General features: G+C 41.5%; 3 protein-coding genes across 8 annotated transcripts in view; all 3 read left to right on the top strand.

Annotated features, from left to right (window-relative positions):
* Window positions 1–10440: 10440 nt before the first annotated feature.
* On the top strand, window positions 10441–19486 carry LOC132885980 (protein shisa-7). The gene is given in 5 exon segments (XM_060920517.1): window positions 10441–11282; window positions 11394–11545; window positions 12284–12349; window positions 14151–14339; window positions 18464–19486. Coding segments are annotated over 5 exon segments (2193 nt in total). The 3' UTR covers window positions 19408–19486.
* A 5077-nt stretch (window positions 19487–24563) lies between these two features.
* On the top strand, window positions 24564–34143 carry si:dkeyp-69b9.6 (uncharacterized). 3 transcript variants are annotated; one of them, XR_009654719.1, is made up of 4 exons: window positions 24564–24907; window positions 27228–27442; window positions 27791–27927; window positions 30258–30344. XR_009654719.1 is itself a non-coding variant. In XM_060921680.1 (4 exons), the coding sequence occupies exons 3-4, from the start codon at window positions 28064–28066 to the stop codon at window positions 32627–32629; spliced, it is 4446 nt and encodes a 1481-aa protein (XP_060777663.1). In that variant the 5' UTR covers window positions 24564–24907; window positions 27228–27442; window positions 27791–28063; the 3' UTR covers window positions 32630–34143. The 3 variants fall into 3 exon arrangements, 2 of the variants coding, with proteins under 2 accessions (XP_060777663.1, XP_060777664.1); XM_060921680.1 differs by having other exon boundaries at window positions 27791–30137; window positions 30258–34143; XM_060921681.1 differs by having other exon boundaries at window positions 27228–30137; window positions 30258–34143.
* Window positions 34144–59688: 25545 nt separating this feature from the next.
* dbpb (D site albumin promoter binding protein b) overlaps window positions 59689–70485 on the top strand; it is a 47590-nt gene continuing 36793 nt past the window's right edge. Inside the window, exons 1-2 of one of the 4 annotated variants that reach the window (XM_060921678.1) lie at window positions 59689–60111; window positions 60307–60514. In XM_060921678.1, the coding sequence (XP_060777661.1) occupies window positions 60325–60514 (190 nt within the window). In that variant the 5' untranslated portion in view covers window positions 59689–60111; window positions 60307–60324. Of the gene's footprint in view, window positions 60112–60287; window positions 60515–70485 lie in introns of all 4 variants that reach the window. The other 3 variants (XM_060921677.1, XM_060921676.1, XM_060921679.1) reach the window with 3 other exon arrangements.

The following is a 70485-nucleotide window of genomic DNA, read 5'->3' as shown; positions in this document are numbered from 1 at the left end:
GTCTGTATATAATCTATATATGAAGAACTATCTGCACGCTTTGTCTGTCGACGTAAGCAAATTGTCCCTTAAAGAAAGGTGAGGCCACATTGTTAACGCTGTAGGTGTTAATTTAGCACTGGTTATCTGACTGTGCGCTAAGGGAAAAGTTGCGGAATTTTGCTCGGCACCTTTGTGTGTTCGGGAAACGTCTGTTGGCGCAGCTTTATTTGGTTCAGTGTAAACAAGCAAAGCTGGAATACTAAGGAATCTTCTTTACAGCAGTATTGCGAAATACCTGTTTCGAAAGGCCTTTCCAGTGCAAAAGAAAGGAGAAACCACCATCTGGCAAACATTTCCTGACCTAAACGTTTTCCCTTTCTCTCTGTCTCTCATACACACACACATACACAAACACAGACTCATGCTGTCCTACATAATTTGCGCCACTGCCCTCTACTCCCACCAGATGAAGAGTTATCCCACATCAATGCCAGTCAAGTGTAGACAGCGTGATTCACTCAACCCTTGCTTCTGCAATGTCTCTTACAGTCAATGTATTTGATCTCTTATGCAATCCAATCAGACAGATCACTTGCTTCATCCAAATATCCATTTATTTCTATGGAAATGGATCCACAAATGCTTCTGAAAGCATTTTATACAAGCGCATAGCGTGAAATAGTTCCGCCATTTGGGGTGATGAACTGAGTGGTGAGATAAGGGACACTGAATACCAAGCAACCAATTTGCAAATTTCCCTGTGACTGCACTGGTGGGGATGAACCTAATGTCACTGCTGAAGTGTCAAAGTAGAGAAAATGACATCTGTTGGGGACTAACTAAAGAAATCTTGCATATTATGCAAGTACCAATAACATCACATCCATGCAAAACAAAACAAAAAAAAAACCCCAAAGCTGAAGAAAAACCGATAGTGCTGTGCAAAAAATGGGGAAGAGTGTGTCTTCCAAAAGAAAAGACGCTTCAGAGGGGAAAGAAAGGTCTTCTTGTCCTCTCTGTCATTCTCTTTCTCCCTCTTTTCCTCCACACAAGTATGAACTGCTGCAGTGCTATTCTGAGAGAGAGAGCTAGCTGCCTCAACCCACGCACTGAATATCATAAAGAGAGAGCGAGAGAGAGAGGAGAGAATGTCCAAAACAGATGTGCTGTTGAGTAGATTGGAATAAAGACCAACGCCAACATTTCACACCACTGCAGTGGAATCTGATGGTCTGATCGTCGCTTGTTGATAAACTCAGCAGTCGGAGCGTTCTGGAAACTCTTTGTCAATGCGCCACATCTTCAGTGGCACATCTCTCTCAAATCGCCCACAGTCTCTTGCTGATGGGTTCTGTGCTTAAGAAAGGCTAATCCAGTTTACATAGAAGACTGAACTGTTCCACGTAGATTCTAAGTTGTCGAAATGGCCTACGCATTTTAGCACCATTTCTCTTTGCTTTACTCTTCATGTGAAAAAATAAAAAATAAAACCCCAAAACAAAACAAGATTTCAGGACTATCACTGGCTATGTTTTTCCCCCCTATTAAAATCTGTAAATGGATCACACACGACAGGTGTTCACTTCCATGCCATAAATAAAATACAGTATACATTGTACATCGTGCACTAAATACTTAGCTGTGAACAATTTATGCATTAAATGCAAGCACGTAGCCAGCCGTGCTAGCCTTGATTTCAGTGGATCAGTGGAACAAACTGTTGAATTGATAGAGCACTACAATAATAATAATAATAATTTAGAATGAGGATGAACTAGAACTGCAACCCTGCATAAGTGTCAGTGATACACGGCACAACATCCTCAACAGATTCATCATCAGGAAGTCCGGCTGATCATGAACGTAGCTAGGTTTTCCTCCAGGTTGATAAATCCTATGAAAAGACAATCTTCTCCAATGTAGTTTTAGCAAAAATCAAATCCAAAGGAAGTCAATAAGGATTCTAAATTACGGTTATGTTTTGATTAGGCTAAGCAGGTAAAATCAGTAGTGACAAATAAATTAAAAGCAAAGCACGTTTAAACTCTCGTGTGAGCCGTTTCTTTATTAGCATACTGGATTTGATTAAACATCAGTGCCTGTGTTCAGATCAGCATTGCATACAAGAGATCAGTTTTCCACTGAGTGTTGCAGTGGCATGATAAACATACAGACGTTTTGGGACATTATGTACCGTTAACCGTAGGTGCTAAAAAAGGCAACTGGACTTGCATTCAATTCTTGAAAACGTTTCACTTCTCATCCGAAAGGCTTCTTCCGTTCTGTCTGACCAATAGGGAGTTCCAGGTATTCCAGGTATATCCAGGTACACAACTGAAGAAGCCTTTCGGATGAGAGGTGAAACGTCTTCAAGGATTTCAATCAATCAAGTCCAGTTGCCTTTTTCAGCACCTACAGTTTACTATGACCTGGATGACTGAGAACCTTCACAGACATATTATGTACCGTTACATTAACTCTTTAGATACATATAGTTTTGCAATTTCACATGAATAAAGTCTAAAAGTTTCCAAATGGGATTCCATTATTTTAAAAAAAAAAAGGTATTTGAACATAATAAAGTGTAAATAAGGATTACCAACTGTATCTAAGGATTACCTTTGCAGGTGCAAATAGTTTATGAGAGACTGTAAAGCATTCATGAAGCACGACATGCATGTTGGTTCACGTTTTAGGACATGCTACACTTGAAAGGACACAATATCATTATTTATATTCATGGATATTTTCAGGCACCACTACTTATCCTATGGCGGCTGAATGAATCATAAGGCCTGAAATAGGCTGGTCGGTTTAACAAGAGAGCATGTGTTCTCAGCCTGGGCTACTTCATCGATAGTCGGAATATCTGACTACTAAATGGACAGCATTGTTAAGTGCACAGTCATTTGTGAATCGGGGCGAATAGGGCAAAAAGAGCAGTGCTTGTCCATGGATTGCCTGCTTTGCTCGGTGAAATGCTGGATAAATTGTATGAACGTTTGTTTAGGTTTATTTATATATATATATATATATATATATATATATATATATATATATATATATATAGTGCTGTGCAAAAGTCTTAGGCAATATACAAAGAAATGCTGTTGAGCAAAGCTGCCTTCAAAAGTAATGAAATTAAATGTTTCCACATTAAAAATACTATCAAGAGCAGTAAAGAGCAATAACTGAAACAAAGTCAATATCTGGTGCATTGGCCCTCTGCTTTATATGTTAAAAAATTTGTATACGCTTTTAGTATAAATACGAAGGTGATTATAAGAAATCATGCGCGCTGATTGGTCAAGAAATTCAAACTATTTCTTGATAATCACCTTGAGGGACTCGGCAAAATGGCACTAAAGATGCTACGAAGTTTGGTCTAAAACTATTCAAAGGGGCGGCACGGTGGTGTAGTGGTTAGCGCTGTCGCCTCACAGCAAGAAGGTCCGGGTTCGAGCCCCGTGCCCGGCGAGGGCCTTTCTGTGTGGAGTTTGCATGTTCTCCCCGTGTCCGCGTGGGTTTCCTCCGGGTGCTCCGGTTTCCCCCACAGTCCAAAGACATGCAGGTTAGGTTAACTGGTGACTCTAAATTGACCGTAGGTGTGAATGTGAGTGTGAATGGTTGTCTGTGTCTATGTGTCGGCCCTGTGATGACCTGGCGACTTGTCCAGGGTGTACCCCGCCTTTCGCCCATAGTCAGCTGGGATAGGCTCCAGCTTGCCTGCGACCCTGTAGGACAGGATAAAGCGGCTAGAGATAATGAGATGAGACTATTCAAAGGTAAAGTGGAATTGTGATTTATTTTATCGATTTCAAAACAAAGTATTTTATGTGACTCGGCATACTGTAGATAAGTGACACAAGTCTGCACCGTGCCTTTATTACATTTGCATGCTGCTTTTGAAGTTTGAAATACATTTTTTTTTTCATATGATTTAAAAAATAATCACCTGTGGACTGACAATAAAACAATTATCCGTCTCAGGCTCAGTGAATATCAATGAATAATAACCTCGTCTTTGTTTCAGTTATTATTTAAATTATATTGGCTTATTTTTGACTTGTTCAATATCATGCTAGCTGAATGGAATATATCTAATATACCATGAAAAAAGCCAGTCATTATTATTATTATAATACATGGGCGGCACGGTGGTGTAGTGGTTAGCGCTGTTGCCTCACAGCAAGAAGGTCCGGGTACGAGCCCCGTGGCCGGCGAGGGCCTTTCTGTGTGGAGTTTGCATGTTCTCCCCGTGCCCGCGTGGGTTTCCTCCGGGTGCTCCGGTTTCCCCCACAGTCCAAAGACATGCAGGTTAGGTTAACTGGTGACTCTAAATTGACCGTAGGTGTGAATGTGAGTGTGAATGGTTGTCTGTGTCTATGTGTCAGCCCTGTGATGACCTGGTGACTTGTCCAGGGTGTACCCCGCCTTTCGCCCGTAGTCAGCTGGGATAGACTCCAGCTTGCCTGCGACCCTGTAGAACAGGATAAAGCGGCTAGAGATAATGAGAATGGGATGAGAGAGGATTATAATACATTCCTTTTGGGTGTTCAACGCATCTTTCTCTTTCAAAACCCTTTCAAAATCTTCCGTATTTAACAAAGCAAACCTGGCAGCCATGTTTGTTTACAAATTGTCACAGTCACTCGCTAGCGTGGAAGTTTTACGTCTCTGACATACGGTATGACGTCATGTTGTCTTGACAACCATGCAATATCTTCAACCATATTCAACGCTCGTTCTCCATTGGGTAGAGTGACGTAATAGACGTAGGATGAGCGATATACTAACAATATTGCATGTTATCGAACCAGATGAATGAAACCCACTAGAAGGGAATAGAACACGTTTTTATTCCATCGTAAAAGTGTCCTGTATGTATAATAATTCCTAATATTCACTTCACCTTTGACAAATAATTGTTAATTAAACATACTTTATATGTCTAAAAAATGATATATAATTTGTAAGACATATACAATATGTTTATAATTATTTAGTAACTAATATGTCAATGACAGCATGATGGAACCTATAGGTTTTTAAATGAAACATGAAACGACTCTTCTGCTCATAAATTGTTAGCAAACCTTTATATGTATCGTAAAAAACTGTGCAAAAGTCTGAGACACTTTTTTTTTTGGTACAAACGTATAGATTTTTATTTTATGGTTTCGACATTATGGAGTCAGTACAGAAACATTTTAGATTTCCAAACATTAGTTTTCCAGCAGGGTCAGCACGGTGGTGTAGTGGTTAGCGCTGTCGCCTCACAACAAGAAGGTCCGGGTTCGAGCCCCGTGGCCGGCGAGGGCCTTTCTGTGTGGAGTTTGCATGTTCTCCCCGTGTCCGCGTGGGTTTCCTCCGGGTGCTCCGGTTTCCCCCACAGTCCAAAGACATGCAGGTTAGGTTAACTGGTGACTCTAAATTGAGCGTAGGTGTGAATGTGAGTGTGAATGGTTGTCTGTGTCTATGTGTCAGCCCTGTGATGACCTGGAGACTTGTCCAGGGTGTACCCCGCCTTTCGCCCGTAGTCAGCTGGGATAGGCTCCAGCTTGCCTGCGACCCTGTAGAACAGGATAAAGCGGCTACAGATAATGAGATGAGATGAGATGAGATGAGTTTTCCAGCACAAAATTAAACGTTACAGAAAACTATTTGTATGCCAGTAAAGAAAGCAGCATGTTATGTAAGAGACACTTTTCATATAAAAAGCATAATGAAGGCTGCTGGGTTTTGCTGCAAAAATAAGCAGCTTGTTCTGCAAGATACGCAGTAAAACTTACAGCTCGTTTCTTTATAAAACTGCACACACTGTACCTGAGACTGCTGTTTTGTTTTGCTTTGTTTTTTCAAGCAGAAGGTCGTCACACCAAATATTGATTTTGTTTCAATTATTATTATTTAGTGATATTTATAATATTTTTAACGTAGAAACATTTAATTGCATTATTTTTGAAGGCATTTTTGCTCTCCGGCATTTCTTTGCACGTGCCTAAGACTTTTGCATTATATACTGCATACATTTTATACGTTTTATGCAAAGAATAATTACAGCCGAGTGACATGCTGAACTTTGTCGCTCTGCCGAAGTGGTGAGATAAGAGTGACTAAGAGTGAGAAGAGTGCAATTGGTAGGGAAGGCTTAATTCAATTCCGACAATTAAACAGCAGTAAAGAAATGAATATAGATGTGATAAAATAAAAGCGCTGTGTGTCTGTAGCAGGACCTGCATGCGCGTTCCTCGTTTTTCGGCAAAGGCGTTCACCCATTCACACCCCAGCTGTGTTGAGTATAGATGTGCGTATGGTTCTGTGCTTTATTTCATTGCATGTGCTGCTGAATTTGGATTGTTTTGGTGTGGGGCTTGAATGTGTTTTCTAGCTGTTCGGTACACGTTGTATGAACATACCATGCTGTATACTATGTGTGCATGTGTGTGCTGGTAAGCGATGTCACAGAAAGCTCTCCGTTCTCCGCCACCCACTCGCTGAACTCCCACACACTTGCACACGCACTTCACCATCACCACACACAGAGCTTTTCTGCCATACCTCTGGCTCTGTTTGTTCCTGCTGCATTTATGTTACTCGCTTTTATTCCTCTGTTCTCTTTTTTGTCTTCCTTCATCATTTTCTGCCCTGAAAATGCAAAAAAACAAAATCAGATACAATTCAGACATCTCAGGAGAACTCCTTGCTCTCTCTCTCTCTCTCTCTCACGCATGCACATGCACGGCGCATAAACATACTGACACATATAATAATGCACCCACAAGCAGCCTCATCATGTGCCGTATGAAAGGAATTGATCACTGCTTGTTCAGATCATCGCTACTATTCAGACCTCTCAATGCCTCTGACTCACACTGGCACATAGTAACACATTAAACAAACCGCCATTACCCTTCCCTGCACCATGCAGCACAACTATTATGCACCATTCCTTTTCTTGTCTCCAAGTGTACGCTGGAATTTACCCCTGCAATGTTTGTGATGTAGTCTTCAGGATAATCAACCGAACACCAATTATCCTTAATGGGCTTTGAAATGCTTGAAAAGCTTTCACAAAGCATGCATTACCATTTTTCTGCTCATAAATTCCGCAAGGAACAAATGCATCTGTTGCTTTGCTTGTTGAATCTGTTAATTAGCTGTTAATATGCCCAATGTTACTACTGTACGGTGTACCTATGATGTAGAGCGGTGGCTACAATTATCGACACCTTAACGATCTTTTGGCCGTTGCAAAAGGAGAAAAGACTTTCAATACGTAAACCGTGCGTGAATAGTTACTCAAACTTCCACTGGAAAAAAAAAAGGGTTGATTCACGATTACTTGGCGTATCAGATCACATGACACCATTCCACAATTATCGACACCATTGTCCACAGTTATCGACACCGTTCCACAATTATCAACATCCAGATGATTATTTGTAAAAAAAAATAATCTGTATGGGGTATTAAGTTAACAAAACATCGTTTTTATTTCAAATTTGTTTTACATAGACGTATATTTAGTACAATATATCTTTTATATAGGCGGCACGGTGGTGTAGTGGTTAGCGCTGTCGCCTCACAGCAAGAAGGTCCTGGGTTCGAGCCCCGTGGCCGGCGAGGGCCTTTCTGTGCGGAGTTTGCATGTTCTCCCCGTGTCCGCGTGGGTTTCCTCCGGGTGCTCCGGTTTCCCCCACAGTCCAAAGACATGCAGGTTAGGTTAACTGGTGACTCTAAATTGACCGTAGGTGTGAATGTGAGTGTGAATGGTTGTCTGTGTCTATGTGTCAGCCCTGTGATGACCTGGCGACTTGTCCAGGGTGTACCCCGCCTTTCGCCCGTAGTCAGCTGGGATAGGCTCCAGCTTGCCTGCGACCCTGTAGAAGGATAAAGCGGCTAGAGATAATGAGATGAGATGAGATCTTTTATATAAATATATGGATGTCGGTGCTTACGTAAATGAGGACGTAATTCTAATGTTTGTAAACAAATGAACTGATAATGTTGATCCTGTGTCAGAAAATCTTTTTCTTCCACTTTCTACCCGCGTTCTATGCATGTTTGTCGATCACATTTTGTTAATCATTTGTTGTTGTTTGTATTAATTTCTAGTTTTGTAGTTTACCAATAAATGTCAACAGGCAATCGACATTGTAACCGCATGAAACTCCAGGTCAAAGGTTGCATGTCATTCCTCGAACCAAAGTATAAAATGTCTACTGATATTGTAATATGTAGTAGATATTTACAACAAACTGCAAAAAAATATTTTTCTGAATGGAAGAGAAAAATAAGAATATTTCAAGCATGTAATTTTTTTATATGCTCGGAATATAATTCTGGTCTAATTCTATTTATTGCAATAGGATTCCGAATACTCTATAAACATTCCATTCTGTTATGAATCAGGAAAAAAAATATTATAAAATCACAGCACTTTTATTTTTTTAAAGTACTTCATCTACTTCAACAATGTTACACAAAGATCGATCCATAACAGTTGTAAATGTCGCTTAATTCCACAGGGTGTCGATAATGGTGGACACCGGTGAAAGTGATCACTGTTATCGACACCTCACGTGACTTCTCAAACGCGCGTTTAGATACAAAATGGTGACTGTCAAATGAAAGCGTAAGAAACAAAGTAGGTTTGGACAAGGAGATCATTAAATTTCTCTGAATTTGATCAGTAAAAACATGCCCATGATCTTTCCACCATGCTTACCTGCGACGATAACGTCTGGGTTTTCCTCAAATTGCTGATTGTGCTAAAAAAAAAAAATTCCATCTCAGGTAACGAGCTGTGTCATCAGACAAGATCAAAGGGCGAGGGGGGGTCGTCCGGTTGATTAATTAACCAATAATAATTGTTGTAACTGAAACTCACCTTTGTAAAATTGTTTTTTATTGGTAAATCTGAAAAGGTGTCGATAATTACGGACTGTCGATAATTGTAGCCCCAGCTCTATTTGGCTAGGGTTGTGCAGTGAACATATGGCCACGATCCATGGTCTTGCATCAAAGCCTGTATGGATGTCTGTCTAGGATGTGTCCGTAATCAGCGTATTTGTTCTGTATTTCAGAAGCTCGTCACACCTCCCTGAGAAAATAGCAATGCTGACAAGGATCATCAGATTCTAAAGCCAAGCGGTTGGAATTCAAAAGGATTGAAGATTGGGATTTCAGTGTTGTTTTGACTGTTTACATTCATCAAATGTTTCTAAAGGTTCCTTTTCCTTGCTGAAGACGTGGCTCAACAAATCTGTTTGTTGTTGCACCGAAACCGAGTGCTGCTTTCAAATACGGTGACATTCTTCAGACACTTCAAGTGACAGGATCAACACTTGAACGACATTTTATTCGGTTTTTTTTCAGTTTCTTTTTAAATGAATGAAATAAGTGTTTACTTCTTTAAATTATTATTTAAATTTTTAAATAAGCAAGTACTTCAAATCACATTTCAACAGCAGAAATCTATAAACGACTCAACAAGTATTATGTAGAAATTGTTCAAGAAATACTTGATCTCTTAGAGATTAAGGGATTCCTATGTTTTATTTCATCCACACAGTTCAACTGCACTCTTTCGCACGATTACGAGAAGCACCGTTTTCTGAATAAGCAGGTAAAATGTGTACAGTTGTGTTCTGAGCAGAAAAAGCTTTGGTTAGATGTCCAGCGAGAAAAGCCTTTGAAGGGCCGCGCCGTCAAAATGATTCCCCATCACACTGACCTTAACCATTCCAAAGATTTCACCACCATAAGTAGTCCTCGAAAGACGTAAAGCTATAGTAGTGTTAGTTTGTTAATATTATCTCGACAATATTATTGGTTCTTTTTCTGTTTTAAACGATTAAAAGAAAATTGCATTCAGGGAGTATTACGGGTCAGGGAGATTCCTAATGACTTAAGTGCCACTGTTGACTATAAAGAGTGCCCAAATTGTATAGAAGTCATACAGAAGACAAAAAAAAAAAAAAAGGACAGTGCATTAGTTTACATTTTAGGTGTTTACAGTTGCCCTTTGCTTCTAAGCAAAAATCATCTTAATAAGTGCCAAAACAAGGAGAAAATATTGCGTACTAACTTGTGCTAAATGGACATGCATACGTTTATTAACTCAAAAGCCTTTTAAAAGCATAACTCTACCTAACCAGTGTTTGTTTAATAAGGAAGCCATTTTATTCTTGAGACATAAACCCACTTCAGCTTCTTTCAAAGCTGATTTTTAGATAAGGTGAGAAGTGAGTGTCTCTCAGTTTACTTTGCCTCAAGGGAGAACTATTAGGCCAGTTGCTCAGGCTTCCTTTCTTCTGTTGAAGAAATGAGGATCTGAGTTTCCCTGGAGTCTGAGACTACATTATCATCACTGCACCCCCCCATTTTCCCCCCCAAAACATTACACTTTCTTTTTTAACAGACGTTTAAACAAACAATTTAATTTGGAAACCCATGACTTACATTTTTACACGTGTTGTTAAGGACTGGGGGTTTAAAAGAGGATTCTGCATTGAACAGTGGGTTTAGTCAGCAAGATAAAATAGTCTTGTTAGTCACATAAAGATGATGGCTACCTCAGGAGCCCGAACGTGTGTCATCCTTCTCTTCCTGTTAATTGCTGCTCCACTTAACACATCCTCAGCCAGTGTGTCAGATCCCTCTAAAACCAGAAATGCACCGATCAGACCCACCAGCACGCCAACCGTCAGCCCTAGGCCCAGTAGCTGGGGATTCTTACTACTCCAGTCCAGAGGTGGAGGAAACGGGAGAGGAACTGGGCGAGGGAAAGGGTCGACGGCATGGCCAGAGACACCACCCAGACCCCAGGCTCAAGTCATGCTTTCAAAAAATGCCACAGTCGGTGCCCTGGGTCCTCCGCTCGGAGCAGCACAGGTGGCCCCACCTCCACGCAGACTGGTGGAAGTGGATGTGTGCCGTGGTTACTATGATGTCATGGGCCAGTATGACCTTACCTTCAACTGCTCTAAGGATGATTTTATCTACTGCTGTGGCACATGCCACTACCGCTTCTGCTGTCCAGACCGCTCCCGCCGGCTTGACCAGAACATCTGCCATAACTACCACTCGCCAGTCTGGGCCAATACAGCACCACCAGGGACTAAACCGCCCCATCATATCACTGACCCTGACCTCAGTCGCATCGAACAGAGCAACAATACCATATATGTCATTGGTGGAGTAATCTCATTCACTGTTGCTGTGGCTGTGGCCATCAAGGTGGCCTTTAACAAGGCGTCGCGGCAGGCACGCAACAGGGAGCTCAATATGCCCAGGTAAGAAAAGACAGCTATATGTAATTTAAGGAATCAAGGATCAAGCCAACATACCTGTAACCTGAACTGTTTACTTTATCTCTTCCTTTGACCTTCTGTCTGTGCTCTCAGAGCTCTGGTGGACATGTTGCGCCACCAGTCTAGCCCAGTGCAACAGGGTGAAAGAAACAACAGTGTTGCCCTGGGCAGTGGAGGAGGAGAGGGCACTCTTGGGCGGCCTCCTAAAAACCTGTACCCTACTCTGCAGAGCAAAGACAACCGATGTGAGACAACTGACCAGATCATTTTTCTTCTTCTTCTTCTTCTTCTTCTTCTTCTTCTTCTTTAAGATTGATCCTTTTCAGTTACTTAAGTTCTTTTGGAAGATACAGTAAATTAATGAGATCTTTTATGATTTAATTAGTTTGATTATGTATTCCATTGTATTTTGATATAATCTTGTGTGAATGGTCTTCTTTATTGCTATGAATGTGGCAAAAATTCTGTATTGCAATAGTCAGTCTTTACACGCAATCATTTACAGGGAACAGATGCTCATGGCATCAGTCTTCTCAGCAGCAGTATTTCACCCCAGGGTGTTCACAATGAGGGGCACTCCCAAAACAGATGAAGTCGTGCCAACCGTTCTAATTATTATGATCTGTGTTGTGAAGAGTTTAGGTTTTGTTAACTTAAAAGCTTTACAGAAGAAGGTGTAATGCTTATGTAAAACCTTAACAAAAATGTAGTTAATTATAAAATTACTACTACTACTCCTCCTAATAATAATAATAATAATAATAATAATAATAATAATAATAATAATAATAAACAGTTTTTTTTATTTTAGTATACTAGCATTCCACAAAGTAAGTATGCATTAATTTACTTAAACAATTCAATGAACAATCAGTAGAGCCATGTATTGCATCGCAAAAAACAAAATTCTGCTGTGAAAATACGCAATGCTTGCTTGTCTTGCATGCACATATTCTCACATGTCATGGTTTACTCGGTTTTAGTGGGAAATCTACAGCATAACTTCATCCATACCTCAGGATCCAGCCCCAAACACACTGCCACTATTGGTAAGTCAACTCAAGTCTGTACTTTTACACTCCATTCTACAGACCTTCAAGGAATTAGTCTATGTGCATGTGAAAAAATTTCTACAACAAAAATCTGGATCTTTATATGCAAGTCAGTGCATATACAGAGTCTTGCAAAAGTGTTCATCCCTCTTGGTGTTTGTCCTGTTTTGCTGCATTACAAGCTGGAATTAAAATTGATTTTTGGAGGGTTAACACCATTTGATTTACACAACATGCCTAACACTTTAAAGGCGCGAATTGTTGTTTTATTGTGACACAAACAATAATTAAGATGAAAAAAACCCCAGAAATCTGGAGTGTGCATAGGTATTCATGCCCTTTCATATGAAACCCCTAAATAAGAGCTGGTCCAATCAATTCACTTCATAAGTCACATAATTAGTTGATTAAGATCCACCTGTGTGCAATCAAAGTGTCACATGATCTGTCACATGATGTCTGTATAAATCAACCTGTTCTGGAAGGACCCCGACTCTGCAACACTACTAAGCAAGCAACATGAAAACCAAGGAGCCTCCAAACAGGTCAGAGACAAAGTTGTGGAGAAGTATAGATCAGGGTTGGGTTATAAAAAATATCCCAAACTTTGAATATCCCAGGGAGCACCATTAAATCCATTATAGCAAAATGGAAAGAATATGGCACCACTACAAACCTGACAAGAGAAGGCCGCCCACCAAAACTCACAGACCAGGCAAGGAGGGCATTAATCAGAGATGCAACAAAAACACCAAAGATAACACTGAAGGAGCTGCAAAGATCCACAGTGGAGATGGGAGTATCTGTCCATAGGACCACTTTAAGCTGTACACTCCACAAAGTGGAGCTTTATGGAAGAGTGGCCAGAAAAAAGTCATTGCTTAAGAAAACACATTTGGAGTTTGTCCAACCGCATGTGGCAGACTCCCCAAACACATGGGAGAAGATTCTCTGGTCAAATGAGACTAAAATTGATCTTTTTGGCCATCATGGGAAATGCCATGTGCGGCACAAACCTAACACCCTGAGAACACCATTCCTACAGTGAAGCATGATGGTGGCAGCATCATGCTGTGGGGATGTTTTTCATCTGCAGGGACAGGAAAGCTGGTCAGGACTGAAGGAAAGATGGATGGCACTAAATGCAGGGCAATTCTGGAGGAAAACCTGTTTGAGTCAGCCAGAGGTTTGAGACTGGGACAAAGGTTCACGTTCCAGCAGGACAATGACAAGTATGTTTATACTGCTAAAGCTACACTGGAGTGGTTTAGAGGGAAACATTTAAATGTCTTGGAATGGCCTAATCAAAGCCCAGACCTCAATCCAATTGGGAATCTGTGTCATAACTTGAAGATTGCTGTACACCAATGCAACCCATCTAACTTGAAGGAGTTGGAGCAGTTTTGCCTTGAGGAATGGGCAAAAATCCCAGTGGCGAGATGTGCTAAGCTAATAGAGACATACCCCAAGAGACTTGCAGCTGTAACTGCAGCAAAAGGTGGCTCTACAGAGTATTGACTTTGGGAGGGTGAATACCTATGCACACTCCAGATTTCTGTTTTTTCATCTTAATTATTGTTTGTGTCACAATAAAACAATTTTCACCTTTAAAGTTGTAGGCATGTTGTGTAAATTAAATGGTGCTAACCCCCAAAAATCCATTTTAATTCCAGCTTGTAATGTGACAAAACAGGACAAACACCAAGGGGGATGAATACTTTTGCAAGACACTGTATAAGTGTCCATGCTTCAATATTTATTAGCTTGTCAACTAAAGTATGTATGCTGCTGTCCGCAGAGCGTGCACCACGTATGAACAACATGCAGATGACCGCTGGAGGAACACTGAAACCAAATAAGCACACTAACACCATGAAGCCTCAGCCCTCGTTTCACCACTCGCTTCATAACTTGGCTCAGCTCCCACCCTCGTATGAGGCTGCCATGAAGCCTGAGCTCAACAGATACTCTTCGCTCAAACGCCTGGGTGAGTCGAATGGCGCATCCTCACTAAAAGCAGGGCATTCTATAGTTCTCATAAAGTTATTGCCATCATTTTACACTGTTTCTTGTTGGGTTAGGAGAATGAATAAAATGGCTTCACAGCACTTGACTTAAAAAAAATCTATCTATCTATCTATCTATCTATCTATCTATCTATCTATCTATCTATCTATCTATCTATCTATCTAAATTTTTACAACCCCGATTCCAAAAAAGTTGGGACAAAGTACAAATTGTAAATAAAAACGGAATGCAATAATTTACAAATCTCAAAAACTGATATTGTATTCACAATAGAACATAGACAACATATCAAATGTCGAAAGTGAGACATTTTGAAATTTCATGCCAAATACTGGCTCATTTGAAATTTCATGACAGCAACACATCTCAAAAAAGTTGGGACAGACAGGGGCAATAAGAGGCTGGAAAAGTTAAAGGTACAAAAAAGGTACAGCTGGAGGACCAAATTGCAACTCATTAGGTCAACTGGCAATAGGTCATTAACATGACTGGGTATAAAAAGAGCATCTTGGAGTGGCAGCGGCTCTCAGAAGTAAAGATGGGAAGAGGATCACCAATCCCCCTAATTCTGCGCTGACAAATAGTGGAGCAATATCAGAAAGGAGTTCGACAGTGTAAAATTGCAAAGAGTTTGAACATATCATCATCTACAGTGCATAATATCATCAAAAGATTCCGAGAATCTGGAAGAATCTCTGTGCGTAAGGGTCAAGGCCGGAAAACCATACTGGGTGCCCGTGATCTTCGGGCCCTTAGACGGCACTGCATCGCATACAGGCATGCTTCTGTATTGGAAATCACAAAATGGGCTCAGGAATATTTCCAGAGAACATTATCTGTGAACACAATTCACCGTGCCATCCGCCGTTGCCAGCTAAAACTCTATAGTTCAAAGAAGAAGCCGTATCTAAACATGATCCAGAAGCGCAGACGTCTTCTCTGGGCCAAGGCTCATTTAAAATGGACTGTGGCAAAGTGGAAAACTGTTCTGTGGTCAGACGAATCAAAATTTGAAGTTCTTTATGGAAATCAGGGACGCCGTGTCATTCGGACTAAAGAGGAGAAGGACGACCCAAGTTGTTAACGGCGCTCAGTTCAGAAGCCTGCATCTCTGATGGTATGGGGTTGCATTAGTGCGTGTGGCATGGGCAGCTTACACATCTGGAAAGACACCATCAATGCTGAAAGGTATATCCAGGTTCTAGAGCAACATATGCTCCCATCCAGACGACGTCTCTTTCAGGGAAGACCTTGCATTTTCCAACATGACAATGCCAAACCACATACTGCATCAATTACAGCATCATGGCTGCGTAGAAGAAGGGTCCGGGTACTGAACTGGCCAGCCTGCAGTCCAGATCTTTCACCCATAGAAAACATTTGGCGCATCATAAAACGGAAGATACGACAAAAAAGACCTAAGACAGTTGAGCAACTAGAATCCTACATTAGACAAGAACGGGTTAACATTCCTATCCCTAAACTTGAGCAACTTGTCTCCTCAGTCCCCAGACGTTTACAGACTGTTGTAAAGAGAAAAGGGGATGCCTCACAGTGGTAAACATGGCCTTGTCCCAACTTTTTTGAGATGTGTTGTTGTCATGAAATTTAAAATCACCTCATTTTTCTCTTTAAATGATACATTTTCTCAGTTTAAACATTTGATATGTCATCTATGTTCTATTCGGAATAAAATATGGAATTTTGAAACTTCCACATCATTGCATTCCGTTTTTATGTACAATTTGTACTTTGTCCCAACTTTTTTGGAATCGGGGTTGTATTTTTTTATTTTATATATATATGCACATGTGGCTTCATTGAAGCGAGTATCAGAGTTCCTTGACAAAATTGTCAGGGAACTCAAAATATTTGTGAAGGTCATTTTAATGAGGCCAGGTTACAGCACGGAAGGCTCGTTTTAGCATTAAGTGCATCTAGCTATCAGGCTGCAACCTGATGGGATATGGGGAGACAGAAATAGCAGGAAAACCAGAGGACAATAAAATCAGGCAGATGCAATTCAAAAACTTTTAGATGTTAAGAGTTGCAGTTTGGGTTTCTGTGGGCAATCACATGAAGACTTATATATTCATTTGATGTAGTTCATATTATGTTAACCCAAAGTATCTGTATTTCAAAAGACAGTCTTTCATAACTCACAATGAAATCATGAGTGTTAAAGTAAAATATACTATGTTAAACTAGTTTCTGATGTACAAGGGTGTACATTAACAGTCATTCCATAAAATCAAGTCGTACATGAGCTGATAGCTGATGAGGCGTGTAGCGCCGAGTCAGCTATAAGCCATGTACGACGAGATTGAGTGGAATAACTGTTTTATTCTATCCACATTCACTGGATTTTGAGAAACAGAGCATCTTTATTTGTATTTTTTGCAAATTTGATAAATAAAAACTTTATACAAAATGTCAGAGAAAATAATTTCCGCTTAGAATGTAAACAAACTGGCGAAATGACAGTAGCAACTTGTGAAAAATGCTATAATAATAATTCTTGAAAAATAAAAATAGATACATTCTTCACATCAAATATTTTTATTCCATAATTTGTTTTTTGTTTTTTTCTGTATTTTGGGGGGTTTTGTTTTTGAGTAGAGTTTTTATTTCATCCTCGGTTGGTTCAGCAACACGCTCCGCCATTTTGTTTTTCTCTACTCATGGCATATGAGCTGATATCCTAGTCATAGTGTAGCCAATCAGAGCGCGCGATTGCTCATATCCAGTGAATGTGGATAGAATAATGTATATTGTACTGTACAGGATGTAGTAATATTAATTTAATGACAGATTTTGCACAGTTGCGCAGCAGGTAGCACTGCCACCTCACAGCTCCAAGTTTGATCCTGAGCTCGGGTCACCGCGTGGCTAGATTTTCACACGTTCTTCAGTTTCCTTCCACCTCCCAAAAACATGCCAGTCAATGGACTGGCTCTGGTAAATTGCTCCTGGTGTGAACATAAGTGTGTGAATGTGTGTAAGCATGGTACCCTGCAAAGGACTTCTCCCATTCGGGGCGTATTCCCGCCTCACACCCAGTGTTCCTAGGATAGGCTCTGGATCCACAGTGACAATGATGACTGTAATGTGTGTGCTATTGATGCTCTCATGATCTATACCACGTATATCATAGGCCAAGAAACTTTCAGTAGTTTTATGTAGGATTACAAAACAAAACAAAATTAATATCAAGATGTAAATCAATATCCAGCAGTGTTAATTTTTTTTATAAAGAGATGGTTTGTTCTGTTGAAAGAGCTACCAATAGTGATTACTCAGGTAAGTTTTATACAAGCAGCTATACATAACTGAAAGTCTGATGTTTCATCGTGAGTAGCTTTTATGCTGTTGCCTCTAGATATGGTACCACCTGCTGTTGCTTGATTCATCAGTTAAATGCTATGATTATGCTGAAGATCTGTATTACATTATTGGCCACCATGATTTACCACAGAAGATAAAGGAAACAAGTTATACACAAACATACAAATATTACTCTCGGCTTTTATTGTATATAACATTACAAACATCCATCCATTATCCATAACCGCTTATCCTGTGCAGGGTTGCGGGAAAGCTGGAGCCTATCCCAGCTGACTATGGGCGAGAGGTGGGGTACACCCTGGACAAGTCGCCAGGTTATCACAGGACTGACACATAGAGACAAACAATCATTCACACTCACACCTACGGTCAATTTAGAGCCACCAATTAGCCTAACCTGCATGTCTTTGGACTGTGGGGGAAACCGGAGCACCCGGAGGAAACCCACACAGACATGGGGAGAACATGCAAACTCCACACAGAAAGGTCCCTGTCGACTGCTGGGCTCGAACCCAGAACCTTCTTGCTGCGAGGCAACAGTGCTAACCACTACACCACCGTGCCATCCCGCATTACAAACAATAAAACAAGAAAAAATTTAATTAATACATTAGGTATTATCAAAGTTTTTGTTATATTTGTTTATGGTACAAATGAAGTCAAAAACATGATAGTCAATTTTGATTATCTCTCTATGAACAAACTCTTGAAAATATTTGCTCTTTTTCCCAACCACAGAAAAAGGAGGTCTGGAGGAATATTCAGGATACTGCACCACTAAACGGAGACCCAACAATGCCCCTCCGTCCTTCCACTCATCACAGCACCACTTGCCTTGGGGTGGTGACTATACACTAGGGGGGAGAGGGACACTCCCTACCCATGCCACCCGTCCTCGCATACCTCACCCTCAGTCTGCCCCCAGCCATACCCCTAACCCCTATCCCTTGGAGCCTCCAGAAACCAAGCCCAACCAGAACTACGACACCCTTTCCAAACCTCCTCGCCGAGTCAAATCCACAGATCAGCTCCTTGCCCTCGGGGATGGCAATACCTTATCACGGCTCTCTAAGAACCAGCAGCACCAGTACTACAAGGCTATGAATGCTGCAACAGCAAAAAACTCCAATCCCCAGAACACCCTGCGCAAATCTAAGGAAAGGCTGCTGATGTCACCTGATCATCTAGAGGAGGAAGTGGGCATGGGTGGAGTCGATTATGGAGGTGGTGGGGGTGGTATGGGCATGGGTATGGGCGACTACACAGTCGGAGGGGGCATGGTGCCCACTCTACCCCGCGTGAGCCACCAGAAGGCTCAGTCACAGCAGAATGTTTGTGCCACCCCCTCTCTTGATCGCCATCACATGATCAAGATGAACTCACACCCGACCTCGGGCCGCGAGCAAGAGCGCAATGCAGTTGCCATGTCAGGTCACCTGGGAGGAGGAGGAGGAGGAGGAGGAACCGGAGGGATGGGATGGAGTGAAATGCAAGGAACCGGAGTTGTCATGGGCACAGGAACACTAGGAGGTCATAGCGCCAGGAGGCTAGCTTTTGCTGCAAAAAGGCAAAATACCATTGAGCAACTACACTTCATCCCTGGAGGAGGGGGGAGCAGTGGAAGCGGGGTGGCCTCAAACCAGGGCGTTCGGACGGGGAGCAAAAATGAAGTGACTGTGTGAAGAGAGGATGGAGGGGATTGAGAGAGAGTTAAGGAAAATGGAGGGTGAGTTTGAGGGTGCGATGAGTGGGATGGTAATGGAGGGATTAAGGAAGAAAGAATAAGTGAGTGGGCAGACAAGGGAGTGAAAAGTGTAAAGGAGAGTGTAAAAGGAGTGGGAGGATGGTATAGGTAAGAGAAAGGATGAAAAAATAAGGATGCAGAGACAGAGAGCGGATGAAGGAAAAAGTACAGAGAGAATGAGGACTTGAAAGGAAGAATAACAGATGGAGAAGTAGAGGGAACCATAAGGGAAATAGAGGCTGTAAATACAGAGGGAGCACAATGGTCTTGTAGACAAGTTTAAAACTTTAAAGTTGTTGTTTTATTCTCTTTGTAAAATTTCAGCCATAATTACAGCATAGTAATTTTCTTAATAAGTTTGATGATAGCAACCTTAGAAAACATTGTCAGAAATTAATATTGTACATGAAGAGACTGGGTAACCAGATGAAGAAAGATAAATTCATGCCACTGTGTCACTTTTTTTTTTTAACTGGATATTACATGACATTTAATGCCACTGTAGAGCCATACTGTATGTTCAAGTAATGTCCAATGGAACATTCATCTTATCAAAAAAAGAAAAGAAAGGAAAGAAAAAAAACCCTTAAGGAAACATTGCATGCCATTTGCTTACATCAGAAGATCCCTTCAAACCAGAAATGGGTTAATCCAACCAGTGGATTGTGCTGCTACAGATTGGAAACAGAAGTGAGTATTAAAACAAACACAACAGGATATCGATAACCTGTCAAAGTACAAAAGGATTTCAACAAAATTGCGGGATATCAGAGCTACTGTCACGAAACAAGACAATATATGTTGATGACATGGTGATGTCACAAAAACAAGTTGATCCAAAAATGATTGCTACGGTTTAAAAAAGACTTTTGTTTTTGCGTAGAGTAAGGGAAACTAAACTGCATCAGCTTTAGGATATCCCCATGATTATTATAATTGCCTTTTTCGTACACACCAAACTTTGCATCACAAGTTCTGGAAGAATTGCTTGTGGATTTCCTAGATGAAGACTGCTTTGTTGGAGCTAGTTTTGATAAAGTTCACAGAAATCAATATCTGTGTGGAGTCAGATAAAACCAATCATTTTGTCCCTTCAACCCAAAAATCCCAATGAAGGGGGTAGGTAACTTATCTTCAAAAGCCATTCTGATTGGGCAACACAGCCCAGGCCAGAGGGGAGAAAAGAGATGTATCTGACAATCATCGACTTTCACCAACTGAAATGAACTCATTCATGATCATTGGCACTTTGTTTGGATTCTGAGCCAATGGTTTCTTCTATGTCCAAGTGCAGGGACTCGACAAGAACATTTTGCCTTGGCTGAAGCACATTGGCCAGGAATTCGAAAGAATACTCAAACAGAGTTCTGTAAGGATGTGCACACATTTGTGCCATTATAAGCTCTACATATGCTGTATGTATTGTTGAAAAGTTTTTATTTATATGGATGCCTCAAACTGTTAAATGTGGCTTTCTTTGATGAAGAAAACAGGAGTAGAGTTTTATATAGAGAGACGTTTGTTAAGAGTCATTTATGTTCATTAGGCAGCAGAGCACAGTGAATGTTGGCAAGGTTGGCCAACATCAGATTTCAGCTCAGGTGTGCACAGACACTTAGACGAGCTTATTAACAAACTTGCTGGATTGCTGTTGAAATCTCCCTAAAGCCATGAGTCTGCGCTGTTAAAGTGACGACTGAACATGGGGAGAGTACAAGTCATCTCACACAGTTGATCTGATTTCATCCAAAAATGGACAGAGCATCACACCCAATATCATAATCAATAATGTTTATCAATATTAAGGGCTATACTACATGTGTGTCAGTGGTAGGTTGCCTAGGCACAGTTTATTAATTGTTATTTAAAAGGTGACAAGAACACAGATGAGAGTAAACATTAATGTACATAGGGGAGATATTAATCCTGTGAAGCAAAAGAAAGCAGTGAGGTGAAGATGACCTCTGTCTAGCCTACAGGACAAGCTATGGTGTAAACCATTTATTTGAGTTCTCATTCATTTCTAAAAGTTTGCAGCAAGTAATGGTAAACATTTTAGTATTAGATAGTTATTTCAAATGTATTTCTCCCAGTCAAAGTAGTTTGGAGTAAACTGCCTAGTAATTTTGGAGGCAGAGAAGTGAAAGAAGTGCTTCATGTGGTGGCAGTAGACTACATTCACTTATTTATGACAGAAATTAAAATGGATCTTGATACGTTACAAACAAAACTTAGAGACAATCTTCCTACAGACTCTCTTATACATACGTGTTTGTTATTGTCATTAATGACAGTTAATATTATGGTTATTGGTGATATTTATTCTTGCTGTTTATTCTCTATTATCTTAACATTATGATGGTGATATTTTCTTCTGTGGTTTTAGTGTTAACTTGTTTTTAGGTATCTATATTTCTCATTCAATTATTTTGCATTCTAAATACAAAAATACAAGCACAAATATAATACAGGCACTCATTCTTTACCAATTCTCAGTGCATTCTGATGAGTGCAATGAAACATTCCTTAGCGTGATGTCATAGTGTGACCATCATAAAGAAGCTTGCCAGTGTCATTGTGGCAATGACATCCCAATGGGTTGATATGATGTCATAGTGTGTATGTAAATGAATAATAGGTTGATTTGAATTAAATTTCAGCTGTTTGAATGTTCATTTCAGGGAATATTAGAATAGCTAAATTGATTTAGCGTTTTTTTTTTTTTTTGTCTTAAAAAGTCTGTAGCAACGTCTGTTCAGTTTTGTACCCACAAGCCATAACTGTAAGTTTTTATGAGATGTTTAAACTTAAAACTGCAAAGAATAAGATAACCATCAGTTGTGCTGACATAAGCCTTCAATATTTATGGCAAGTATCATCAAAATAATATTAAATGTAAGTTATACATTTCAAACAAGAAGCTCCAGGGAGAATATTTTTGTTTTCCGTCTTCAGTTTGTCCCTGAACGGGACTCTTAAAGGAAATATTCTTTCTGGTACTTAAGTAATAACACCCTAAAATTGTGAAGATTTGATTACACTAAAGCACATGTTTTATTCAGGTGTGCAGAAAACTCTGAAGATAACCCAGAACCCATTTACTTGGAGGGGGAAAATGTTCTCTCACACTTAGCTTTAAGTGTATCTTTGTAAAGAAATGTAAAAAAAAAAAAAAGCAACAGAATAGAGGTTTGGTCAAAAGTGAAATATTTTACTCACTGAAATGCCCAGATCACACTATTGTTTTATTCAGCACTTTGTTTTATATCTCTCTCTCTCTCTCTATATATATATATATATACAGTATATATGTCCCTCTTCGATAACACATAAGGCAAATATGATTGTTTACCTTTGTAAAATAAAGTCAACTGATGAAAACTGTCTTTGAGATTACTGTCTTAGAAGCACACGACTTTTTACATGACTGATATATACACTACCGTTCAAAAGTTTGGGGTCACTTTGAGATTTCCTTATTTTTGAAAGAAAAGCACTGTTCTTTTCAATGAAGATCACTTTAAACTAATCAGAAATCCACTCTATACATTGCTAATGTGGTAAATGACTATTCTAGCTGCAAATGTCTGGTTTCTGGTGCAATATCTACATAGGTGTATATATATATATATAAACACAAACTGGTTGAAACCCTAAAGTAAATGTATGCTTTTGAGTACTGTTTGGTGTTCTCTTGCCTCAGACAGGGTAAAATATAAAAAAAAAATCAGTCAAAGCTAAGTGCGCAATTTGTTTAGCTAGTCGGCTGTGGTTTACGTTTTGCGTTTCATTACCGTTTCTTTTTGGGGGGAAAAAAGTGTAATAGCAGAGTAATAATATTGTAAAAATGTTTGATTCAGTATTATGTTTAGATTTTTGCAGTATTATGTTTAGATTTTGTGCGGAGTTTGCATGTTCTCTCCGCGTCCGCGTGGGTTTCCTCCGGGTGCTCCGGTTTCCCCCACAGTCCAAAGACATGCAGGTTAGGTTAACTGGTGACTCTAAATTGACCGTAGGTGTGAATGTGAGTGTGAATGGTTGTCTGTGTCTATGTGTCAGCCCTGTGATGACCTGGCGACTTGTCCAGGGTGTACCCCGCCTTTCGCCCGTAGTCAGCTGGGATAGGCTCCAGCTCGCCTGCCCATTTCCAGCAACTCTCACTCCAGTGTTCTAATGGTACAATGTGTTTGCTCATTGCCTCAGAAGGCTAATGGAGGATTAGAAAACTCTTGTACAATCATGTTAGCACAGCTGAAAACAGTTGAGCTCTTTAGAGAAGCTATAAAACTGACCTTCCTTTGAGCAGATTGAGTTTCTGGAGCATCACATTTGTGGGGTCGATTAAATGCTCAAAATGGCCAGAAAAATGTCTTGACTATATTTTTTCTATTCATTTTACAACTTATGGTGGGAAATAAAAGTGTGACTTTTCATGGAAAACACAAAATTGTCTGGGTGACCCCAAACTTTTGAACGGTAGTGTATATAGTTTTGTTTTTTTATGATTGTGTGACACTTCATCAGACTGTGAGTCTGTGTTCACTGTCCACCTGGACACAAGCGGTGCAGGGGGAAAGAAAAGAGAAAAAAAAAGAAAAGAAAAAACAACCGAGGCGGCCATTTTGATGCGGACACGGGCTTTTACTCTGAGCTGTCACACCGTAATAAAATGGCCACTGCCTCGTTTACATCCCACGTTGTCAAAGTCTAACCGGTTATGGAAAAAATAAAATAAAATAGAATAAAAACACTGAAAATTTAACAACGTGCAAGAAAAAACAAACAAACTTTTTTTTTAAAAAAAATAATCCACTTCCTATCTTCATTACCGTAATAAACATGACTTAGCTAGCTTGCTTGCTAGCGCGCTATACAAATAGCAGCGAGCTGAGGCGAAAATCTAAACATAATACTGAATAAAACGTTTTTTTTTTTACAATATTATTACTCTGCTATTACGCTTTTTCCCTCCCAAAAAAAGAAAAATGGTATAAATGAAACGCAAAACGTAAACCACAGCCGACTAGCTAAACAAATTGCGCACTTAGCTTTGCACTAACCGGAAATATTCTAAAAAAAACCGGAAACGCCTGCTGGTGTTCACACGTCATTCGTTGCTTTTAAAAAAATTAGACGTTCTTAAATATTTTAGCCGACAAAAATAATATTAAAACATGCATCGGTTAAAAGCAGGCTTCTTGCTGTCGTTTAAAATAGAACCAAATTTGCGCTGCTCACGTTTAGGTGTTGGAAATAACGGACAAAGAGCTTTGTGTGTGTGAACGCAGCGAGCTCGCAGTGAGCATAAGGTCTAGCTATCGGGCTAACGATTGGAAAACAGCACGCAGAACAAGCGGGCATATGAGCAAGAGGGGCAGGGTGGGAGAGAGTAGCAGGCCCCGGTCATCTCTTTCCCAGTCTTAAAGATGGATGCATAGGTAAAAAAGGCCTGTTTTATTGTCTCCACTTTGATTTGTCGTGACGATGCGTTTTGCTGTGCGGACGTGTTGCTCCATGCTTTTGCAGATGTTTGGTTGCGCATCATGTTGTGATGATATAGCAGGCTGCTAGTGTTAGCCAGATGTTCTGCATGCTAACGACATGTTACCGACGGCGACGGTTTTGCGCCCGGCCGTGCTTTCTCTGCTTTAGCGCTCGACGGTGCGTGTGATGTGTGAGCGCTCGTTTTGGAGATGCGTGTCGGGTGGTTTGTTTGCTCCCGGTCGCGGTATCCAAACGGACATTTTCCTTTTGTGTGTGTGTGTGTGTGTGTGTGTGTGAGAGGCAGAGCGGCGGGGCAGAGGGAAGAATTCCTTGAAATTCACACCTCTCCCCGCGCGGATCCTCAGCATCATTTTTTCTTCTGCTTCTTCTTCTTCTCCTGTCGTGCACAATACGAGCAGCACATTAATGTGCAGGAATAAGTGCAGCTTGTGGAAATGCCTTCGCTCGGGTTTCTTGATTGTGCTGCGAAAATGAGCTGCACTTTTTCCCTCGGTTGTAGGACTGTGATGTGCTGACAGAAATCAGCCCCACATTTTTACTTTCTTATGAAACATGAAAAGCAGATAACTATATTACTAACCCAGGGCAATATATTCTACCCTGTCTGAGGCAAGAGAACACCAAACAGTACTCAAAAGCATACATTTACTTTGGGGTTTCAACCAGTTTGTGTTTTATATATACATTATATATATATATATATATATATATATATATATATATATATATATAGGGGCGGCGTAGTGGTTAGCACTGTCGCCTCACCGCAAGAAGGTCCGGGTTCGAGCCCCGTAGCCGGCGAGGGCCTTTCTGTGCGGAGTTTGCATGTTCTCCCCGTGTCCGCGTGGGTTTCCTCCGGGTGCTCCGGCTTCCCCTACAGTCCAAAGACATGCCGGTTAGGTTAACTGGTGACTCTAAATTGACCGTGAGTGTGAATGGTTGTCTGTGTCTATGTGTCAGCCCTGTGATGACCTGGCGACTTGTCCAGGGTGTACCCCGCCTTTCGCCCGTAGTCAGCTGGGATGGGCTCCAGCTTGCCTGCGACCCTGTAGAACAGGATAAAGCGGCTAGAGATAATGAGATGAGAGGAGAAAAAAAAAGAGGGAAAAAATTATTTTAATCTTCAAAAGCGTGCGCAGACTTGTGTCACTTATCCACACCGATTCATGTAAAATACTTTGTTTTGAAATCGATAAAATAAATCACAATTCCGGGCGACATGGTGGTGTCGCCTCACAGCAAGACGGTCCTGGGTTCGAGGCCGGCGACGGCCTTTCTGTGCAGAGTTTGCATGTTCTCCCTGTGTCCGCGTGGGTTTCCTCCGGGTGCTCCGGTTTCCCCCACAGTCCAAAGACATGCAGGTTAGGTTAACTGGTGACTCTAAATTGACCGTAGGTGTGAATGTGTGTGTGAATGGTTGTCTGTGTCTATGTGTCAGCCCTGCGATGACCTGGCGACTTGTCCAGGGTGTACCCCGCCTTTCGCCCATGGTCAGCTGGGATAGGCTCCAGCTTGCCTGCGACCCTGTAGAACAGGATAAAGCGGCTACAGATAACGGATGGATGGAAATCACAATTCCATCTTACCTTTGAATAGTTTAAGACCAAAGTTCGTAGTATCTTTAGTGTTTTTAGGAACAGCATTTTCTTTCATAATTTCATAAAATCATAATTCTTCCTCGCTTCCTGTGACAAAGCGATTGACGGGCGTTTTGCCGAATCGTTCGAGGCGATTATCGAGAAATAGTCCGAATTACTCAACCAATCAGCGTGCATGATTTCCTATGCGTATTTATACTAAATTACAAGCTATCATTTATTATGAGCATTACATTATTTACATTATATATATTTAATAAAGAATATGCCATTTTATGATTACTTTTTGACATGAAAACAAAGATCTCTACATATTCCTGCACAAAAACAAATCACTTTATGGTTCACTGATGTTCAGGTTCTGCAAATACACTGCCACTGTTTCTGTATTTGTTGTCACGTGCAGCGTTTCAGGGTTTTATGGATAGGGCTCTCGACTCCACTTGCAATCCCGGTATAGATTTTCCTGATAGTTTATCTGCTCTGTCATCCCAAATCCAGTGTATCAGCTATTTATCAACCCTTTCATTAGTTAAATGAGGCTTGTAGGGGCAGGGGAAAAAAATTTAAACTGCACAGAGCAGTGGGGAGCTGCTCAAGGAATCAGTTGACTTCACACATTTACATTTATATTCACTCTTTTTCTGTCTCGCAGTGAGAAGAGGATTGGTGTGGAGAAACGTCCCATGCATCTGAGAGTAATTTCTTCAACAATGGAAAAGATGCCAAGCATATTTGCTGAAACACAGAAAAGGAATTGCATATCACTTGGGCTTGAATGGATTTAAATATTAGCAATCTTTGACTGTAATGAACTAACACATGGAACTTGGAGAAATCTGTCCATATCTAGGATGGTCATGAACTCAAGTATGTAACCAAGAAAAGTCTTATCTAGTCAACTTGGTTTTGTTTCATAACAAACGCATCAATAAGCACTTTCAAAATGTGAAAATAAAGTGTCACCATATGTGAATTACACATCTTCTCACTTACATTACATAAAAGACCAAATCAAATCCATTAACATTAATGACGGACTGACCAATGTGCAATTCAAGGAAAACATTACTGACAAGGATACTGATGAAAGAAAAGAACCGAAAAGAAAGACAACTTCTTAACCACAGACAATGACTCGAGTAACCGTCAAGCACTAAAGCACAGAACTGTTAAAGACTCAAAAATCAAATCCAGCCTTTGAATTGTGTGTTGCAGAACTTTGGAATATCACTATCCATACCGAAAATCCCTTCTACGCTGCAGCATCTGCTTGGCACAACTGGCTATAAAGTGGGAACAGTTGGTGATTGTCAGCTAACTGCAGATCAGTTCAAAGCAGGCCATACACAAGGGTGAGTTGAAACAGGTTAGAGCAACAACAGTGATTGTCATTGTAACACCTCATCTGGCAATTTTAGTGTGATTGTTGTTACTGCTCCTAGAGCAGAAGGTGTTGCCATAGCACACCCATGTTTCAGTAACTGGGAAATGTTCCAGTTTGGAAAATACAATGTGGACATCATAGAGATGCTGAGTGGACACCAAGCCCATCAGTTCAAAGGTCTTGGATTAGAGCGACAACTACAACACCAGCAGCAAGTGCAGCTTCACCAGCACCAGTTGCAGCAGCAACAGCAGCAGCAAGTAGAAACCTCTGGGGCTATTCTGTCTGGACTTGGCTTAGGCCCATTGCAAGGACCTAGAAGCAGTGCCTTTTCTGATTCTGCATCAATTTTTGCAAAAATGAGTGCACCTCCCCCTCCTCTACAGCAGCAGTCACTGTCTTCGTCTTCACAAAGTTCAAGGAAGTCAAGCAAAATGTCTGGGAGTAGTAGCAGTGGAGGAAGTCACGTGAGTGGGTATCCTCAGTTTTTGCGTTCATTTCATCCAGCTGAGGCTGCCCTTGCACAAGAACAGCTACATCCAGGAGTTGGGCGATTTGACCATTTTGCGGGCGGTAGTGGAAGTGGAGGAAGTGCAGGAGGAATTGGAGGACTAGTATCATCTGTTCCACCTCCACCTCCCCCATTACATCCTGGCCTCTCTGTTCCCCAAGCATCCCCTGGACCATCCTCCTCTTCCCCATCTCCTTCAAGTTCTAGCTCCAACAACCCTTCCAGCACTAGTGCAGTAACTTCCCTTGGTCACCAATTGACAGGAGCTCAGTCTGATGCACGGAGCTTGCATCAACAGTTTAGTTGCATGCTAGCTGCTAATCAATATTTTCTCTCTGGAGTACCAGCCAATTCCAGTCTAGAGCAATTTTTGGTACAGCAAGGAAGCCACAACCATCTAGGTCTTGAATCAAGTTCAGGTCTCGCTCCACCTCCTGCTCTCCACTCCTCACACACACATAGCCACTCAACTACCTTGCCCCAGCCACAACAGCCACCACCACAACAACAGCAGCTGCCCACTCACACTCTGTCACACCCCCATCCACATCACCCTCTTCATTCCTCATCTCAACCTTCCTCATTAAGCAGTTTTGACTTTCAAGGGATCCCTGTCCTCTCCTCAAACCAGCTAGCATCTCTGATGCAACAGGAAACTGGTTTACCACTTCCACTGCCCTTACATTTGTCCCTCTCCAAGGATGAAGGGAAAGTAGACAGTGCAATAGGAGGAAGTGGAAGTGGAGGAGGCAGGAGAAAGAAAGCGATGGCTGGGTACTTGCCACAGCGGAAGACTGATGGCAGCAGTAATGCTAGCAGCAGCAATAGTCATGGCTCTGCAAATCATAACTCCAGCAGTAGTAGCACGTCAGGGGGTCTTAGCCAAGATGCTACATCCGGCCTTGGTGTAGGTGGCCGTGTTGGTATGTCAGGACTTGGTAGAGATCCTCCTTCCCACCTAACCCCCCCATCTTCCTCTTCAATTGTGTCATCATCCTCTTCCTCTGCTCCCACTTCTACATCCGCATCAGTTCTGGTGACAAACAGTTCTAAACCAGACAGTCATAGTTCCATGCACCCTCGTTCATCTCAACATGAACCCGAACCACTTTATCATTGTGGAGAGTGTGGAAAAACTTTCACTCATCTATCCAGTTTGCGCAGGCACTTACGCAGTCATGAGTTGACCACTGCAGGCACAGCAGGCACAAGAAGTAACGTTGTAAATCCTGTTTTGCATCCTGCTGATCCAAGTATCCCTCACTCAACCCAGGATGGTTCAGCATCATCCTTATGCCAAAGTCCTGACAAGACGTTCCATTGCTCAGATTGTGGAAAAGGATTTAAAAAAAAGGGACACCTGCTTCAGCATGGTGTCATCCACTCTGGCGCACGACCGTTTGCCTGCAGTACTTGTAGCCGTGCTTTTAATCGGCGTGAGTCCCTCACCCGTCATGAAAAGATACACGAAGAGAAGCCTTTTCGTTGTCCAGCTTGTGGCCGCTGTTTCCGTGAGAGTACCTCTTTGTTGAACCATGCAGCCTCAGGCACTTGTGGCAAATCAGGCAGAGGACCAAGACCGAAGAGTGATAGTAGCAACTCTATAGTTGGTGGCAAGAACAGTAAGACAGGGGCTTCCAGTGATGGAATGGTAACTAGTGCAGTGGGTGAGTCACATATTTATCTTACAGGATAGTATGTGTGTGCGCCAAATAAAGTTGTGCTGTATGATGTGCTAAGGGGATATTTGTATATGCAGCATTCATACTGTTTGATTTGTCATGCAGGGTCTTACCGGAGTGATGGTTACAATAACTTCAAAGACCAGCGCTCTCAAGGCAACCTTTATGCTGGAACATCCTCATGTGGTGGAGGCATAGCAGGGCCAGCACTAAGAAAAGCACCTTTAGCTCCTACTCTGCACCCACACCCACAAAGCCAAAGCCAGCAGCTTCACCAACAGCACCCACATTTACCCCTCTCTGCTCTGCTGGATGATTCTGAAGATGATGTTACAAGCTCTGTCAATAATGCTATTTCTGCTATCACTGCTGCAGCAAATTGCATGACTGGTGAGCTTAACAATAGTGGTCGGGGAGACGATAGAAGAGATATAATTGGGGGACTACTTGGAGGTCTTGGACTAGGCCCTCTTGGTTCACCCGGTGGTCCGTCTTCAACATCCGGAATGGATAAATCATTTCGAGGTGGTGAAAACCAGGATACCCTGGCACTTCACCAACAGTCAATCCAACAGACACCAGGTGGAAAGCCCAAACGCCCTCGGAAGCCTCGTAAAAAGAAGGAACCTGGGGCACCAGGTGCAGAGCCTCCCAAAAGGCGTCAGTCCTCCCAGAGAACAGTGGGGGGTTTAGGGGATGTCAGACCATATTTGTGCAGCATCTGTGGTCGAGGATTCGCAAGAAGAGAAACTCTACGAAGGCATGACAGAATTCACACCGGAGAAAAGCCTCATCACTGTACGGTGTGCGGCAAATACTTTCGCGAGGCTTTTCACCTTAGTAAGCATCACACCGTGCATTCTGGAGAGAAAAACTATAAATGTCTTCTTTGTGGAAAGGATTTTGGATATGCCCAGAGCCTTAAGAGACATGGAAAGCTACACCAGAAAGGGGAAATGGAAGAAGTACCTACAACACCTGGAGGAGAAAACCTTAACGCTTACCCAGCTCCTGGTGGAAGCATGATCCAAGGTGGTCAAGGTAACTCTTCATTCTATCCATATCCACAAGATGTTAAACCCCAAGGGTCAAATCCCCATCCTCCTCCCAGACTTTACACGTGTGCTATATGTTGGAAGTCTTTCCGTCATCACTTCCATCTTACTGCACATCATCAAACAGTGCACGAAGGCGGAGGTGACAAGCTATTTTCTTGTGAGGTGTGTGGGAAGGCCTTCGCATATTCCAACAGCCTTACAAGACACAGGCTGTCTCAGCATGGCCTAGCCCGTACTGGACAAGGAACACCTCAAGGGAGCACTAGTGTCACTGGAGAAGACAGCAATGTTACTGGCTCAGTATCTGAGAGCGAAGCAGCCACAAATGCTTTGCTCCAGCTCGCACCCACTGGTGGAAGCCAAGGAGAAGAGGAATCTCACAGTGGCGTTCTTCACAGTCACCAGCATGCTCCACCACAACCACAAGCTGGGTACTCACCTCTTTTCTATGATGCCAGTACATCTCTCCCGTCCTCCTCTAATGCCACACCATACTCCCAGCCTCTGCCTTCAAGTTCCTCCCTACAATCTCATCAGCACACAGGAGTAAAAGGCGAGCCCATGTATCAAGCCGGCCAGAGACATACACTCAACCCGAACTTACCTGTCCACCCCCTTGCTCTGCCTCCAGCTGAGCAACATCAGCACCATTCTCTCACCCAGCAACATCCAACTAATGTCCAGCCACACCACCACCACAGCTTTCACAGCGAAGAAGAACTAAGACGACGCAAGAAAAAAAAAAAAAGACGGAACGGGAGAGAGAAGATAGGCTACGAATGGGGTCAGACCACAAAAATGGACGGGGTACAGATGGATCTCTCAGCTGGGGAAAGGAAGAAAAATGAGAAGAGAAAGCTTCAGAAAAGAATGAGAAAAGCATTTCGTAGAAGGCAACGTAAATTTAGGAAAAAAATGGCTATGCTTTTGAGGATTAGAAGAGGTAGTGGCGGAAGCAGAGTTGTGTATGAACTAAGCCCTTCAGGAGGACTGGAACTATATAGACTGCTTTCTTTTCAAGTTCCTCTGAAACGATTCCCTTGTCCCTTCTGTTTTCTCACAACATTTTCACGACGAGCAGCACTTATGGTCCACATAGCAGCTAGACATTGCCCAAGAGTCAGTTACCCTTCGGGTCGATTAAAATGTGCAGTTTGTGGAAAACAATCTCGCAAATTACTTTCAGCCCTTATTCATAGAAGCTCTCACTTATCTAATAGAGCATTTTCCTGTAAACGCTGTCCTTCTCGTTTCTGGAACGCAGCACTCCTCACAAGACACAAAAGAACTTGCCGGGGAAAACTGACAGAACTGACACGAGGGAGTGCTCTTTGTTTGAAATTGACAACAGGAAAAATCTTTAAAAGAGGGGACAGTAAAAGGAATATTTCAACCCTGCAAATACAGTACAGTCACTGAGTGTGCTTCGTTAATCTTAATGACTTCAGTATGTAGAAGCAAGATGGACATTGTATTTTGCATGACAAAAATAGAGACTAAGGCTTGGTATCTGACCGTCAGAAGGTCGGTTGATTGCTCTTAGTTTATTCTTTTCTACTTAACCATCATGGGTTCCTCACATAAATTGAACTTCCAAACTGAACCGCTCCAAGCAAAATAACGAATGCTTTGCAAATGTCTTTTATAAAGATACCAACATAACAAACCCCAACTGAGTCTGCAAAAGGGTCTTATACAATTTTATGTGTTGAGCAACATCTTGGCTCCTTCACTGACATTAGGTGAATTTGTAGTCATTTTACTAATACGGTATTTCCCTTAATGGTAATACTCACTGTAAGTCAGCAGTTGCTCTGTAGAATTATTCTGTCGCTGGTATGTATAATGTGTAGTTCACTTAGAACAAGTGTGGGGATTTGATCTTTGTAACAATGCGTTAGTAGCATAAGAAGAAAAGAAAGACGGTATTAGGAAGGTCAGTGTTTTGTTCAAATCTGTGCATGTTGAGCACTGGTCTTAATGTGTTGGATGAGTGTTGATTATTGGATGGTTCCACATTAAATACAATCGGAAATGTATAACATGAAATTGGAAGAAAAAAAAGATCCCCAGATTTTTCCTTTTTAACCTTCATCTTCATGCTATTAAGTGAGGGGATCAGAAGGAATGTATCCATCTTGGGAGTGAAAACTAGCATGAAGAAGGAAGGATTAGCACTTCAATTGGAAAAGGCTTTCAGAAAGAATAAACAACAATAACACCCCCCCCCCCCCCAAACATATGCAGCCCTGTTCATTGAGAGCTACTTTACGTGCATAATTTATTTCTTTAACCAACCATAACACAACATCAGAGTATTTCCGAGCATCCAGATGACTGAGAAATGCGGGTTAGACCCGTGTTCCGTAGTAAATTACGGTGGGAAATGAGTTCTGCAGGAGTAGCTCTCGAGGAACAGATTCAAAGACACCATAATAACAATATAATTCAATATCTACATCAAGAATGAGGCAACAAAGCCTGTTCAATTTGAAATTTCACCTATTGGAGTGGTGAAACTTTTATATATAGAGTCTAAGGTAGAATTAGGAATCAACAAGTGTACTGTAATGTAAATTGTGTCAATATTTTATTATTGTTATGATTTTTTAAACAAAGGTGAAATATGTTTTTATCATAGGTACACTGCAGGTAGTTTGGAATGATAGTGGAAGTTATCACTTTCATATCTTACTTAATGTATTATGTGTCGGACATAGTCTGCCCACTTGCCAACTATAAAAGCATCCCTTATACTTTTCTCTTAATTTGTTATGTAGTGAGGCCATACTACCCATAGCTCATGTTTTTGTTTTTTTTTTGAGAATAATAAGTAAATCAACAAGTATGTTTCTATCACTTTATTTACCTATAATAAGCTGGTTGTTGATGATACCCAAGCATTTAATAAAATTTCAAAATCTTATATCGTTTATTCTGTTGTTACAGCATTTTTTTCTCAATTTGTCAAAATACCACTCTTTTTTCCCCCATATACATCCATCCATTATCTGTAGCCGTTTATCCTGTGTAGGGTCGCAGGCAAGCTGGAGCCTATCCCAGCTGACGATAGCTATGGGCGAGAGGCGGGGTACACCCTGGACAAGTCGCCAAGTTATAGCAGGGCTGACACATAGAGACAAACAACCATTCACACTCACATTCACACCTACGGTCAATTTAGAGTGGCCAGTTAGCCTAACCTGCATGTCTTTGGACTGTGGGGGAAACCGGAGCACCCGGAGGAAACCCACGCGGACACGGGGAGAACATGCAAACTACGCACAGAAAGGCCCCCGTCGAACACTGGGCTCGAACCCAGAACCTTCTCGGTGTGAGGCGACAGCGCTAACCACTACACCACCGTGCCGCCCCCCAGATACAGCTCTAAACAAATTGCACCCATATGTTCAGGTTCTTTCTCAGGTCTATTAATTAGTCATTAGAAGAGAGAGTATAATTTATCTTTCCACAACCACAAGCAAGTAAACTGTCAGAAGAGATTATCTTTCTACTTGTAACTTATGCTCACTTCTACAAATCTGACCACATGGGCAACATTTTATGTTTCAGTAATGATTACAAAAGGCATCCTTTCCAAGTTGTCAGACACTCATACATATTGTCGTCTCATCTCATCTCATCATCTCTAGCTGCTTTATCCTGTTCTACAAGGTCGCAGGCAAGCTGGAGCCTATCCCAGCTGACTACGGGCGAAAGGCGGGGTGCACCCTGGACAAGTCGCCAGGTCATCACAGGGCTGACACAGAGACACAGACAACCATTCACACTCACATTCACACCTACGGTCAATTTAGAGCCACCAGTTAACCTAACCTGCATGTCTTTGGACTGTGGGGGAAACCGGAGCACCCGGAGAAAACCCACGCGGACACGGGGAGAACATGCAAACTCCACACAGAAAGGCCCTCGCCGGCCACGGGGCTCGAACCCGGACCCTCTTGCTGTGAGGCGACAGTGCTAACCACTACACCACCGTGCCGCCCACATATTTTCGTAATCAGCTAAATATTCAGACGTTATTTTGGAAATAGACTTTTTCACAAATTCTGTATGACTTCTTCTTTTGTTAACATCAGAAAAACGCCCCTGCGAGGTAATCAGCTTCAGGCACTAAATGGGGTTCTGCGTCAGAAACCGGAAGAAGAGAAAGGTAAAACAGTGAGTGTAAAAACAATCATTTTCTAGAGTTTCTGTAGAGTTATTGAGGTAAACAGGCACAGGTGTATCTCTGCAGGGATCCTTCCCATGTTGTAAGACACTTATAATAACATTATGAGCTTGTCAGCGGTGAAAACAAGCAGTTTACTTGGATGTGGATGTTTGCCCCATAGGATTATGTTGTATAGCCGCTTTACAGTTGCCGGTTTGTGTTCTAACTCAAGGGTTCTCAACCTTTTCTACTGTAAGGCCCAGCTATTCATACTTCAAACGAGTCGGGGCCCATTAAAAAAGATCCCCAATTATTCTGTCTCCTCTATTCTATTAGAATCTAATAATCTATTGTAACGTGTATCAATGGGATGCAACTTCACTCCCTGTTACAGATGGGAGCCCAGGAATTAAATAAATACAATAAAAACAAACTTTTTTAATTGTAGGTATTGTATTTAAAACTGTACGGATGTGCCAGAAGCCAAACCATGCATGCAGGGCATTCTCAGCCAAAAGGGATTAATGATCCAAAAGTGGAGTCTGGTCCATTAACACAAGAACTTATTGCCATGTTTGTGTCCAGCAAACAAGCAAGATATTAAAACCGAGAAGTACACTCAGAAGCAGTGGATATAGAAACCACTCAATGGGATAGATCCTTACATGCTAACAAAGAATGATTTTTCCTATGAGTTGGAAAATTATCCATCTGTTGAGTTCCCCGACATCTCAAACTACCTGGTGCTGCAGACGGACAAACAGATGAAAACCTGGAAGAGCATGGAGGAGTACGACTTTTTATACGTGGCTGGGTTAAAGATCTGGGGATCAGGACACTACAAGATAGACGGTGGTAGACGGATCTAAGTGCAGGAAGCGTGTTTATTAGCAGGCGTGATATTTTCAAAAACAAAAGCAAAACAGAAAGCAGAATCATAAAGCAGAGTATTTAAACAGTATTATAAACATGGCGGGAAGCAAACATGACAGTAATAATGATAATACTTTGCAAAGCCTCTGTGAAAAGTGTCCATATCTGCATGTTCTGAATACGCTCAAATCAGTATCAGGTGTTTCCCATAGCGACCAGGTCCCAGCAGTGCGCACAACGCTTCAATTTAGCAAACAAAATTTGCTTCAAAATTAACAAAATTAGTTTCAACTTGAAAAAAGAAATCGCAGCCCACTAGAGGGTGCTTCGCGACCCACTAATGGGCCACGGCCCAGTGGTTGAGGAACACTTCCAACTCAGTACTGTTATTTATTTATTTATTTATTTATTTTTGTTCCTGGTAAAAATATAGATGAAAATATAGAAAATAGGGTTAAAAAATTGAGAAGTTTCCTTTTAATACCCTGCTTTATGCCTTGCAGTCATGAGCTTTATGACAGTATTATAAAGCTCCAGCTCTGCTTAAATCTTAACCCACATAATCTTTTTAGTAGTTCTTGAAGAAATTGCTTAGAGTCTCATTCCTTTCCTTCCTCCTTCATCCATTATCCGTAACCGCTTATCCTGTGCAAGGTCGCGGGCAAGCTGGAGCCTATCCCAGCTGACTATGGGCGAGAGGCGGGGTACACCCTGGACAAGTCGCCAGGTCATCACAGGGCTGACACAAAGAGACAAACAACCATTCACGCTCACATTCACACCTACGGTCAATTTAGAGCCACCAATTAACCTAACCTGCATGTCTTTGGACTGTGGGGGGAAACTGGAGCACCTGGAGGAAACCCAGGCAGACACGGGCAGAACATGCAAACTCCATCCATCCATTATCTCTAGCCGCTTTATCCTGTTCTACAGGGTTGCAGGCAAGCTGGAGCCTATTCCAGCTGACTATGGGCGAAAGGCGGGGTACACCCTGGACAAGTCGCCAGATCATCGCAGGGCTGACACATAGACACAGACAACCATTCACACTCACATTCACACCTACGGTCAATTTAGAGTCACCAGTTAACCTAACCTGCATGTCTTTGGACTGTGGGGGAAACCGGAGCACCCGGAGGAAACCCACATGGACATGGGGAGAACATGCAAACTCTGCACAGAAAGGCCCACTGGGCTCGAACCCGGAACCTTCTTGCTGTGAGGCGACAGCGCTAACAACTACACCACCGTGCCACCTTAATGCAGACATCTCATCTCATCTCATCTCATTATCTGTAGCCGCTTTATCCTGTTCTACAGGGTCGCAGGCAAGCTGGAGCCTATCCCAGCTGACTACGGGCGAAAGGCGGGGTACACCGTGGACAAGTCGCCAGGTCATCGCAGGGCTGACACATAGACACAGACAACCATTCACACTCACATTCACACCTACGGTCAATTTAGAGTCACCAGTTAACCTAACCTGCATGTCTTTGGACTGTGGGGGAAACCGGAGCACCCGGAGGAAACCCACGCGGACACGGGGAGAACATGCAAACTCCGCACAGAAAGGCCCACTGGGCTCGAACCCGGAACCTTCTTGCTGTGAGGCGACAGCGCTAACCACTACACCACCGTGCCACCTTAATGCAGACATATAATAGCTAACTCAGTGAGTGTACTACCTGGGAACACATCAGAAATCCCTTCATCATTATTTGCGATTTGAAGTTGCACATCCCTACTTTAACCACATGATGGCAGAATAAGGATTACTTATTTTTATGTTAAATTCCAAGAAAACATGATTCCATTCTTTCTATGTGCTTACATTAGAGGAAATTCAGTCTGCAGGGCGACACAGCAGTCATTTTTAAAATGTAAAAAGCATGTAGGTCATTAGTTCTTAGGGAGTGCATGAAGGATTAATTTATTTGAGATTAAAACAGGGCCATGTCTATAGCAGGATGACTGTCAACACTGATAGTGAGTGGGAATAGATAGATTTTAATAGATTATATATTTAATATACATTGAATAAATTAAATCTTAGCAAATGTCTTTCTCTTATACACACACACGCACACACACACAGAGCCCGTGTGCACATTCTACACACATACCAGCATGAGGTCTGAACTGTGTAGTTCTCACGCGGCTGTGGCTGGCGAGATTATGGGGGTGGGATTGATTGCACCGCGGCAGCCAATGACCGGATACAAGGGGCGGAAAGCTTGTTGCTTTTAGCCAATAGCAAAGAGGGCGACGACAAGGCCAGAGGTTTCTCCGCGTGCTGTGTACACGTGCGATGGAAAGCGCTTTTGCTATTTCTCCTGTGTTCCTCTGTGGAGAGAGAGAGAGAGAGAGAGAGAGAGACGCCAAACATGTCCACGGATTGTTCAATGTGTGTGTTTTAAACCTGGGATGATTTTTCGATTGGGCGGTGTGTCAAGTCAATATGGATATAAAGTACATAAAAACATAAAACGCTTTTAATTTGCTACCAAGTATGAACACTATCCCATACCGGAATCATCTCATCTCATCTCATTATCTCTAGCCGCTTTATCCTGTTCTACAGGGTCGCAGGCAAGCTGGAGCCTATCCCAGCTGACTACGGGCGAAAGGCGGGGTACACCCTGGACAAGTCGCCAGGTCATCACAGGGCTGACACATAGACACAGACAACCATTCACACTCACATTCACACCTACGGTCAATTTAGAGTCACCAGTTAACCTAACCTGCATGTCTTTGGACTGTGGGGGAAACCGGAGCACCCGGAGGAAACCCACGCGGACACGGGGAGAACATGCAAACTCCACACAGAAAGGCCCTTACCGGCCACGGGGCTCGAACCCGGACCTTCTTGCTGTGAGGCGACAGCGCTAACCACTACACCACCGTGCCGCCCCTATACCTGAATCATCTCATCTCATTATCTCTAGCCGCTTTATCCTGTTCTACAGGGTCGCAGGCAAGCTGGAGCCTATCCCAGCTGACTACGGGCGAAAGGCGGGGTACACCCTGGACAAGTCGCCAGATCATCACAGGGCTGACACATAGACACAGACAACCATTCACACTCACATTCACACCTACGGTCAATTTAGAGTCACCAGTTAACCTAACCTGCATGTCTTTGGACTGTAGGGGAAACCGGAGCACCCGGAGGAAACCCACGCGGACACGGGGAGAACATGCAAACTCCACACAGAAAGGCCCTCGCCGGCCACGGGGCTCGAACCCGGACCTTCTTGCTGTGAGGCGACAGCGCTATACCGGAATCAGATAATCACAAACATTTCCCTAACTACAACTCTTAAGACATGATATTATTTATCCTACACGCATTTATGCACAGCAGCATACAACAAGACCCTGATATACCTACAGCAGGACTCGAACCGGCAACCTTTTAGTCCTAAAGCTGCTTCTTCAACCTTTAGGCCATGGCTTCAATAATTACAATCATTATACATACAGGACACTTTATCAATGGAATAAAACCATGCATTCTGTTCCCTTCTAGCAGGTTCCATTCATTTGGTTTGATAGCATGCAATATTGTTAGCATATCGCTTATCCTACGTGGATTACATCAATCTACGCAACGGAGAACGAGCACTGAATATAGTTTACAATATTGCATGGTTGTCAAGACAACATGACATCACATGTCAGAAGCGATGCGAATATTCAACAAGAAAGTTTTCTGCAGCGCATACGCAGAAGCGGTTCGTTGTTCACCGGTGCTAGCGAGCGACTGTGATAATTTGTAAACAAACATGGCCACCAGGTTTGCTTTGTTAAAGACGTAAGATTTTGAGATAATTTTGAAAAAGAAAGACGCATCAAACACATGGAAGGAATGTGTATGTACAATAATAATAATAATAATAATAATAATAATAATAATAGTGACTTTTTTTCATGGTAAATCAGATATATTCCATTCAGCTAGCATGATACTGAACGCGTCTTCGACGCATAGTGTTTTGGAATGGCCTTTCCTTGTTTTTCATGGTATATCAGATATATTCCATTCAGCTAGCATGACACTGAATGCGTCGTCGAAGCATAGTATTTTGGAATGGCCAAGTCAAGCTCGCATGATACTGAATGTGTCTTTGACGCATAGTATTTTGGAATGGCCTTTCTTCTTTTTTCATGGTATATCAGATATATTCCATTCAGCTAGCATGATACTGAACGCGTCTTCAACACATAGCATTTTGGAATGGCCAAGTCAAATGCATAGTGTTTTGGTATGGCCTTTCCTTTTTTTTCATGGTATAGTGGTGCTTGAAACTTTGTGAACCCTTTAGAATTTTCTATATTTCTGCATAAATATGACCTAAAACATCATCAGATTTTCACACAAGTCCTAAAAGTAGACAAGAGAACCCAGTTAAACAAATGAGACAAAAATATGATACTTGGTCATTTATTTATTGAGGAAAATGATCCAATATTACATATCTGTGAGTGGCAAAAGTATGTGAACCTCTAGGATTAGCAATTAATTTGAAGGTGAAATTAGAGTCAGGTGTTTTCAATCAATGGGATGACAATCAGGTGTGAGTGGGCACCCTGTTTTATTTAAAGAACAGGGATCTATCAAAGTCTGAGCTTCATAACATGTTTGTGGAAATGTATCATGGCACGAACAAAGGAGATTTCTGAGGACCTCAGAAAAAGCATTGTTGATGCTCATCAGGCTGGAAAAGGTTACAAAACCATCTCTAAAGAGTTTGGACTCCACCAATCCACAGTCAGACAGACTGTGTCCAAATGTAGGAAATTCAAGACCATTGTTACCCTCCCCAGGAGTGGTCGACCAACAAAGATCACTCCAAGAGGAAGGCGTGTAATAGTCGACAAGGTCACAAAGGACCCCAGGGTAACTTCTAAGCAACTGAAGGCCTGTCTCACATTGGCTAATGTTAATGCTCATGAGTCCACCATCAGGAGAACACTGAACAACAATGGTGTGCATGGCAGGGTTGCAAGGAGAAAGCCACTGCTCTCCAAAAAAGAACATTGCTGCTCGTCTGCAGTTTGCTAAAGATCACGTGGACAAGCCAGAAGGCTATTGGAAAAACATTTTGTGGCTCGATGAGACCAAAATAGAACTTTTTGGTTTAAATGAGAAGCGTTATGTTTGGAGAAAGGAAAACACTGCATTCCAGCATAAGAACCTTATCCCATCTGTGAAACATGGTGGTGGTAGTATCATGGTTTGGGCCTGTTTTGCTGCATCTGGGCCGGCATGGCTTGCCATCATTGATGGAATAATGAATTCTGAATTATACCAGCGAATTCTAAAGGAAAATGTCAGGACATCTGTCCATGAACTGAATCTCAAGAGACGGTGGGTCATGCAGCAAGACAACGACCCTAAGCACACAAGTCGTTCTACCAAAGAATGGTTAAAGAAGAATAAAGTTAATGTTTTGGAATGGCCAAGTCAAAGTCCTGACCTTAATCCAATCGAAATGTTGTGGAAGGACCTGAAGCGAGCAGTTCATGTGAGGAAACCCACCAACATCCCAGAGTTGAAGCTGTTCTGTATGGAGGAACGGGCTAAAATTCCTCCAAGCCGGTGTGCAGGACTGATCAACAGTTACTGGAAACATTTAGTTGCAGTTATTGCTGCACATGGGGGTCACACATGATACTGAAAACAAAGGTTCGCATGAACACGTTGAAGACACATAGTATTTTGGAATGGCCAAGTCAAATGCATAGTATTTTGGAATGGCCTTAACTTTTTTTTCATGGTATATCAGATATATTCCATTCAGCTAGCATGATACTGAACGCTTCTTCGATGCATAGTATTTTGGAATGGCCAAGTCAAACGCAAAGTGTTTTGGGATAGCCTTTCCTTTTTTTTCATGGTGTATTAGATATATTCCATTCAGCTCTCATGATACTGAATGCATCTTCAACGCATAGTATTTTGGGATGGCCTTTCCTTTTATTTCCATGCTATACCAGATATATTGTGTTCAGCTAGCATGATGCTGAACGCTTCTTCGACTTATAGTATTTTGTAACGGCCAAGTCAAATGCATAGTGTTTTGGTATGGCCTTTCCTTTTTTCATGGTATATCAGATGTATTCCATTCAGCTAGCATGATATTGAATGCATCGAAGACGCATAGTATTTTGGAATGGCCTTTCCTTTTTTCATGATATATCAGATATATTCCATTCAGCTCGCATGATACTGAACGCATTGAAGATGCATAGTATTTTGGAATGGCCAAGTCAAACGCATGGTGTTTTGGAATGGCCTTTCCTTTTTTTTCATGATATATCAGATATATTCCATTCAGCTAGCATGATACTGAATGCATCTTCGATGCATAGTATTTTGGAATGGCCAAGTCAAACGCGAAGTGTTTTGGGATGGCCTTTCCTTTTTTTTTCATAGTATATCAGATATATTCCATTCAGCTCTCATGATACTGAATGCGTCTTCAATGCATAGTATTTTGGAATGGCCTTTCCTTTTTTTTCCATGGTATATCAGATATATTCCGATCAGCTAGCATGATGCTGAACACGTCGAAGACGCATAGTATTTTGTAATGGCCAAGTCAAACGCATAGTGTTTTGTAATGGCCTTTACTTTTTTTTCGTGGTATATCAGATATATTCCATTCAACTAGTATGATATTGAACGCATCGAAGATGCATAGTATTTTGGAATGGACTTTCCTTTTTTTTCATGGTATATCAGATATATTCCATTCAGCTAGCATGATACTGAACGTGTTGAAGACCCATAGTATTTTGCAATGGCCTTTCCTTTTTTTTCATGGTATATCAGATATATTCCTTTCAGCTAGCATGATACTGAACGTGTTTTCGACGCATAGTATTTTGCAATGGCCAAGTCAAACGCATAGTATTTTGGAATGGCCTTTCCTTTTTTTTCATGGTATATCAGATATATTCCTTTCAGCTAGCATGATACTGAACGTGTTGAAGACCCATAGTATTTTGCAATGGCCTTTCCTTTTTTTTCATGGTATATCAGATATATTCCTTTCAGCTAGCATGATACTGAACGTGTTTTCGACGCATAGTATTTTGCAATGGCCAAGTCAAACGCATAGTATTTTGGAATGGCCTTTCCTTTTTTTTTCATGGTATATCAGATATATTCCATTCAGTTGGCATGATACTGAACGCGTTGAAGACGCATAGTATTTTGGAATGGCCAAGTCAAACGCATAGTATTTTGGAATGGCCTTAACTTTTTTTCCTGGTATATCAGATATATTCCATTCTGCTAGCATGATACTGAACGCTTCTTTGACGCATTGTATTTTGGAATGTCCAAATGAAACGCATAGTGTTTTGGAATGGCCTTTCCTTTTTTTCATGGTATATCAGATATATTCCATTCAGCTAGCATGATACTGAATGCTTCTTCGATGCATCATATTTTGGAATGTCCAAATGAAATGCATAGTATTTTGGAATGGCCTTTCCTTTTTTTTTCCTGGTATGTCAGATATATTCCATTCAGCTAGCATGATACTGAACACGTTGAAGACGCATAGTATTTTGGAATGGCCAAGTCAAACGAATAGTATTTTGGAATGGCCTTAACTTTTTTTTTATGGTATATCAGATATATTCCATTCAGTTAGCATGATACTGAACACGTTGAAGATGCATAGTATTTTGGAATGGCCAAGTCAAACGCATAGTATTTTGGAATGGCCTTAACTTTTTTTCATGGTATATCAGATATATTCCATTCAGCTAGCATGACACTGAACGTGTCTTCGACGCATAGTATATTGGAATGGCCTTTCCTTTGTTTTTCATGGTATATCAGATATATTCCATTCAGCTAGCATGATACTGAACGTGTCTTCGACGCATAGTATATTGGAATGGCCTTTCCTTTGTTTTTCATGGTATATCAGATACATTCCATTCAACTAGCATGATACTGAACGTGTCTTCAACGCCTAGTATATTGGAATGACCTTTCCTTTGTTTTTCATGGTATAGCAGATACATTCCATTCAGCTAGCATGATACTGAACATGTCTTCGACGCCTAGTATATTGGAATGGCCTTTCCTTTGTTTTTCATGGTATATCAGATATATTCCATTCAGCTAGCATGATACTGAACGTGTCTTCGACGCCTAGTATATTGGAATGGCCTTTCCTTTGTTTTTCATGGTATATCAGATATATTCCATTCAGCTAGCATGATACTGAACGTGTCTTCGACGCCTAGTATATTGGAATGGCCTTTCCTTTGTTTTTCATGGTATATCAGATATATTCCATTCAGCTAGCATGATACTGAACGTGTCTTAGACGCATAGTATATTGGAATGGCCTTTCCTTTGTTTTTCATGGTATATCAGATATATTCCATTCAGCTAGCATGATACTGAACGTGTCTTCGACGCCTAGTATATTGGAATGGCCTTTCCTTTGTTTTTCATGGTATATCAGATATATTCCATTCAGCTAGCATGATACTGAACGTGTCTTCGACGCCTAGTATATTGGAATGGCCTTTCCTTTGTTTTTCATGGTATATCAGATATATTCCATTCAGCTAGCATGATACTGAACGTGTCTTCGACGCCTAGTATATTGGAATGGCCTTTCCTTTGTTTTTCATGGTATATCAGATATATTCCATTCAGCTAGCATGATACTGAACGTGTCTTCGACGCCTAGTATATTGGAATGGCCTTTCCTTTGTTTTTCATGGTATATCAGATATATTCCATTCAGCTAGCATGATACTGAATGACGTCTAGTATATTGGAATGGCCTTTCCTTTGTTTTTCATGGTATATCAGATATATTCCATTCAGCTAGCATGATACTGAATGTGTCTTCGAAGCCTAGTATATTGGAATGGCCTTTCCTTTGTTTTTCATGGTATATCAGATATCTTCCATTCAGCTAGCATGATACTGAACGTGTCTTCGACGCATAGTATATTGGAATAGCCTTTCCTTTGTTTTTCATGGTATATCAGATATATTCCATTCAGCTAGCATGATACTGAACGTGTCTTCGACGCATAGTATATTGGAATGGCCTTTCCTTTGTTTTTCATGGTATATCAGATATATTCCATTCAGCTAGCATGATACTGAACGTGTCTTCGACGCCTAGTATATTGGAATGGCCTTTCCTTTGTTTTTCATGGTATATCAGATATATTCCATTCAGCTAGCATGATACTGAACGTGTCTTCGACGCCTAGTATATTGGAATGGCCTTTCCTTTGTTTTTCATGGTATATCAGATACATTCCATTCAGCTAGCATGATACTGAACATGTCTTCGACGCCTAGTATATTGGAATGGCCTTTCCTTTGTTTTTCATGGTATATCAGATATATTCCGATCAGCTAGCATGATGCTGAACACGTCGAAGACGCATAGTATTTTGTAATGGCCAAGTCAAACGCATAGTGTTTTGTAATGGCCTTTCCTTTTTTTTCATGGTATATCAGATATATTCCATTCAACTAGTATGATATTGAACGCATCGAAGATGCATAGTATTTTGGAATGGACTTTCCTTTTTTTTCATGGTATATCAGATATATTCCATTCAGCTAGCATGACACTGAGCGCGTTTTCGACGCATAGTATTTTGGAATGGCCAAGTCAAATGCATAGTATTTTGGAATGGCCTTAACTTTTTTTTTCATGGTATATCAGATATATTCCTTTCAGCTAGCATGATACTGAACGTGTTGAAGACCCATAGTATTTTGCAATGGCCTTTCCTTTTTTTTCATGGTATATCAGATATATTCCTTTCAGCTAGCATGATACTGAACGTGTTTTCGACGCATAGTATTTTGCAATGGCCAAGTCAAACGCATAGTATTTTGGAATGGCCTTTCTTTTTTTTTTCATGGTATATCAGATATATTCCATTCAGTTGGCATGATACTGAACGCGTTGAAGACGCATAGTATTTTGGAATGGCCAAGTCAAACGCATAGTATTTTGGAATGGCCTTAACTTTTTTTCCTGGTATATCAGATATATTCCATTCTGCTAGCATGATACTGAACGCTTCTTTGACGCATTGTATTTTGGAATGTCCAAATGAAACGCATAGTGTTTTGGAATGGCCTTTCCTTTTTTTCATGGTATATCAGATATATTCCATTCAGCTAGCATGATACTGAATGCTTCTTCGATGCATCATATTTTGGAATGTCCAAATGAAATGCATAGTATTTTGGAATGGCCTTTCCTTTTTTTTTCATGGTATGTCAGATATATTCCATTCAGCTAGCATGACACTGAACGTGTCTTCGACGCATAGTATATTGGAATGGCCTTTCCTTTGTTTTTCATGGTATATCAGATATATTCCATTCAGCTAGCATGATACTGAACGTGTCTTCGACGCATAGTATATTGGAATGGCCTTTCCTTTGTTTTTCATGGTATATCAGATACATTCCATTCAACTAGCATGATACTGAACGTGTCTTCAACGCCTAGTATATTGGAATGACCTTTCCTTTGTTTTTCATGGTATAGCAGATACATTCCATTCAGCTAGCATGATACTGAACATGTCTTCGACGCCTAGTATATTGGAATGGCCTTTCCTTTGTTTTTCATGGTATATCAGATATATTCCATTCAGCTAGCATGATACTGAACGTGTCTTCGACGCCTAGTATATTGGAATGGCCTTTCCTTTGTTTTTCATGGTATATCAGATATATTCCATTCAGCTAGCATGATACTGAACGTGTCTTCGACGCCTAGTATATTGGAATGGCCTTTCCTTTGTTTTTCATGGTATATCAGATATATTCCATTCAGCTAGCATGATACTGAACGTGTCTTAGACGCATAGTATATTGGAATGGCCTTTCCTTTGTTTTTCATGGTATATCAGATATATTCCATTCAGCTAGCATGATACTGAACGTGTCTTCGACGCCTAGTATATTGGAATGGCCTTTCCTTTGTTTTTCATGGTATATCAGATATATTCCATTCAGCTAGCATGATACTGAACGTGTCTTCGACGCCTAGTATATTGGAATGGCCTTTCCTTTGTTTTTCATGGTATATCAGATATATTCCATTCAGCTAGCATGATACTGAACGTGTCTTCGACGCCTAGTATATTGGAATGGCCTTTCCTTTGTTTTTCATGGTATATCAGATATATTCCATTCAGCTAGCATGATACTGAACGTGTCTTCGACGCCTAGTATATTGGAATGGCCTTTCCTTTGTTTTTCATGGTATATCAGATATATTCCATTCAGCTAGCATGATACTGAATGACGTCTAGTATATTGGAATGGCCTTTCCTTTGTTTTTCATGGTATATCAGATATATTCCATTCAGCTAGCATGATACTGAATGTGTCTTCGAAGCCTAGTATATTGGAATGGCCTTTCCTTTGTTTTTCATGGTATATCAGATATCTTCCATTCAGCTAGCATGATACTGAACGTGTCTTCGACGCATAGTATATTGGAATAGCCTTTCCTTTGTTTTTCATGGTATATCAGATATATTCCATTCAGCTAGCATGATACTGAACGTGTCTTCGACGCATAGTATATTGGAATGGCCTTTCCTTTGTTTTTCATGGTATATCAGATATATTCCATTCAGCTAGCATGATACTGAACGTGTCTTCGACGCCTAGTATATTGGAATGGCCTTTCCTTTGTTTTTCATGGTATATCAGATATATTCCATTCAGCTAGCATGATACTGAACGTGTCTTCGACGCCTAGTATATTGGAATGGCCTTTCCTTTGTTTTTCATGGTATATCAGATACATTCCATTCAGCTAGCATGATACTGAACATGTCTTCGACGCCTAGTATATTGGAATGGCCTTTCCTTTGTTTTTCATGGTATATCAGATATATTCCGATCAGCTAGCATGATGCTGAACACGTCGAAGACGCATAGTATTTTGTAATGGCCAAGTCAAACGCATAGTGTTTTGTAATGGCCTTTCCTTTTTTTTCATGGTATATCAGATATATTCCATTCAACTAGTATGATATTGAACGCATCGAAGATGCATAGTATTTTGGAATGGACTTTCCTTTTTTTTCATGGTATATCAGATATATTCCATTCAGCTAGCATGACACTGAGCGCGTTTTCGACGCATAGTATTTTGGAATGGCCAAGTCAAATGCATAGTATTTTGGAATGGCCTTAACTTTTTTTTTCATGGTATATCAGATATATTCCTTTCAGCTAGCATGATACTGAACGTGTTGAAGACCCATAGTATTTTGCAATGGCCTTTCCTTTTTTTTCATGGTATATCAGATATATTCCTTTCAGCTAGCATGATACTGAACGTGTTTTCGACGCATAGTATTTTGCAATGGCCAAGTCAAACGCATAGTATTTTGGAATGGCCTTTCTTTTTTTTTTCATGGTATATCAGATATATTCCATTCAGTTGGCATGATACTGAACGCGTTGAAGACGCATAGTATTTTGGAATGGCCAAGTCAAACGCATAGTATTTTGGAATGGCCTTAACTTTTTTTCCTGGTATATCAGATATATTCCATTCTGCTAGCATGATACTGAACGCTTCTTTGACGCATTGTATTTTGGAATGTCCAAATGAAACGCATAGTGTTTTGGAATGGCCTTTCCTTTTTTTCATGGTATATCAGATATATTCCATTCAGCTAGCATGATACTGAATGCTTCTTCGATGCATCATATTTTGGAATGTCCAAATGAAATGCATAGTATTTTGGAATGGCCTTTCCTTTTTTTTTCATGGTATGTCAGATATATTCCATTCAGCTAGCATGATACTGAACACGTTGAAGACGCATAGTATTTTGGAATGGCCAAGTCAAACGAATAGTATTTTGGAATGGCCTTAACTTTTTTTTTATGGTATATCAGATATATTCCATTCAGTTAGCATGATACTGAACACGTTGAAGATGCATAGTATTTTGGAATGGCCAAGTCAAACGCATAGTATTTTGGAATGGCCTTAACTTTTTTTCATGGTATATCAGATATATTCCATTCAGCTAGCATGACACTGAACGTGTCTTCGACGCATAGTATATTGGAATGGCCTTTCCTTTGTTTTTCATGGTATATCAGATATATTCCATTCAGCTAGCATGATACTGAACGTGTCTTCGACGCATAGTATATTGGAATGGCCTTTCCTTTGTTTTTCATGGTATATCAGATATATTCCATTCTGCTAGCATGATACTGAACGTGTCTTCGACGCCTAGTATATTGGAATGGCCTTTCCTTTGTTTTTCATGGTATATCAGATACATTCCATTCAACTAGCATGATACTGAACGTGTCTTCAACGCCTAGTATATTGGAATGACCTTTCCTTTGTTTTTCATGGTATAGCAGATACATTCCATTCAGCTAGCATGATACTGAACATGTCTTCGACGCCTAGTATATTGGAATGGCCTTTCCTTTTTTTTTCATGGTATATCAGATATATTCCATTCAGCTAGCATGATACTGAACGTGTCTTCGACGCCTAGTATATTGGAATGGCCTTTCCTTTGTTTTTCATGGTATATCAGATATATTCCATTCAGCTAGCATGATACTGAACGTGTCTTCGACGCCTAGTATATTGGAATGGCCTTTCCTTTGTTTTTCATGGTATATCAGATATATTCCATTCAGCTAGCATGATACTGAACGTGTCTTAGACGCATAGTATATTGGAATGGCCTTTCCTTTGTTTTTCATGGTATATCAGATATATTCCATTCAGCTAGCATGATACTGAACGTGTCTTCGACGCATAGTATATTGGAATGGCCTTTCCTTTGTTTTTCATGGTATATCAGATATATTCCATTCAGCTAGCATGATACTGAACGTGTCTTCGACGCCTAGTATATTGGAATGGCCTTTCCTTTGTTTTTCATGGTATATCAGATATATTCCATTCAGCTAGCATGATACTGAACGTGTCTTCGACGCCTAGTATATTGGAATGGCCTTTCCTTTGTTTTTCATGGTATATCAGATATATTCCATTCAGCTAGCATGATCCTGAACGTGTCTTCGACGCCTAGTATATTGGAATGGCCTTTCCTTTGTTTTTCATGGTATATCAGATATATTCCATTCAGCTAGCATGATACTGAACGTGTCTTCGACGCCTAGTATATTGGAATGGCCTTTCCTTTGTTTTTCATGGTATATCAGATATATTCCATTCAGCTAGCATGATACTGAATGACGTCTAGTATATTGGAATGGCCTTTCCTTTGTTTTTCATGGTATATCAGATATATTCCATTCAGCTAGCATGATACTGAATGTGTCTTCGAAGCCTAGTATATTGGAATGGCCTTTCCTTTGTTTTTCATGGTATATCAGATATCTTCCATTCAGCTAGCATGATACTGAACGTGTCTTCGACGCATAGTATATTGGAATAGCCTTTCCTTTGTTTTTCATGGTATATCAGATATATTCCATTCAGCTAGCATGATACTGAACGTGTCTTCGACGCATAGTATATTGGAATGGCCTTTCCTTTGTTTTTCATGGTATATCAGATATATTCCATTCAGCTAGCATGATACTGAACGTGTCTTCGACGCCTAGTATATTGGAATGGCCTTTCCTTTGTTTTTCATGGTATATCAGATATATTCCATTCAGCTAGCATGATACTGAACGTGTCTTCGATGCCTAGTATATTGGAATGGCCTTTCCTTTGTTTTTCATGGTATATCAGATACATTCCATTCAGCTAGCATGATACTGAACATGTCTTCGACGCCTAGTATATTGGAATGGCCTTTCCTTTGTTTTTCATGGTATATCAGATATATTCCGATCAGCTAGCATGATGCTGAACACGTCGAAGACGCATAGTATTTTGTAATGGCCAAGTCAAACGCATAGTGTTTTGTAATGGCCTTTCCTTTTTTTTCATGGTATATCAGATATATTCCATTCAGCTAGCATGACACTGAGCGCGTTTTCGACGCATAGTATTTTGGAATGGCCAAGTCAAATGCATAGTATTTTGGAATGGCCTTAACTTTTTTTTTCATGGTATATCAGATATATTCCTTTCAGCTAGCATGATACTGAACGTGTTGAAGACGCATAGTATTTTGCAATGGCCTTTCCTTTTTTTTCATGGTATATCAGATATATTCCTTTCAGCTAGCATGATACTGAACGTGTTTTCGACGCATAGTATTTTGCAATGGCCAAGTCAAACGCATAGTATTTTGGAATGGCCTTAACTTTTTTTTCATGGTATATCAGATATATTCCTTTCAGCTAGCATGATACTGAACGTGTTGAAGACCCATAGTATTTTGCAATGGCCTTTCCTTTTTTTCATGGTATATCAGATATATTCCTTTCAGCTAGCATGATACTGAACGTGTTTTCGACGCATAGTATTTTGGAATGGCCAAGTCAAACGCATAGTATTTTGGAATGGCCTTTCCTTTTTTTTTCATGGTATATCAGATATATTCCATTCAGTTGGCATGATACTGAACGCGTTGAAGACGCATAGTATTTTGGAATGGCCAAGTCAAACGCATAGTATTTTGGAATGGCCTTAACTTTTTTTCCTGGTATATCAGATATATTCCATTCTGCTAGCATGATACTGAACGCTTCTTTGACGCATTGTATTTTGGAATGTCCAAATGAAACGCATAGTGTTTTGGAATGGCCTTTCCTTTTTTTCATGGTATATCAGATATATTCCATTCAGCTAGCATGATACTGAATGCTTCTTCGATGCATCATATTTTGGAATGTCCAAATGAAATGCATAGTATTTTGGAATGGCCTTTCCTTTTTTTTTCATGGTATGTCAGATATATTCCATTCAGCTAGCATGATACTGAACACGTTGAAGACGCATAGTATTTTGGAATGGCCAAGTCAAACGAATAGTATTTTGGAATGGCCTTAACTTTTTTTTCATGGTATATCAGATATATTCCATTCAGCTAGCATGACACTGAACGTGTCTTCGACGCATAGTATATTGGAATGGCCTTTCCTTTGTTTTTCATGGTATATCAGATATATTCCATTCAGCTAGCATGATACTGAACGTGTCTTCGACGCATAGTATATTGGAATGGCCTTTCCTTTGTTTTTCATGGTATAGCAGATACATTCCATTCTGCTAGCATGATACTGAACGTGTCTTCGACGCCTAGTATATTGGAATGGCCTTTCCTTTGTTTTTCATGGTATATCAGATATATTCCATTCAGCTAGCATGATACTGAACGTGTCTTCGACGCCTAGTATATTGGAATGGCCTTTCCTTTGTTTTTCATGGTATATCAGATATATTCCATTCAGCTAGCATGATACTGAACGTGTCTTCGACGCCTAGTATATTGGAATGGCCTTTCCTTTGTTTTTCATGGTATATCAGATATATTCCATTCAGCTAGCATGATACTGAACGTGTCTTAGACGCATAGTATATTGGAATGGCCTTTCCTTTGTTTTTCATGGTATATCAGATATATTCCATTCAGCTAGCATGATACTGAACGTGTCTTCGACGCATAGTATATTGGAATGGCCTTTCCTTTGTTTTTCATGGTATATCAGATATATTCCATTCAGCTAGCATGATACTGAACGTGTCTTCGACGCCTAGTATATTGGAATGGCCTTTCCTTTGTTTTTCATGGTATATCAGATATATTCCATTCAGCTAACATGATACTGAACGTGTCTTCGATGCCTAGTATATTGGAATGGCCTTTCCTTTGTTTTTCATGGTATATCAGATATATTCCATTCAGCTAGCATGATACTGAATGTGTCTTCGAAGCCTAGTATATTGGAATGGCCTTTCCTTTGTTTTTCATGGTATATCAGATATATTCCATTCAGCTAGCATGATACTGAACGTGTCTTCGACGCATAGTATATTGGAATGGCCTTTCCTTTGTTTTTCATGGTATATCAGATATATTCCATTCAGCTAGCATGATACTGAATGACGTCTAGTATATTGGAATGGCCTTTCCTTTGTTTTTCATGGTATATCAGATATATTCCATTCAGCTAGCATGATACTGAATGTGTCTTCGAAGCCTAGTATATTGGAATGGCCTTTCCTTTGTTTTTCATGGTATATCAGATATATTCCATTCAGTTAGCATGATACTGAACGTGTCTTCGACGCATAGTATATTGGAATAGCCTTTCCTTTGTTTTTCATGGTATATCAGATATATTCCATTCAGCTAGCATGATACTGAACGTGTCTTCGACGCATAGTATATTGGAATGGCCTTTCCTTTGTTTTTCATGGTATATCAGATATATTCCATTCAGCTAGCATGATACTGAACGTGTCTTCGACACCTAGTATATTGGAATGGCCTTTCCTTTGTTTTTCATGGTATATCAGATATATTCCGATCAGCTAGCATGATGCTGAACACGTCGAAGACGCATAGTATTTTGTAATGGCCAAGTCAAACGCATAGTGTTTTGTAATGGCCTTTCCTTTTTTTTTCATGGTATATCAAATATATTCCATTCAACTAGTATGATATTGAACGCATCGAAGATGCATAGTATTTTGGAATGGACTTTCCTTTTTTTTCATGGTATATCAGATATATTCCATTCAGCTAGCATGACACTGAGCGCGTTTTCGACGCATAGTATTTTGGAATGGCCAAGTCAAATGCATAGTATTTTGGAATGGCCTTAACTTTTTTTTTTCATGGTATATCAGATATATTCCATTTAGCTAGCATAACACTGAGCGCGTTTTCGACACATAGTATTTTGGAATGGCCAAGTCAAACGCATAGTATTTTGGAATGGCCTTAACTTTTTTTTTCATGGTATATCAGATATATTCCTTTCAGCTAGCATGATACTGAACATGTTTTCGACGCATAGTATTTTGGAATGGCCAAGTCAAACACATAGTATTTTGGAATGGCCTTAACTTTTTTTTTCATGGTATATCAGATATATTCTATTCAGCTAGCATGATACTGAACGTGTTGAAGACCCATAGTATTTTGCAATGGCCTTTCCTTTTTTTTCATGGTATATCAGATATATTCCATTCAGCTAGCATGATACTGAACGTGTCTTCGACGCCTAGTATATTGGAATGGCCTTTCCTTTGTTTTTCATGGTATATCAGATACATTCCATTCAGCTAGCATGATACTGAACGTGTCTTCGACGCCTAGTATATTGGAATGGCCTTTCCTTTGTTTTTCATGGTATATCAGATATATTCCGATCAGCTAGCATGATGCTGAACACGTCGAAGACGCATAGTATTTTGTAATGGCCAAGTCAAACGCATAGTGTTTTGTAATGGCCTTAACTTTTTTTTCATGGTATATCAAATATATTCCATTCAACTAGTATGATATTGAACGCATCGAAGATGCATAGTATTTTGGAATGGACTTTCCTTTTTTTTCATGGTATATCAGATATATTCCATTCAGCTAGCATGACACTGAGCGCGTTTTCGACGCATAGTATTTTGGAATGGCCAAGTCAAATGCATAGTATTTTGGAATGGCCTTAACTTTTTTTTTTCATGGTATATCAGATATATTCCTTTCAGCTAGCATGATACTGAACATGTTTTCGACGCATAGTATTTTGGAATGGCCAAGTCAAACACATAGTATTTTGGAATGGCCTTAACTTTTTTTTTCATGGTATATCAGATATATTCTATTCAGCTAGCATGATACTGAACGTGTTGAAGACCCATAGTATTTTGCAATGGCCTTTCCTTTTTTTTCATGGTATATCAGATATATTCCATTCAACTAGCATGATACTGAACGTGTTGAAGACGCGTAGTATTTTGGAATGGCCTTTCCTTTTTTTTCATGGTATATCAGATATATTCCTTTCAGCTAGCATGATACTGAACGTGTTTTCGACGCATAGTATTTTGGAATGGCCAAGTCAAACGCATAGTATTTTGGAATGGCCTTTCCTTTTTTTTTCATGGTATATCAGATATAGTCCATTCAGTTAGCATGATACTGAATGCGTTGAAGACGCATAGTATTTTGGAATGGCCAAGTCAAACGCATAGTATTTTGGAATGGCCTTAACTTTTTTTCCTGGTATATCAGATATATTCCATTCTGCTAGCATGATACTGAACGCTTCTTTGACGCACTGTATTTTGGAATGTCCAAATGAAACGCATAGTGTTTTGGAATGGCCTTTCCTTTTTTTCATGGTATATCAGATATATTCCATTCAGCTAGCATGATACTGAATGCTTCTTTGATGCATCATATTTTGGAATGTCCAAATGAAATGCATAGTATTTTGGAATGGCCTTTCCTTTGTTTTTCATGGTATATCAGATACATTCCATTCAGCTAGCATGATACTGAACGTGTCTTCGACGCATAGTATATTGGAATGGCCTTTCCTTTGTTTTTCATGGTATATCAGATATATTCCATTCAGCTAGCATGATACTGAACGCGTCTTCGACGCCTAGTATATTGGAATGACCTTTCCTTTATTTTTCATGGTATATCAGATATATTCCATTCAGCTAGCATGATACTGAACGCGTCTTTGACGCATAGTATTTTGCAGTGCTAGCTGAATGGAATATATCTGATATCCCCATGATAAAAAGGAAAGGCCATTCCAATATGGACCCTTTTCACGTGACGTCACGACAAACGCGCCCGCCATTTTGGACGTGTACTACCAGTAGTTTACCACAGCCAACATTGAGGAACGGCAGCAAAGAAAATTTTTACTTTCAGCAAGACTTCCATCATGCCACTATATTGTTGTGCACCTGGATGTAGTAACCATCAACAAACAAGGCAAGGTTTATCATTTTATCGGATCCCGACGGAGAAGATGGATAGCGGCCATTAACAGATTGGCAGCCCTCGGCATACCAACGCTTGTGTAGTGACCACTTTGTTGGAGGTAAGATGAATAAAATTAGCCAGAAAAGGCATTACATTGCTGTTAACATTCTGTGGCGGCGAGTGTGTAACCAAATAGGCTAAAATAACCCATTGTAACCTCTTTGTTCTTCTGTAGTAGCTATTGTTGACTAGCTAATGTCAACAAGTAGCTGGTATGTTACTGTAGCAATGTTTACGTTCAGTCATTTGGATGACTGTTAAAACCTTTCAGTCTCAAGTTTTTCCTTTACTGTATTTACTAGTTTACTGTAATTATGATCCGGCAGCTATTTACACCGGATCCAGTATAAATAGCTGCCGGAGCCGACGTCCGAGGTTCCGGAGCGTCTCCCTCAAATTAAGCAGCGCGCGCCGGCTTGCTCCCGGAGTGCTCCGGCCGAGGTTCCCATCAAATTAAGCAGCGCGCGCTGGCTTGCTCCCGGAGTGCTCGGGCCGAGGTTCCCCTCAAATTAAGCAGCGCGCGCCGGCTTGCTCCCGGAGCACTCCGGCCGAGGTTCCGGAGCACACTCCGGCCGAGGTTGCCCTCAAATTAAGCGGCTTGCTCCGGAGCAAGCCGGAGCACTCCTGGAGCAAGCGGGAGCGCGCTCCGGAACCTCGGCCGGAGCACTCCTGGAGCAAGCCGGAGCGCGCTCCGGAACCTCGGACGTTGGCGTGTATGTGTATGGCGATGGGTTTTTAATGACATAGGTATACAGATCATGTGGGCCGAAGTCAGGTAAAGACGAGGGCTTGGTGTACTTCCGTACGTCAGTGAACAATCCTGGTGGAAGCAGGTAAACGTCGTTCTCTAACGCTACGTTCACACTGCAAGGCTTCATGCTCAATTCCGATTTTTTTGTGAAATCCGATTTTTTTGTGAGGTCGTTCACATTAACAAATATATGCGACTTGTATGTGATCCTCAGTATGAATGAAAAGCGACCTAAAAGTGTTCCGCATGCGCATTGCAGGATACGACGACGTCACACGCAGTGAGCATGGCCAGTGTTTACGGAAGTAAAACCGCCCGGTTGCGGTATGACCCATCCAATCTAGCTTGAATAGCTGTATCCCCCCCAAATGGAAATCAGCTCCCTAACCTCTGCGTCCTTCCATTGAGAAGATTCAGAACCTTCACAGCCCGAAGTGTCCCTCGCATTGATGTCATGCGCAGGGGCGCAGATACGTTTTTTGAACTGGGAGGGACAAAGCTGCCAGCAAACCAACCCCAACCCCGATATGCCTGTCAAACTTCTTGTGGGTTACCATAGCAACCAAGCTCGAGCTCGCAACCTGTGCAGTCTGCGCAGCTCAACCAACCGAATATCAGTCTTTGTTTTGTTTTATGTGAGTTGTTGCAACTATGTATACACTGCTGTGCACCTCAATAAACCGAATGGTAATTAGTCTTTTGATTTTTCCGTGAGGTTTGCCTTATGTAAAGAAAGACAGCATAGACGTTTTTTCCTCCCTATAAGTGGGGGGGGACCGAACGAGGTGAATTTAAATCTGGGTGGGACTCGTCCCACCCTCTATCTGCGCCCGTGATTATGCGCCATGTTGTTGTAACTTTTTTTGAGAGACCCGCCGCCTACTTCAGCGCAGAATAGTGACGTTTGTGGCTTGTTGATGATGTGTAAGTCGGATGAATGCGACCTGGCGGTTCAGACTGAAGTCGCATATGAAAAGATCGGATAGGAATCGGAATTAGGACCACATATCCAAACGGCCTGGGTCGGATTTGAAAAAATCGGATCTGTGTCGTTCATATTGTCAATAAAAGATCGGATACAGGTCACATATGGGCGAAAAGATCGGATTTGAGTCACTTCAGCCTGCAGTGTGAACGTAGCCTAAGCCTGCTAACCTCAATTTTTGCAAATACCTCTCCCTCTGCTCGCCCTGTAAATGCCCTACGTCGCTGGATAGTCAAGGTGTTTTCTGCATCTCGCTCCTTTTTCTTTTATGTTTTTCGTTTGTCGCCTTCCTCGCATTCAAACTGATTCGAGCCGAATGCTGCGTTCATGTGCTATGGGAAGATGATATTTTCCAGTTGGGAAGTGGTATTTACCAGTGTGTTGTGTTCACATGCTTTTGTTGTTGTTGACAAATTAAAGATGGTGGACCAGATTCAAGTTAGCAATAGTTAGTTAGCTATCGTTAGCAATAGCGTCTGCTCTGGATAGGTAAAAACAAACCATAACAACGCATTTTTAAAGGAAACGGATTTCTAATGTATTATATTACACTTGTTAATGATGCAACATTGCATAGACACCAAAAACTACCCACTAGTACTAGTAAAAAAAACCTTTAGTAGCGTACAATGCTTAGCATTCAAGTGTCTTATACCGCTCGCCGCCATGTTGAAAAGGTTAAAGTTCATCTCATCTCGGCAACTCGTGTATCAAAATTTTCTACGAGTTGCCCAGTGGAAAATACCACAAGAGGGGGCGTTCATGTGTGTTTTCCATGTCGGCGTTTGGTCTCATCTCATCTCTAGCCGCTTTATCCTTCTACAGGGTTGCAGGCAAGCTGGAGCCTATCCCAGCTGACTACGGGCGAAAGGCGGGGTACACCCTGGACAAGTCGCCAGGTCATCACAGGGCTGACACATAGACACAGACAACCATTCACACTCACATTCACACCTACGGTCAATTTAGAGTCACCAGTTAACCTAACCTGCATGTCTTTGGACTGTGGGGGAAACCGGAGCACCCGGAGGAAACCCACGCGGACACGGGGAGAACATGCAAACTCCACACAGAAAGGCCCTCGCCGGCCACGGGGCTCGAACCCAGGTCCTTCTTGCTGTGAGGCGACAGCGCTAACCACTACACCACCGTGCCGCCCTCGGCGTTTGGTATTTACCATAATTCCCATAGCACATGAATGCAGCAGAAGTCCGCTACATGTCCAAAATGGCGGTCGCGTTTACGAAGGTCACGTGACTGAAAAGGGTCTATACTATGCGTCTTTGACGCGTTCACTATCATGCTCGCTGAAAGGAATATATCTGAAAAAAAAGCCAGCCAATATTATTTAATTATATCATTCTGTCCTGAGGAGGCGTGTTATTACTACGCATCCTTGTGTGTGTGTGTGTGTGTGTGTGTGGTCGGATTATTATAACAGGATATATGATTCAACCAAATGAGTTCCCATATCTTATTCCCACATCCAGTATTACTGTGGACAGAAGCCCATCATTCTCTCTCTCTCTCTCTCTCTCTCTCTCTCTCTCTCCATTCAGTCAGTCAAGCGTCTGCTAAACTGAGCTTGCGGGACGGGAGATGTGACGTCACGTGACTGCCCCGGGTTCGTTCCGGCTGAGCGCGGAGCTCACGTGCTCGCTCGGAGAAGGGGAGGAGAAGGGGCGGGGAGGGGCGGGGCGAAGGAGGGGGAGGAGAAACGGCTGCAGAAAAAAAAAAAGGAAAAAAAAAAAGCGATAACGTCCAACCAACCGGCACTGCGCAGCTGCTCCCGTGTCCTGCATTTTTCCCTTCTGCTTCTGCTTCTGCTTCGGTTTTGTTTTCATTCGTTGTGTGTGTGTTTTATTTTGTATTCTTTGGACGCCGTTTGTCTTCCTTTGCTGAGTATGTGTATCATTTCTGCTATTCTGGTGAACATGGTGGGAATTTTCACTCCTTGTCTTCCTCTGAGCAACTTTTCTGTGTCTGTAAGACCTGTTTCTCCTGCTGTCTGACAGTTCGAGCTGGCTGTAAGTTTGAGCCGACAAATATTTTGCCACCTCGGAATACGCGAATGCGTTTTATCCCTTGGGCTGCGACCCAATGCAATAAAATGACACTCTTTCCTTTTTTCTGAGCTCTCAAGAAGACTAAAGGTAAATATCTGCTTACTGGAGTATTTCTAATGCGTGTCTTGATCATAGCAGTACACTGTCCCTGCTGTCCTGTAGTTTGCATGGGCTTTGATGCTTATGCACTTCAGGATCTGTCATCATGCCTGTAGTTGGTGTTTCTACTGTTGTGATTTTTGTTTGTTTGTTTGTTTGTTGAGTGATAGTGTTGTGGTCCAGCTCTCCATAGTGAACTGGATGATGGCAGGGCCTCCCTCCCAGCGCCTGCTGCCCCCTTCTGGACCCAAAACACACTTCAGGAGCTTAGACCATGCAGGAGGAGACTCACTGAACACTGGACCGGTCAACACCGGCTCTGAGCTCAAATCGCCCCCACAGACCCCACTCAAAGGTGATCAGAGCTTTAAAGACTGCTGTGAAATGAAGGGTACGTCAGACGCTGTCTGTACTGTCTAACCCAGCGTTTTTTCAGTCACGGCACCAGTGGCGTGCACAGACATTTTGGGGGGCAAGTGGTCTGGGGGGAAAAAAGGGCACTTTTTTTTGCGCATGTGGAACACCTTATTATAAAAGTCTGAGATTTAACCCTCCTCTTGTGTTCGGGTCGCCACTGACCCGTTTTAGTTTTTAAAGGTGTAAAACAACCACTTAATGTTAATTTATTACATCAAGGCTTTTTGACTTTGCCAGGAATCTCTAGTTGAACAAAATAGAAAAAGAAATTTATGGTCTAGCAAAAAATATAATACTTATGTGCAGTTGTTTCTGTATGCGACGGGCTACTTCACGACAAAATAATTACAGCTTGGGCTTAGAGGGCAAACAATACATTTTCATTCGATTCATGTGTTACCTGGCTGGTGGGGCAGGGGAAGAGCTGACTGACTGCCCGATGTGTTGTCTGCGCTACGACAAGGCCGTGGCTTCCAGGACGCTATGCTGCTGCAACCTCACATTGAATGCACTGCACGCTTGTTCACGTGACAGAGCAAGAGAGACAGAGGTCCGGTGTGTGTGCGGAGGGGGCACACATCGGGACGTTATTTTCACACATGCTTTTAAAGGAACAGTCCACTGTACTTCCATAATGAAATATGCTCTTATCTGAATTGAGACGAGCTGCTCCGTACCTCTCCGGGCTTTGTGCGACCTCCCAGTCAGTCAGACGCGCTGTCACTCCTGTTAGCAATGTAGCTAGGCTCAGTATGGCCAACGGTATTTTTTGGGGCTGTAGTTAGATGCGACCAACCTCTTCCGCGTTTTTCCTGTTTACATAGGTTTATATGACCAGTGACATGAAACAAGTTCAGTTACACAAATTGAAACGTAGCGATTTTCTATGCTATGGAAAGTCCGCACTATAATGACAGGCGTACTAACACCTTCTGCGTGCTTCGACAGCGCATTGATATGGAGCTCAGTTGAACTTGTTTCATATCACTGGTCATGTAAACCTATGTAAACAGGAAAAACGCGGAAGAGTTTGGTCGCATCTAACTACAGCCCCAAAAAATACCATTGGCCATGCTGAGCCTAGCTACATTGCTAACAGGAGTGACAGCGCGTCTGACTGACTGGGAGGTCGCGCAAAGCTCGGAGAGGTACGGAGCAGCTCGTCTCAATTCAGATAAGAGCATATTTCATTATGGAAGTACGGTGGACTGTTCCTTTAATGCCGCGGCTTTTCTAAAAGATCATGTCGACATTGGCCTCAGTAAACTGTAAAAAAAAAATGCAAAAGGGCACTTTTTTGGGCAGAGGGGCAGGTGCTTGAGCACCACCTCGTGTCTATCTGTGCACGCCACTGCACGGCACCCTTCAGAAGTGTGCAAATTCTCAAGGCACCCCCATATAATGCCTCGGTCACAACCGGCCGTACGTGCTCCTACAGCTGGTCTACGTGCAAAAAACGCAAGAAACGCACGGAGGGCGCTCGTGTGACGTGCTGATTTTCGAGCCGTAGACCGGCCGCAGAGGTTCTTTGTCATGTCAAACAAACTCTACGGGCGCTTACGTTTTTTTCAGGCTGCAAGACAAACTTACGGCCAACGTGTGTCTTTCTCCACGAACAAAAAAAAAAACGCAGCGATTTGGGAAAAGCCAAAAATCGCACGGCCAAAAAATCATACGTCCGGTTGTGACCTAGGCTTAAAATATACGAAGTCACACTGACCCCAGAAGTGACGTTGTGACATGGGAAAGGGGGCTGTGAGACAAATTTTGATGATGCATGAGGCGGCATTAGTGTAACTATCGTTTTTTGGAATTTTAATTCATTTTATTTATTTCAATGTTAGAATATATAATTTTTGACACCAGACGGCACAAGGCTGGTCTAACCCATCCGTTGGTTTTTTTTGCCGTCTGTTGCTAAAGTCGCTCTATGTTACTTCGCCAGTCAATGTTTGGATGGCTAGTTGCCATGGTTTTCCTGGTAGCTCATGGCTATAAAAACTACATAGCTATTTGCGATAGAAACAGTAGTTGATTTATCAAACACGTTGAGCCTAGAGTCAGCGTATCAGATATCAGCAGTTGACAGGCAGGGATATTCAACTAAAATTTGTGAAGCCGTTGATACATAAAATTCCTTGCATCCAAAGGTACGGATAAGGAATTAACACAGCTGAGTGGCAACAACAGTTGCACTGGTGCTTGAAGGTTTGCGAACCTTTTCGAATTTTCTATATTTCTGCACAAATATGACTGAAAACATCATCAGATTTTCGCACAAGTCCTAAAAGTAGATAAAGAGAACCCAGTTAAACAAATGAGACAAAAATATTATACTTGGTCATTTATTTGTTGAGGAAAATGATCCAATATTACATACCTGTGAGTGGCAAAAGTATGTGACCCTTTGCTTTCAGTATCTGGTGTGACCCCCTTGTGCAGCAATAACTGCAACTAAACGTTTCCAGTAACTGTTGATCAGTCCTGCACACCGGCTTGGAGGAATTTTAGCCCATTCCTCCATACAGAACAGCTTCAACTCCGGGATGTTGGTGGGTTTCCTCACATGAACTACTCGCTTCAGGTCCTTCCACAACATTTCGATTGGATTAAGGTCAGGACTTTGACTTGGCCATTCCAAAACATTCACTTTATTCTTCTTTAACCATTCTTTGATAGAGCGACTTGTGTGCTTAGGGTCGTTGTCTTGCTGCATGACCCACCTTCTCTTGAGATTCAGTTCATGGACAGATGTCCTGACATTTTCCTTTAGAATTTGCTGGTATAATTCAGAATTCATTGTTCCATCAATGATGGCAAGCCATCCTGGCCCAGATGCAGCAAAACAGGCCCAAACCATGATACTACCACCACCATGTTTCACAGATGGGATAAGGTTCTTGTACTGGAATGCAGTGTTTTCCTTTCTCCAAACATAACGCTTCTCATTTAAACCAAAAAGTTCTATTTTGGTCTCATCCGTCCACAGAACCTTTTTCCAATAGCCTTCTGGCTTGTCCACGTGATCTTTAGTGAACTGCAGATGAGCAGCAATGTTCTTTTTGGAGAGCAGTGGCTTTCTCCTTGCAACCCTGCCATGCACACCATTGTTGTTCAGTGTTCTCCTGATGGTGGACTCATGAACATTAACATTAGCCAATGTGAGAGAGGCCTTCAGTTGCTTACGTTCTTCGTGACCTCGCCGACTATTACATGCCTTGCTCTTGGAGTGATCTTTGTTGGTCGACCACTCCTGGGGAGGGTAACAATGGTCTTGAATTTCCTCCATTTGTACACAATCTGTCTGACTGTGGATTGGTGGAATCCAAACTCTTTAGAGATGGTTTTGTAACCTTTTCTAGCCTGATGAGCATCAACAATGCTTTTTCTGTGGTCCTCAGAAATCTCCTTTGTTTGTGCCATGATACACTTCCACAAACATGTGTTGTGAAGATCAGACTTTGATAGAGCCCTGTTTTATTTAAAGAGCAGGGCTCTATCAAAGTCTGATCTTCACAACACATGTTTGTGGAAGATATGTAATACTGGATCATTTTCCTCAATGAATAAATGACCAAGTATAATATTTTTGTCTCATTTGTTTAACTGGGTTCTCTTTATCTACTTTTAGGACTTGTGTGAAAATCTGATGATGTTTTAGGTCATATTTATGCAGAAATATAGAAAATTCTAAAGGGTTCACAAACTTTCAAGCACCACTGTACCTCTTACCCATTAGTGATTTATTCATGGTTATAAATAAAGCTCAGATTTAAAGTGGTGATGTTTTGTTTTGCAATACTGGCACTTCACGTTACCAGTTTTGAATTTTGTTTTGAATTTAAGGCATTTGGTTTATTTTTTTTGAACAAGCCATGTAGTCTTTACGAATCAGACGAGAGAAGGTCAATCTATGGAAGTCTGTGGAAAATTCCCTTTCTTGATTAACTACTTGCAGTTTAATAATCCACATAAATAAGCATGATTGGTAAACAAGAGAGGCTCTGCTAGGGAAGCTGTGCTGGTTCATATTTTGAAAACTGAAGTTCAATTCTCAGTGGCATAAAGTTTAACTCTGCCCACTCGTTCTTGCCAAGCGTTGCTTCACCTCCTGTCAACTAAACTGTCAACTATCATAGGTCTCTCAACAAAGGTATCTCTGCCAGTGTGAATGCAGTAGTTTTCATGATATACGCGTAATAATGTAATACATCATTGTTTTTTGTGGTTTTACCATAATTGTTTTGTTTATTGGTCACTTTTACTGGGCATTACATGGGCATGCCTTGGCTTTAGTTGATACTTTAAATATCTTGTGATTTTGTTTTTGGCATTTGATTCCTATGAGACAATTAGAAATACAATTGGTAACAGAAAAGTGTTTGTCATCTGAAGATCGCTAGTTCAGATTCTCGTGATGCCATAGTCATCCGTGGCCGGGAGCTCAAAGTAGCAAAATTGGCCTTTGCTCTCAGGGAGGGAGGAATGGCATACTCTTTCTCCCCATCAATTACAGTGACACGAGCCAATCAGGGCATCTGTGAGCTAATGTGTACAGAGTGGGCGGATAGCACATTTCTTCGAGTGTGTTGCGCCGCCCCCTAACATTGCATGAGTAGCAGTTTGAAAATATGTGGTTGGCTGGTGTCACATGCTTCGGAGGAAGAACGTGATGACCTTCACCCTCCCTGTCTGTGAAGATTGTAGCTGTTGTGGGGAGACTTGCCTGATGGGTGAGAATTGGTCACATCTAAAATTAGGGAGTAAAATGGGGGGAAAAAACCACAATTAGAGTCAGACTTAAACTAAAAATAATACAAGCATTAGCCAGTTACACATTGGGCCATCATTGCTAAATAGTGTTTCATGTATGTGGTGCAGTGGTTAGCACGTTTGCCTCACAGCAGGCAGATTCTGGGGTCAAACCTGCTGGTTTACTGGGACCTTTCTGTGTGGAGTTTGCGTGTTCTCTGTGTGCGTACATGGGTGCTCTGGTTTACTTCCACAGCTCAAAGCCATGTGGATGAGGTCATTTAACTACTCTCATACCCCTTTTCCACCAAATCAGTTCCAGGGCTGGTTCGGGGCCAGTGCTGGTGCTGGTTCACAACTCGTTCAACTTGCGAGCCAGCTGAGAACCAGTTTGCTTTTCCATAGCTCGCGGCGCTAAGGAAAGCCACGTCAGTTACGTCGTTGTATACGTCAGTTACGTCGCTACGTTTGCATAAACCTTGGCGCGAATATCGAAGCAAAAACAACACGGAAGAAGCAGCAGCAACAGTAATAACAATAATGGATGACTTCGCGTTTGTACAGCTGCTGCTTCTCGTCGCTTAAAAATGGCGATCTTTTGCGGTCTTGTTGTTGGTCTTAACAACTCCGCCCCCCCTGCTGATGTAAGCGATTCTTTCCTCTGGCCCAGCAGAGTTTTGGTGCTAGCCTGGAACCGTTTTTTCTGGCCCCAGAGCCAGTTCTTTGTCAGTGGAAACAGAAAACCGGGTTCCAAACTAAGCACTGGCCCCGAACCAGCCCTGGAACTGCTTTGGTGGAAAAGGGGCATCAGTAGCCTGTACTGTAGGTGTGTATGGTTGTTTGTCTTTCTACCATGTGATCAAAATGTGTTACGTCATGAGCGTCCGCCATGATGGTGGGTATACAAAGCAACTAGGATGGCAGCCGCTGAAAGCGTGTCTGTAAACAGTGCTGAATTTTCTCAGTATTGCCACAATTTGAACAGTCGAGTGAAGATAGATATGTGTGGTTTTGGCCCATATTATTGAAAAAAAGTCAGACTTTTCTGAAGATAAGACGCTTCTACCAACCATCGATGTACCCAGATATCGCGTTCTATGTGGTTTGGCTGCCGAAGAATCAAGTCTGACCTTGGACGAAACATAGCCCATTTTCTGATTGGGTGCCCAGTCTGGATTGTTTCTATCATATAATTTTGCTGGCGCTCCTAGAAGCGAAATGGTGATACACGTGTTAAAATTATAACAATGACCGAGTGAACCACGACAAGAGAACGCTCATTTTCTCGCAAAATTCTAGCAACACAAAATAAAATTCTTCCATGATATTATCGAGAAAGCTTTTGAATCTCACCTGAAGTAAAATGATCACTGCAAACATGAGCTGGGTTGGTTTTAGCCTCTGTTAGATCAGCCCTGCCGATGTTGTTCAGCCGTGCTCGTCTCCTCTCCGTACTAAGCCCCAGAGTTTCCTCACTCTCTTTACGAATCACGGACAGAATTCTAAAAATTCTGAATGTGCCACAGTCACGAGTACTGCTGTGACCACAACCATATACAGCACAAAGATATGGCACAGCTAAAAGAACACTTAAAGCAGTGGAAAAGCAAAGAGAGTTGCGCACGCGTGACTATGTTTTGCATGGAATGTCGCTTGACCCCGCATTTGTATATCCACCAACATGGCCGACATCCGGGTTTCAATTTTGCTTTGACGCCAGTTGCAAGTCAAGGATAGACTGGCGACCTGTCCAGGGTGTACCCTGCCTCTTGCTCAGTGTCAGCTGGGATTGGTTCCGGTTTGCCCGCGATACTCAATGGATAAGTGATAAAGATGATGGCTGGATGGATGAATATGTGGTGTATATGAAAGGATGAACATGATTTTGCAAATTTCCACAGGGTTTATATGAGAAAAGAGGCTGCTGGTTAGTTTTCCATATCTAAACATCTGCGTTGTTAACCTAAGAATGTATTTATCTATAACCTGGAGTCTGTAAAGGGGTAATAGTTTTGTAAGAACTGAATTCTACTTTCGAATCCACTACAGTGCAGACCATAGCGAATGAAGGGTCTAGCCAGAGGCAGAATCTGCTGCAATCAGTGAAGATTCTTTCAGCTTTGGTGCACTCAGTCAGAAAGTGCCCCACATTCAGATGTCCTTGCAGAAGCAGATGTTGACAGCTGTTGGTCACAAGATCAGCTTTAGGAGAAGAGATCCGAAGTATTGCTTGAACGAGGGATTTTTTTTTTTTTTTTGTACAGTGACTATGCAAAATCGGTGTATGATTAACCTGGTCAAGGATCAGGCATTTTGATCTTAGACTGATTATAAACCAAGTGAAAAGCCACCTGCTCCATTAATTCCAAAGGTTTATTTGCAGCTCAAATGCCAGCCCACAAGCATTTAGCTACACTTGGTCCAACATATGGGATTTATTGCCATTTAGCTATAAAAAGGATCAGTACATCAGGACATACATTTTTTTCCATCAAGCTTCATGAAATATTTAAAATATCTGGAAGGCAGCAGTTATTTAAATACAGGACCTCTACAACAATTCAATACGTCGTCGGATGAGCCACAAGACTCAGAAAAAAAGCAGTTTATAGACATATTTAAAACGTATGTTACCATACAAACACCATGTGTAATGAAAAAAAAACCAACCTCTTGTCTTTTGCAAATATACAACTATAAGTTTGTTAATTATGGCTGTAGCAGTTATCAGTACAGTACAATGTAAAGGCTAATGTTACGGGAAACGTGTACTTTTCTGAAGTGGCTGTCGTGACGCTGATTTTATTTTTAAGCCAGATATGGCCCTTTTCCACTACCCTTTTTCAGCTCGCTTCAGCCCGACACGGCTCGCGTTTCAACTACCTCAGAGCAGCACGACTCAGCTCGCTTCAGCCCTACCCAGCCCCCAAAACTCGCACGGTTTTGGAGTGGGGCTGAAGCGAGTCAAACCGAGCCGAGTGGGGCTAGGGGCGTGAGGAGACACTCCCCTGTGCACCGATTGGTGAGGAGGAGTGTCCTCACACGCCCAGCGAGCACGCTGGGATCTGTAAACACCGTAAACCCGGAAGAAGAAGAATTACGAATTACGAGAATTTCTGAAGCCTTATGCGCTTCGCCTCATCTATACGCTCTTGCCAGTATCTGTTGGCGTTGTCGGTGACAACAAGCCACAGCACCAAGACCAGCAACACTAACGACTCCATGTCCTCCATGTTTATTGTTTACTATCCGGGTCGTGAGACTACCGCTTAAAAGGTCACTGATGTCACTGTTTGCGCCGCCTAACGACATCACGTGACATCCACCCACTTTCGCTAACTCCACCCAATGTGTCCACCCACTTCCAGCCAGCACGGTTCAGCGCGGTTGTAGTCGAAATGCAACTCCAACAGCCCCACTCAGCTCGACTCAGCTCAACTCAGCACGGCACGGCTCAGCCCGACTCAGCCGCGTTGGTAGTGGAAAAGCGGCAATAGTCAGATATCATGCCACACACAACACCAAAGTGCTTTATGACGTCTGACACGTGTGTGTGTGTGTGTATGTGTGTGTATATATATATATATATATATATGTATATGTGTTACAGGTTATTTCTGAAATCCGGCGAATCTGGATTCACCTACTGTAGGTGAATTAGGATTTAGGGTTAGGGTTAGGTAATCTAGTGGAATGTTTAATTTCTTTGTTGCAACTGAGTCATCTGTGGTAAAGTGGTGGACTTCAAAATAAATGGTCCTGAGTTTGAGTCCCAGCAAGGACGGTAAAAATTGGGGTGAAGTAAATTTAAATTAGACAGAGAGACAGATATATAAGTGTAATTCTGGGTAAAGAGGGTAGAAGATATAAAGGGGGTGGGGTGAGTGAGGAATGAGGAGGGAAAGGTGAATAGAGAGTGGTTGTCGAAGTGTTCTCGTTCTTTTATGAACCCCCTAAAAATCTCTTTTCAGAATGTCGACCTAATTCACCTTGGTAAATCTAGAATCACCTAAGTGAATCCAGATTCACCTGATTTCAAAAATCACCTGTAACGTATATGGGCGGCACGGTGGTGTAGTGGTTAGCGCTGTCGCCTCACAGCAAGAAGGTTCTGGGTTCAAGCCCAGTGACTGACGGGGCCCTTAATGTGCGGAGTTTGCATGTTCTCCCCGTGTCCGCGTGGGTTTCCTCCGGGTGCTCCGGTTTCCCCCACAGTCCAAAGACATGCAGGTTAGGTTAACTGGTGACTCTAAATTGACCGTAGGTGTGAATGTGAGTGTGAATGGTTGTCTGTGTCTATGTGTCAGCCCTGTGATGACCTGGCGACTTGTCCAGGGTGTACCCCGCCTTTCGCCCGTAGTCAGCTGGGATAGGCTCCAGCTTGCCTGCAACCCTGCATAGGATAAGCGGTTACAGATAATGGATATCTATCTATTACATATATTACACAGTGGTATGCAAAAGTTTGGGCACCCCTGGTCAAAATTGCTGTTACTGTGAACAGTAGGGTGCATCAGTTGCCCTCACTTTCATAAAATCTGATGCATTTTTGTTTGGGTGTTCCTTTTCACCAATAAAGACATCCTGTAAAATTTTTTGACAATATTCAAAAGTCTAATAGTGGCACCATGAGGTTCATTTTTTGCAAAAAAAACGCTTATTTTATGTTTTCACGTCAGGTTTGAATCACAATGTTGGACTCCATTTATTGATTTCTTGTGAGCCAGAGATCATGTTAAGAACCTTTGCAAGGGATTGAGAAGCATTAATGTGATTCATAATACATTTGTATTGTTTAAAAGTCGTTGAACAATGATTCAATGAACAGCTAAAACTCAAACTGTGCTTGATAATATATTTAGAATACGTACTAAAAATGTGTATCTAAGATATTTGGTATACTCTATAAGGTGCCATAATGTTTCATGAAAAGTGATCGAAATTTTGTCATAAAGTCATAAAATAGCAGCTTTTTCCATAACTTTGAGCTCCTGGTGCCACCATTAAACTTTTGAATTTTGTCAAAATATTTCACCCAGTGTGTTTTCTTACCAAAAGGAACATAAAAAACAAAAATGCATCATGATCGGAGGAACTTTTCATTTTTAGGGAGCAACTGATGCACCCTAGTGAACAGTTAAGCAAGTCGAAGATGAAATGATGTCCAAAAGGCATAAAGTTAAAGATGACTCA

Source organism: Neoarius graeffei, chromosome 5 (genome assembly GCF_027579695.1).
Source record: "Neoarius graeffei isolate fNeoGra1 chromosome 5, fNeoGra1.pri, whole genome shotgun sequence".
Lineage (NCBI taxonomy): Eukaryota > Metazoa > Chordata > Actinopteri > Siluriformes > Ariidae > Neoarius > Neoarius graeffei.
This window is presented reverse-complemented; position numbering and strand designations above follow the sequence as displayed.

What these genes read in the sequence shown, in the direction of transcription:
- si:dkeyp-69b9.6 (XM_060921680.1), top strand. Translation starts at nt 28,064, where the DNA reads ATGTTCCAGTTTGGAAAATACAATGTGGACATCATAGAGATGCTGAGT. An exon ending in AATGGTAACTAGTGCAGTGG is followed by an intron (nt 30,138 to 30,257) that starts GTGAGTCACATA and finishes TTTGTCATGCAG; the next exon opens with GGTCTTACCGGAGTGATGGT.